This window comes from Quercus suber, unplaced genomic scaffold (assembly GCF_002906115.3).
Source record: "Quercus suber isolate HL8 unplaced genomic scaffold, Cork oak 2.0 scaffold_86, whole genome shotgun sequence".
Lineage (NCBI taxonomy): Eukaryota > Viridiplantae > Streptophyta > Magnoliopsida > Fagales > Fagaceae > Quercus > Quercus suber.
The window spans coordinates 95,944-168,032 of NW_027069551.1; the positions used below are offsets into that span (position 1 = coordinate 95,944).

Consider the following 72,089-nt stretch of genomic DNA (forward strand, 5'->3'; position numbering starts at 1 on the left):
ATCATTTTTAAAAAATTTCCCATGATCATTCAGATGAGCAATTAATTTGACAATAGATAACAAGAAAATCTAGAAGATGACAGAGGACCATGAGGGGAAGGAAACAAACCTGCATATGCTTAATGAAGCCTCCCCCAAGAAAGCGCTTCAAAAAGTTCAACTGTAAAAATTTGGACTGATATGAACATTTGAAGTTGGGGACAATCACAATAATATATATAAAGGAGGAGGTGGTGGTGGTAAAACTAGAACCTGTATCATTTGATACCATGATGATGTTTTTAATGATTCTCCACCAATCTTCACTGTGTTCTCAGGACTATAGCCATCCTAATATAATAAGTACAATCAGTATTGAACCCCACATGGAAAATATGACATCTAGGTTTGTAGAGAACAAAATAAGTACCTCAAAAAATTCCAAAATATCCCGAAACAAGTTCCGTTGGCTGTTAAGATCTTTCTTGGCAGAACCTTTACCACCTGCCTCAGAGGAAAGATCTCTGACTTTATTTATGATTTTCCCCTTCAATCCTTGTACATGTGAAAATCCTTCCCGGTGTTTACTTCCTTCTGGAGTTGAGACATCAATTGACCCTTTAACTTCCCCGGAAAACTTCTCCACGCTTCCTATCTCAAAAATTAGAGCAAGCGCTTCACCGGCAGCAATGCGTACAGACCGGTCATCCTTGTCTAGGAGACTAGATAAATATGATATAGACCTGCAACATTACCCAAAGATATAAATTGTTTTTCTTTATTAAGTTGGCAAGCAGCCCAGCACCACTTTTGGGCTTTTCTGTTCAATGGCATCTACATTGTGCAGATGTCATCTCTGACGAGGCTCTAGCACCAGTTGGGTAGCAAACATAACCTTCTAAGGTGCCAATAATCAGATGGTGTAGGTTTGTACTGTGGGTGTGAATTGTGGATAATCAACTTCCACAATAGGATTGCAATGTAAAATAGAGTTCTAGACAAAAATTGACGACTTACTCCTGCCAATGTTTGGGGTTTAGTTTCAATCCATTCATAGTAGTCAGCAGAAAGGACCAAGCAGACACCACTGCAGTTATAACTGCTGCTGAAGGTTTGGTTGCAACAACCTGAAATGTGAAATAAAATTAATTTAGATAACAAGGCCAACAACCAGAACAAGTAATATCCTAGATTGATGTTATAAGATTGTATGTCACATCATATTCATCATATAAATCCTCAAAATGAAGCTGCAAACCAAATAAACTAACTTCAAAGTAGGAATGAAATTGAAAAATATAAACTAAGCCACAGTCACAAGTAAAATAGGAATGAAACTTTGAATTATAAAGTATTGAGCACAATATTTACATTGGAACTCAGTTTTGGATGAACCACTTGCCACATTATTTGCATTGATGTTTCCGTTTCCTCTGTGTCACCACCCACAAAAGTGATGACAGCCAAACACTCCAGCAACTACAATCACAAACCACAAAATGCAGAAAACAAAATGTTGAGCATTCACACAGCTCCCGATAATCAGGGACTGAATGAGCATAAAAACTCATAGAATTTCAATCATGCTACATACTGATATCTTTGTTGGTTCAGAGCCAGATTTGAGAGCCTGTGAAATAGGAGTGACTGACTCTGTGAATATTTCATGTGCTTTATCTCCATTGCCAGCAGTCAGGGCCAACAATCCTACAAAAATATATTACAAAATTGTAACTGTTTCAAAGTTGGGAGAAAATTCAAATGAGTCAACAAGAAGAATTAAGAGACTAACCAATGGCATGAGACGCTAAAGCTATCTCTTTAGAAGTCCCTCGTTTAACAATGTTCACACACTGGTGAAGTAAAGTAGTACATCTGAAGAACAAGGGTTTTCTCATGAATTTCTTGTGTCCACATAAATACATATTTTTAACAATAAATAAGGACAAAAAAATATGTATATCATCAGTTAGATCTCACAAACAACACAGATTGTTACACTAGAGTTTCTTCAATACCTATTTGATAACGTAGGGAACCTTCCTAAAAGAACCCTTTGGATTCACCTCTAACCAGTAAAACCTACGAGCAATTAACCCCACCCACCAAAACCAGTTGCCAGGTAATCCAAAGGGCATTCACCTGACATGCTAAGCAGTTTATGCTCATTCTTCAAGTTGCTATTCGATTGCATTTTGTTATAAATCAACTAAATGAATCCCATTCCTAAGTGGGTATTTGTATTTATTACTTATGTAAAACATAATACATCAAAAAATGTTTTTATCTTCAGTTCATCTTGCCCTGCAGCACCTAAATCACCGGTAAAGACCGAAAAGGAAGCAAAATTATAAAAGAAAAAAGAAAAATCAAACAAACAAAGCTGCTTACTTCTTTTCCACAAACTCATGCTGCAAGCTGCTATTAAAAGTATCAATAATTGATGCCAAAGCCTTCTCTCTTATGGCAGGCCTGTATCCAAAAAAAAAAAAAAGGAAACAACATTCATAGTCACAAATTTAAACTATAGAAGCAACAAACTAACAACAAAATAATTTCAAAGCACCTCAGATACAACTTCCTCCTACTTAAAATTCAAAGCAAGTTTTAAGCGTTTGTTTTAAAGAGCAAAAGAATGCAAACACAAAACAACAATAATATAGTACCCATACAAGATTAGCTAGAACCAAATTTGTACCTCTTCTCATACAGAGCATCTAGAGCTAGGTCAAGTAAATTATCTTTAGTTATTTGGACTTCTTCAGTCCCCAACACCGACATTTTATCCGACCGCATAGTCGAAGTCGAACTCACACTACTATTATCGTCTTCGTCGCTATCCAAAACTGCTGTCTTTTTTTTATGAGATTTGCCTGTAATAATAATAAAGTTTCAATAACATCAAACACCAATCAATAATTACCTCAATCTACCCAAAATAAATAAATAAATAAATAAATTCAAGGTAAAATATAAACAATAAGAGGAAAACGCAAATGGGTTTTTTGAATTTGAGCTGAAATTCATGGATAAGTCAAACGGAAACCCTAAAAAGATCAAAGGAATTTCATAGAGGCTTACTCTTTCCCATTGATGAGGAGGGCTTGATATAATAATTATTATTATTATTAATAAATGTTGTGTGTCAAAAAGAGCTACAAGGTTGATCGAGAATCAGAGGGTTTTTTGGGGATTCGGAAAATATGAGATCGAAGGAATTGAGCTGAATTGAAACGGGAAAAGAAAACTTGAAAAACAACAAGGAGTTTGGGAATTGAATTTCGCAGGACAAATACTCCATTAAAATTAGAAAATCTCTTCGGTAGAGAAATTTGGGGGTTTTATACTAAATCAGAGAGAGACAAGAAATTAGAGACTCTGATGAGACGCAGATAGAGAGGTGAGGCAAGAAAAAGAGAATTTTTCAAATTGGGTGGTATGGAATTGGAATATTCGGCGAAGTTCAATAATATAGTACCCATACAAGATTAGCTAGAACCAAATTTGTACCTCTTCTCATACAGAGCATCTAGAGCTAGGTCAAGTAAATTATCTTTAGTTATTTGGACTTCTTCAGTCCCCAACACCGACATTTTATCCGACCGCATAGTCGAAGTCGAACTCACACTACTATTATCGTCTTCGTCGCTATCCAAAACTGCTGTCTTTTTTTTATGAGATTTGCCTGTAATAATAATAAAGTTTCAATAACATCAAACACCAATCAATAATTACCTCAATCTACCCAAAATAAATAAATAAATAAATTCAAGGTAAAATATAAACAATAAGAGGAAAACGCAAATGGGTTTTTTGAATTTGAGCTGAAATTCATGGATAAGTCAAACGGAAACCCTAAAAAGATCAAAGGAATTTCATAGAGGCTTACTCTTTCCCATTGATGAGGAGGGCTTGATATAATAATTATTATTATTATTAATAAATGTTGTGTGTCAAAAAGAGCTACAAGGTTGATCGAGAATCAGAGGGTTTTTTGGGGATTCGGAAAATATGAGATCGAAGGAATTGAGCTGAATTGAAACGGGAAAAGAAAACTTGAAAAACAACAAGGAGTTTGGGAATTGAATTTCGCAGGACAAATACTCCATTAAAATTAGAAAATCTCTTCGGTAGAGAAATTTGGGGGTTTTATACTAAATCAGAGAGAGACAAGAAATTAGAGACTCTGATGAGACGCAGATAGAGAGGTGAGGCAAGAAAAAGAGAATTTTTCAAATTGGGTGGTATGGAATTGGAATATTCGGCGAAGTATGTAGAGAAAAAGGGTAGAGGAGGTAATTGACTTTATCATGACGTGGTAGGTTTACGACCGTTGGATTTGGCTCGGCTAGATTGTCGACGAGAAGTGTGTTCGCCTCATGGGCAAACGCGAGGCGTATAGGAGAACACGTGTAAAGTGAAATGTGGCGCGGTTCCAGTAGGTTCGCATTCACCTTCACCGCTGGGCCTGGATTAATTAGATTCTTTCTATCGATTCGTACAAAAAATGGTGATTATACTCAATCTCATTTAAAAAAAAAAATTGTGTTTATACTTTGTAGGGGATAAAAACCCAAATTTATATATTGGGTCTTGAATCTTATTTGAAGATATAGATACGTTTGAGGATGAGCAAATGATTGGGAAAGGCTTCGGACTGGAGAACCATGCAAGGAAGCGATAGATGAATATAGTCCGAGGAATATATCCTTTTCGGATACGAATAATACTAATCAAGCAAATATCTGGGTGGTTTGGACAATCTTTCGGGAAGTTATATCAATAAGGATGAGCTTCGTACTCGTATAAAGATGATAAGAACAGAGAAATATCTAAGAAAAATGCTGCTATCACCGCATTAAATGTATTGCAACAATTTTTTTGACTGCATTTATGTGGAGAAAACCTCTGAACAGTGTAGCCTCAGCTACCACTACTCACGGAGAACTAAAGAAGATACTTGATGGGATATATACTCAAGTGAATGCTTAAATGAAGAACAAGTATACGATCAAGATAGACGAAAAGAAAACTATATAAATGTAAAGGACCTCTCATGAGATGGGGGGTCGAAAAAGAGAGAAAGGAAGAGAGAAGAAAGGTTTACTGTAGTTCTAATTAAAGAAGATATCTGATGGGATATATACTCAAGTGAATGCTTAAATGAAAAACAAGTATACGATAAAGATAGACAAAAAGAAAACTATATAAATGTAAAGGACTTCTCATGAGAGGGAGGTCGAAAAAGAGAGAAAGGAAGAGAGAATGAAGGTTTACTGTAACTCTAAGAATTATATAAACAAAAGTTTGTCTTCTCGGACAACAATTTATTCAAGTTTCAAGTTTGTTCTTGCATTTATTTATCTGTTGAACCTTTATTATACGTTGTTGAGCTCACTATCAGTCTAGCTCTTTCACCCACTCTCTACAAATTCATTGTATTAGGCTTGTTGGACTCATATTCCATATCTCTTGGGTTTGAGCTATCAATCTTGACCCTACATACTTAATTTCTTTAAAATATCAAAAAAGAAAATTTATTTTTTAGTTGTTTTTTTCTTTTTCACATGGAACAATTACAATTTTTTATCATTGAAATACATTAAAAAAATAATAAACTAAATACGAAATAAATAATGACAATTTAAATTTATAAGTAATAAATTTGTAAATTTACTTAATTATATACGTCATTTTTTAGCAAAAATATATAAATTTGACACATTTTCCAAGAGTGATTTAAACTAATGAGAAATTATGTGTCCATTTAGGGATAATTTATTTAACTAAAATTGAAATTTTTTTTATTGAAAGTACGGTAGATAAAATTAAAAGGGAGTTAAATAGTACAGTGAGACTTATAAATAATATCAAAAAGTACAATGAGACTCATGAATAGTAGTAAAAAGAAGCTAAATAGTAAAAAAAAAACTAATATTTTAAGTCAATACCAAACACGTCTTATATATCCACAATATTTTTACAATAAATTATAAGTGGTTAGTTATTATTGGCTTTAATTTGAACCTACTACTGAAATTATTTTTTTATTCTACCAGTAATAACCTATAATAACCTAACACTTAAAATTTGTTGTAAAAATATTGTGGATATAGAAAGAAAGTGGTGTTGCCGTATGGAGTTGAAGACGTGAAAAAGTGATTTGTCATTTGCTGTTACTTCATATCAGAATTTACTGACGCAATCAATTTGACATCCTAGTAATTTTTCTCAAATGAAACAGCAATTACTTATTAATAGGTGGTCTAGATTTGTTATTAGACTTCTTTTTTTGGTAATAAAAGTTATTAGGCTTCGATCCAATGCATCTTTCTTCCGTTTGAAGTCAAATATAGAAAGCTTGGTCAGACAAGCAAGAGTCAGAATTTGGCCAATATGAATGTTTACGTAACCCCCTTTTTTATTTTATTAGAAAGTATTAATTAACGACAACTGGTGAACTTGAGTTTGAGTAGTCACGACGTTAACGTGTTATCTTTCTTTTTCGTTTCTTATTCCTTCCTTTTTTTTAGCAAAATCCTTTTTTTTAATACCCAATTTGTTCTGTGCTTCGACTGTGCGTGCGTGAGGTTTTTACTTTTTATTGGTACAAGGCAGTACATTGGTAGGACCGCAATAGCATCCAACCAAACCAACCAACCTACATGTGTGATTGAAGCGCAGTCAAACGATCTATATGGTTGTCGAGAGATTGACTGTTTGACTTTGAGATTGCGCGGGGGTAAAGTTGCTCCATCCACTGTTTTTGAAAAATGACGGCAAAAGAAAAAATCACAATTTTTGTTATAACTAACAAAGTGACAAATTATAAGTGATAAAGATAAAATAGTGAGTTTATATTTTTACCACTTAAGTTATAGTAAATGTCGGAATGTTACAACTTTCATTTTGTTGTTCCTAACATTGCTCCTGTTATTTCTACTACAATTCTTTTGACTTTCCTCAAGCCCTTGACTACAACGCAGTGTGATTGTGTGATCGCATGATTGTCAAAATCTCAATTTAGATCCTATAATTTTACAATACTACCTGCCTAAAATGATCCGGATCTTTCAAGGATCTTTAGTAGGATCGATATGATTGTTCAAAATCAATATGATCGTACAATTTTAACAATCCTGAATGATCGTGATTTCTTATAATTTTATTTAACTTGACAGAAGGTTCAGTTGGATCCAAATGAAAAATAACATCCCAATAGACTCAATTTTGTTATTCTAAGGTAGAGAGATAGAGTGTCAGTTGGACCTAAATAAAAAATAATATTCCAATAGTGTGTCACGTTTTGAGAGTTTTGGCCTCTTTAAATGACACTTATAAATGAATGTTATAATGAATGGTAATTACATCAAATGAATGTAAATTTTTGATTTTTTATAAATGAATATATAATTTATGTGATTATTTAACATACCAATATATTTTTTTCAAAAATAATGTGGAATTTTATGATCTACGATCTGATCCAGAATCCTATTTACCTTCTACGATCAGATCCTATCTACCTTCTACGATTCTACGTAAAATTCCGATTTTGATAATCTTGTGTAAACGCATAATTCAAGCCTTTGGATTCCATCATTTATGACCTTTGATTCTTCTCAAACACAACTTTTAAATTACGAGTATGTTAATAGCCTTTTCTTTTAGTTTTATTTTTAGCTTATTTATTTATGTATAAATTTTAAATTTTCATTTTAAACTTCATTTTTCTTTAATAGAATTAGACTTTTAGGCCGGCTTTCAACACACAAAAAAGAAAAAAAAACTGCATCCAAGATTCCGAATAGACATAATATCATTAGGTCTCTAGTGTTTCCAACGCAAACATTTAAGGTTCAAATTTTCTGCTGTAACTATTGAATTATCAAAAAAGAAAAAGCTAACTAGAAAATATAAGTCTTACCTATCAAAAATAAGAAAGAAATCACAAATTTGCAACTATATTAAAAAGTAACCTCAGCCAGTGTAACTGGTAACTTGGAAGGAACCGAACCACTATACAGTTGCACCTCTCAAACAAACAAAGCCCTTCAATGACCCCCTTTTTTATCCCCTACTTTCTTTTCCTGCGTCAAAATCCTCAAAAAAAGTATATAAAGTAGCCTATATATAAATAAATATATATTTAAAATCCAGTCAATCCGGAAAAGTGTTTATTCATGGCGCGGTCCTTTCTGTAATTGTTGCTTCTTCCCCCTCCTCCCCTCCTTCCCCTGCCTCTGAAATTCCCCAAATTTCCCCTCACTTCCGTCTCAGAAGCATCAGGCTGCTGCTTATCTTGCTCCTCGTGAGACTCCCTTGGTCTTCCCCCGCCACCCCTTCTTCCCCTGCCCCTCATGTTCCCTACATTTCCTCTCCCTTCTGCCTGAGGAACATCCAATTGGTTATCTTGTTCCTCATATGACTCAGTCAGCTTCTTCATTGCACCAAGAGGAAAGTTGCCACCTCGTCCAAGGCCATAAATGGATTCTTGTTGAGCCTGTGAAATTAATGATGCTTCCATGCTATTCGCAACTGCAACTGAACCTGCAACCTTGTAACTGTAGTTCTTACCATCCTTGACATAGTATTGGGGCTTCCTCTTGGAACCCCACTTTGAACTAGGTGCATTTTGAGCAGAGCTTTCAGTCTCCTGTCCCCAAGATTTCCCTGAATTCGACCTCATTTTGTCACCCAGTATCTCATTCTCCTCTCCTCCTGTCTCTCCTATGCTCAGACCCAAATCATCAAAAGAGTCGTCGTACTCGTCTTCATACTCATACTGCGAAACTATAGCAGCAGCCCTTGTTGAATCTGTTTCAGTTTTGCTATCAAGGATATTGTAATCAGGCAAGTCCATTTGGGACTTCCTGACATATCTCCCAAGATTAGATGAGGATGAAAATGAGGGACCCTCAACCGGTGGCTCCCTAGTTACAGACACTGAACTAGTAGATGATGGTGTAGTAGATTCAATTTTCCTTTTTGGTGATGCAGGTTCCTCGAGTTTACCTTTCCCTTTATCTTTCAAGTTTGCAGTCGAAGCAGATTTAGGCATTGGAATTGTCTCTAGTGAAGAATCCAAGGACTGCAGATCTTCATGGAGTGTTCCCTCTAGAATCCTCTGAATCACATCTTCTGGATTCTGGTTATAGACTTCAAGACAGGCAGCAAGAAAACCTTTACCATAATCAGGGAAGAGGTCCTTTATCTGACTGATTTTGGACTCCATTACTGCAGCATCTTCACCCACCTGTGCTTTGTTACTTGTGATGGGGGTTCTTGTAGAGGATGGCTCCTTAGTAGTTGCCTTTGGAGAATGCATTATCCCAGATAGATACTGAAACTGTTCATCCTCCATGAATATCCATCCTGCACCATGTTTAAACAAACATGAATTGCTACAAGGTCTGAAATCACACTTGAATGGTCCAAGAAAGATATGCTTACAGAAATAAGAAGAATGAAACACATAAGGAGAGAATAGTTATACAACAACCACCACATCCATATTTAGGAACATATGAAAATATGGTATCTGTCAATTCTTCAAATTTTACAAGGGGATAAAAAAACATTGGGTAATAATGTTAGAGCAAACGTATGGGGGATGCCCGTAAATGGCAGGTTCTATACACATTACAAAGAAAGTTTCCAAAATAGGTAAAAATTTCCCGAACATAATATACGTTTTTTCAACTCAACCCATGTGTATAGTATACTGCAACTAAATCTATAATTTTCTGTCTAGCAAGTCCAAAGGATGTCCATCTTACAACTTCCATCCACAAGTCAGTCTCCATAAAAGGCTATATCCCTCAATAAGGTGCTGTCCTAGAGTCATCATGCTGTCCACCTGTTGGAAACCCACACTTTCTGTTATGGTTTCCAGCAAAATTATCAGAAAATCAAATTTTAGGCAAAACTAACCCTTTACTTGAAACAAATGAATAGCAACCAATTGGCCCTTTTTTGTGCCAGTAAGTTGGTGACCTTTGGTTAACATTTTTCATGCAGAGAGATGCCGCACATTTTCATACAAATGTAGACCCAATCAAAACAGAATCAGAGTAACTCTTCCCCATCTTATAAAACAGAAAGAAGTGGAGAGGAAAAAATACACAATTTATGAAGACAGAAAAACACCAAGACACTTACAGATCTAGTTATTTTTCTAACTTAAAAACTTTTTATCCATCATTGTAGCATGTGTAACACAATAAAATCATCTGAATAGCTATACACACAGTACACACCCTGCAGTCTATGATCAGCAACTAAGCATGTCTGTGACTATATTATCTAAACCAAGTAATTATAAATTGATACTTAAGAAGCATTACTGCTAGTAAAAACCTTGTAAGTATGAAAAGCACTAACCAGTATTTTGTAAACTCTCAAGTTTGCTCATTACATTGTGAACCTTTTCAACATTCTGAAGAAAAGTTTCTCTGTTCTGGTTCTCCTGAAATTGTAGGGAAATTCCATTGATCTCCCTAAAAGTTTGAACTAAAATATCTGCCCTTATGAAAGAATCCTCTACATTGGCTGGAAACATCTTTGTGGCAGGTGGAAAAGGAAAGCTATCTCCGAACACTTCAGAGCTTAGATAGCAAATGTCCAATAAATTCCAACCAAACTTGACTATTCTCATTGATAACATCTTCAAGCTTATTGCAACTTTAGATATCATTTCAATTTCATCAGCTTTAAAGATGATCCTGAACCCCCGCTGTAGAGATGGAAGCAATGAATCATGCAACCTTGCAAGTGTGTTCAGCAATTCCTCATTCCCTAAACTGCATGAACAGAGAATCTTCATATCAGAAGGTAACAGAGCTTTGTCTCCCCCCCCCCCCCCCCCCCCCAAAAGGAAAAAAGTAAATAAAAAGAGGGTGGGGGTGAATAGAAAAAGAAAGTAAGTGTAACTGTTATCCTTGATAACAGTTAACCAACCCCAGACAAACTATAGGTTTTATTGTAGAAACACCTTTTACACACCTAGGGGAAAAAATTCCTAGAGGTAAAAAGGTACCTTAACTCAACAGGGCAAGCAAAGTACACAGCTGCAGGTTTGTATGCGGTCACAAAAGCATCCATGGATACAATTGCATCATTAATGAAGTCCATCACCTATCAAGCAAACAACATGATTGAGTAGCATATAATCATGCACCTGCCAATATGTCACAAAAAGTAGAAATAAAATAAGATGAATTTAAGGCTCCACTTGCTGTCTTGGAAATCAATCTGTGACAAGAAATCTTTCATCTAGTTTACCAAATTAACAGCTACAACTTGTTTAATATCATACCATGTTATCAATCTGGACAACAGTGTTAATTGAAAATTTTGAGTGGCAGTTGATTTGACCACATTTATGCAGCATAAAGCAAACTACACGCTAGATACATATGGTTCACAGATATTATAGCATTTTTTTATCTATTGAGGGAAATGATTTAATGCATAACAAGAAGCTACCAAATAGAATCACCTCTAAATAATCAGCATGAAGTCGACTGGTTCCATGGTCTTCACTGCTTCCAGAGGAAAATAGGACCTATACATAATATGAAGTAGAAATTTTCCATTATTATGTAATCAAATTATCTTAAATATACCCTCATTCAAATTCCCACAAGAGAAAGAGACCCACAACCAAATAAAAATGTCCATCTACATTAGCAAACCAGTTCAGTTTAACCTTAACTTTGTGTGCAAAAGTATGAAACCAGTTCATGGAACACTAAAACTCTCACTATATGATTTAAAATACATATCGCAATAATTAACAACAGCCAAGAAAGGGGGAGGGAATTATGGACTCTGTAAAATAATAATCTAAATCCCAAAAGATATAGTTCGAGATAAAGTAAACACTCACTCTTTTATCCCTTATCAGCCTAGAGGCAAGAAGCTTTTAGAGAGAGAGAGAGAGAGAGAGAAAGGGGGGGGGGGGGGGGGTGAGACTGAGACATGGTTTTAAATGAAAACTACAAAAAGTAGTATGCATGAGATTAAAAACATCATCATCATTTTTCTTTCCACAAAGGATACTAGGTAGATTCAAAATAAAGATTGTCGTGCAGCAGAACTCATCCACACAGATGCTAAACCACCTCAATAGTGTTATTGTTTGGCTCAAATATTTGCATAAAAATTCCATAAGAAAGTACAGGTGCAAGTAAAGGGAAAATGTGCATCTTAAAAAGCAGCTTCTAGTTCATTGAAAAAGAATTTTTGAGTTTTCACAATCTTACCCCAAAAGATGTAAGAACACAGAAAACCTTAGGTCTTTGAAAAAAAGCATGTCAAATGAACTTTACATGAAAAAATAATATAGTTCATCTTTACATAGGCATGCAAGCTTAAAAATTGCTTGAACACCAAATCTGCCACAAATTATAAAATTAACAAGTAATTCATGACTGATGGGACATAAGTACATGCAATATAAGAGTTGAACATGACTGCAAGTGGAACCCACATCAATACACAACATTCAGCAACTAATTTCCAATACAGGTTTGCTAAATTAGAACTTTGCAGATTTGGAAAGAATACCTCCAAAGATGAGCTGCAACGTTGATTCATTGTGTGAACAATGCTCAGGAAATGTGACATTACTGCAGTCAAATTATCATGGATCCTAGGCTGTGCTTTTAAAGCATTCCCAACCTGGAGGACATAATGTACCAGAGTGAGAGAGAGCATGTACTTCAATTTAAGGCATGAATCCTTCCATTAATGAATTAGAGAAACAAGTCAAACAACAGATCACAAAAACAGACACCATTTGGCATATCCCACGTCCCTCTCTTGTATGATATACCGCTCCCATTATGTTAATCCCCTACCTCTCTACATTAACATTCAATTTAAAGATCAGAATAGAACTGGCAGCTTCTCAAGTCCGCAGTGTTGGAGTGACTGCCATATTAACCATCTACTCAAGCCCTATAGCCTTGCCAATTCAATGAAAATTATCATGCTTTTTTTTTTCTGAACAAATATTATCTTGAAACATCTCCATCTAGGACTTTTTTTGGGGGGAAGTGAAACATCTCCATCAAGGATACCAGAGGCTTCCAAGCACAAAATCAAGCCCCATTGACAGGTTTAAGGAAAGCAAGATTTTATAGTTTAATTGACTTTGTTGAGGCAATCAAACCAATGAAAATTACATCCATTCAAATTGGACACCGGAGACTTTTCACATATAAATCCCAGTCCAATTAAGGCTTTTCTTTTCGCCACACCAGTTGATAGGTTTAAGGCAGCAAAAGTTCATAATCAACTCACCCAAAAACCTTGCTGATATCAACAAATTGAGAAAGATCCTTCATTAACTCGTCCCCTTGGAGAGTAATTGTGACACTTTAGTTTTATCAATCAACCAATAAACAAGCCTCTATTTTCCCAAAGAAATGGACATTTATGTCTATTTTCTTTTGTTGGTAAGTTACTCACACACCCAGTGAGTTTTGAACCCAAGACCTAAACCTCTAACCATTCTTATGAAAGAAGGCAGTGTCATTTAAGCTAGAGCTCATGGGCAGAATTTTATGTATATATAACCCTCATTAGCAACCAGATGTTATTCATGTCTTCAAGGCTTTCTTGTGTAACTTTTACTAATTTAAGGATCTAGTTCATCCCTCAGAATTTACCTCTTCTCTAACATAATTATGTCACTTTTCTATAGAGAAAGGAAAGCTGGAAACTAAAAAAGGAAAAAAAAAGTCATAAGTAAAACCAAGGGAGAAAGATTTCTGATACAATAGAACATTTTTCCACGGAAATAGCTTACCAATATTCTGGTCAAGTCTTCGTTTTCATGACCATAGATGGCACATATATCTAACAATTTAGGCAAGTCCAGCAACTTCTTTTCCTGCAAAATAACTACAAGCAGAGTTAGTGAACAACAGTGTATCAGAAAACAATATTTTAAAGAGAAAATATATATAAAAACTCCACCCAAAATATGTTACTTATCAGCAAAAGAATTTAACCACTGGTATGATTGGTTAAATAAAACAATGATTGTGGGCAGTTAATTTGGAGTGATATGCTAATATTGGATGCAAATACAATGCTTTATACACATCAACATACTCAAAAACTCTTCACAAATCAGCAGAAGTATTTATAAAATATATGCACATAAACTGATATTAACAAAGATATTTTAAAGATATTTCAGGATTGTGAGTAACCTAAAAAAAAAGGTGCCATTTATCGTAATTGGGTGCAACTTGTCACCAAAAGAGAAAGGGTGCAGAATGTCAATAAGTATGCAACTAGCCATGTGTGTCAGTTGGATTCTTTAAAGATAGATATTTTATATCGCTAAATCACACGTTCAGTGGATCTAGGATCCACAACCTCATCCTCCACATTGCTCTTTTATGGGGAGGAGGTACCATTTAAACAAAAGTTCATTGGCACGTCACGTGTTCGTTATACTCTCAGCCACTACAGTGCTCAACATCATAAATCACATAATTCAAAAAAAAAAAAAAAAAAAAAAAACTATAAAGAATTGCTATAAGGCCAATCCAATCCATCACAAAGGCAATAGATTGGTTTTTCACAGGTTGGTGGGTTGATTTTTTAAAAGACATGGGGTTGGTTTGTTTTAGATTTGGCCTTTTTTCCAAATTAATGAACCCAAACCAACCCCTTATTTTACATATACATATTATATAATATTTTTAATTACTTTGAATTGTTTTTATTGGTGCTCTCATTACACTCTATACACCACAAACACCCAAAATTCTCACACCCTCGCCCGCAATCTAACCCTATTGGGTTTGAATTGCCGTCCATCATCACCCGCACCACACCACCATCAATCCTTCTTTTACATAAATATTATAAAACATTTTTAGTCTTGTAATATATATATATATATATTGTTCACTTTATATATTAGATGTTTAAATGGAAACCTTTTACTAGCTAGTTTAGTTTGATGCATTTGAGTTTTGTTTTTGAAATATTGATTGACCCAAAAAAAAAAAAAAAAAAAAAATCAATTTTAATATTGGAGATAAATGGCCTAATGGGCCTGACAAAAAAATCCAACCCTACAAACTCAATCCAATCACTAGTGGGTTGGTTTGCTTCAGTTATTTTTATAATAATGGCTTGATTTGGGTTGGGTAAGTTCCCAACAAAGAGAGGATGGTTTAGATTAAAAAAGCCCCCAAACCAAAACAAACTAACCCATTCACGCCTCTAAATACCTTTATCAACTAGAAAAAACTGTGCACGTAAATTACAGAGTATAAGAGAGATGACCCACCTCCATGATCTTTTGGACTAAGACTATCAGCAGCCCGAGCACCAGGATCTCTATTAGAAGATCTGCAACAAAAAGAAATTCCAATCTAGTTGGTGATGCGAAGAGATACCATGAAAATAGAGATTATAATTCAACATAGAAACTACTTAAAAATTGAAACTTACATGCGATACAATACCATAAAGACACGGCGGCTTAACTCAAGCTCTCCAACAATGACCCCTGCAACTATTCCCTTTGCTCCACGATGAGGGAAGTCATACCATCTGCTCCTAAACTGCAGGAAGCTATCCAAAAATTCATGCAATGAAGAGTCCCTAGCCACTGAGAAAAATGGGAAGTGTAAGAGACAGAAAGAATATTCAGATTTACCCGACCACAATGACAAATTTTGAGGCAAATGCATATTTGTAGGTAAACCAACATAACCTCTTTGAGAGCATGAAGCCAATATTATGTAACATACTTACAAACACCAAAATCACTCTCATTAGAGAGGCGAACATGGTAGCTGGTACCATATACACAATGCCCTGTTTATCCTAATCCACAATTCTTAAAGTCAATCACCTCCCACACAAGACAACCAATTATGAAAGACCTGCATTTTTTTTTTTATATAACATAGGGAACCTTTCTAAAGAAGAGCCCTTTAAACTCGCCTTTAGCCCGTAAAACCTATGAGCAACAAACCCCACCAGCCAAAACTAGTTGTCATTACCAATAAGATTTTGAATACAACCAAGACATGCCAACTAAGATCAATTCCCCCAGTTTGTGTAGTGGTACTTGCATCAATGTCCATAATAGGCTAATAGAATCAAATGTTAACTCAAATACCCACACTATATTATCCACTCTACAACAAAAAGTACAGATATCATTTTACAAGAGAAAAACAAAGGCAATAAATTACCTTCTCTCCAAAAGTCTCTAGGATTGAGCTTGAGCAAACGAGACAACTCCCTATTCAAAAGATCCACAACACTCTGAGACAACAGTGCATCCGATCCAGCTTCGTTTGGGCCGAGCCCAGCCGCCACCGCCTCGTCTTGGGGCAAGTAATTTACGAAATTGCCACTCGCAGCTCTTCTCGACACCAACTCTCCGCTCTCCCTACTCGTTGTCGTCGACGCTGCCGCCGCATCCGATTGCTTTGAAAGCGATTGCCTGAGAGAAGATGAGAGCGTGGAATTGGGATTGGGGTTTGGTTCTTTTGGAGCTGAGTTGTGATTTTTGGGGACGAATTTCTTCTGGGTGGTTTTAGTGAAACCCTTGTTTCCGTCTTGCCTATTGTTAGCATATCGATTCGACATTTTTTGGGACCAAGAGAGAGTTTTTTTTTTTTCCCCCGATTCTGAATTTGTATTGAGAGTGATTATTAAGCCACACAAAGTTGAGGCTTCTGAATATCTTTGGTCCCTCGATTCTCTTCCATTACATTGTTTTGAAGAATAATATGGGAAGTGGGAACCGGCGTCGACTCCTCGAGTTTTGCACTTTTGCTTTTGATAAGGCGACATTTTGCCTTAATAGACTTGTGGTAACAACCAACTTACAAAATTTGGCTAAATTGCATTATTTAGTATTTACCTCCCATAATTTTTGAGATGGTTCAAATTAAATCCTAAATTTAAAAAAATTTAATTAAAAAAAAATTTATTCAAGATAAAAATTATACTTGTAAGGACGTGTTTTACTCCACAGCCCAAATGGTTTAGATAATGGCCTAATAAGCTCAAAACAATGAATTGATTAGAGAGTGGGTCTGATATTGAACGTTCAATGAGTTAAGATGATGCTAATCACAATGGGCTAGTTGGTATTGGAATGAACAAGACAAATAGTTTGACCAATAAAAGTTCTTCACAGTCAAGTCAGAGGAAGATATGTTCTTATATATTTCTCTTTGACTTATACAAAAATTACAGTTCTTGGTTACATAGTGATTTTTCTCTTTTTCTGATGATCCCTACTGTAATGGAGTTCTTCCCTTTTATATTCACTTCCCCTCTTTCATCTCAGCCCTCCACGTGTAGGTTAGATTGTTAATTTTCTTGATATTTGTCCCATCAGTACATTCCTGAAATCTTTGTGTGTAGCTATAAGACTAAAAATTACTGTTCAGGTATCACTTTCATATTAATGTGACCAGGGAGTTAAATGCAGAGTATTCAATGCGGTGGTAGCAACGTTCTTCCCATATATTTCTCAATTTTCTGTTGTCTCATCTCTTTCTAATGCTTATCCTTCTAAGCACGATTGCCTGTTGCCCAGTACTCGATGGGTGGTCAGACTTTAGGCCTCTGCACTGTTGGGCGAGGTGGTATCGCTCCTCGAACAACGTCACCTGCTCATCATAACCTGGCCTCTTCCTCAGCCCAATATCTATTTGCTTTCATTTGTACTTGTCTGTTCTCGGGCTATTTGATGTTCTCGGGCACGGCCTATGGTCAAATATCCTTATTTGGATCCTTCATTTCTACAATACTCTAACCTAATCTAAGTGTATATGTGCATGAATTTCTCTCTTGAAAACTTGAATCCCAGCTCTTACCTCTCACACTCCACAAAACACTTATATTTGTAGAGTGATCATCGCACTAAAGGTGCATAAAATTACCAAGTTTTTAAATTGCTCCGATTTGTCCTTCTTTATAAGTCACTATTAATAAAAACTAAAAAGTAATTAAAATTTACATAAGGTATCATTAAACCCTATCTAGATAACAAAGATATTGGTGATTTGGCTCCTAGGGAGATTTAAAAAAAAAAATTATTGATGTAAATCAACTTGGGGTTCATACTTCATGGGCTATATTAGTTGGAACAAAATTGAACCAAACGTGTGCTTCTTTCTTACATTTGGCCATTCTTGCTAATGCATGGGCTATCAAGTTGTCCTTGTGCTGTGTACGTGCAAATCCAACCCATTCGTACCCCATGTAACATCATTTATAATATGTCCAAAGAATGTCATGCAGCTCTCTTCCTCATTAAACAATATCGTCATTATCTCTGAATCATCTTTGAAAATTGCCATTTTATGCTAATGTCCTTGGCAAAACTCATTGCTCTTCAGGCGGCCACTTGACGTAGAGAGAAGTAGTCACTTGCTCTGTAAAAAAGACAACCATTTGACACTACCATAGTTTTCAAGACTCTTTAACTTTTATTATATGGTATATAATTAACTCAATCTTTTAATGAGTTTATATTTTAGTTAATTAGTAAAGACACAAATATAAAAAATAAGTATCGCAATAAAATTAAAATAAAATTGTGGGGATGAGGAACCGAAGAGGGAGAACCATAAAATAGAACCAGCCCAAGGGGCAATATGTCCCAACTATATGTCAGGACAGGTCCAGATCAATTTGGATATAAGATTGTTTGAGAAACTGAGAAGAGCAGTACGCCCAAGGAGCCCAAGGGACAAGTACTCCTCGGGGGACCAGAGATTGACCATCAAGTCCACAATGCTAAGAGCCGAGGAGGGAAGGAGAAACGTGCAAGTAAAAAAATGGGGAAGTTTCTAAGTACCCATCACCTCTACATTCAATACACTGCACCAACTCAACTGACCACATTAATGGCAAAATGACCCCTAAACAATATCCCCACAACTTGTAGCACATTCTACCACTTTCCAGCAAAGCCTTAATGGGACAAGCATCCAAGTGAAGATTAGTAACTATCTAAGTGGAGGGTTGAAATGTAATCCAGGTAGCTATATAAGGAAAATGGACTCCTCTAAAATGGAGAATAGAAAAAAAATAAAAATAAAGAAGAGAAGTATAAAGTCTAATCAAAAACTTTGTAATCAAGAAGAAAATATTATATGTACTAGTGATCCTTGGATGGAGAATTGATATAGAAATCTTTGCTTTTTGTACTATTATTCTCTCTTAAATTGAATAACTTTAGCATTTGACCTCTTTTTAAATCGTTTAGCAAAACCAACAAGGGTTAAAAGGTCGGCCTTGATAACCTACCTATACAAATCAATTGTATTGGGCCACCATATAATCCCTACCCATATAACTTGGGCCGGGCCTTTGAATTAGCCCCCTACAAAAATAATGCAAGTCTTTTATCAAAACATTCAATGTAATTTGTCAATTTGGAATATATTTTTTTCTTCATGCATTTAGATATACCATTTTGCTTAAAGTTTATTTGTTAATTTACTGAAAATTGATTGAATATACTGTTTTGCTTAAACCTTATATGTAAAGAAAAAATATCATGCAAGCAAACAAATTAAAAAGCTAAAAGAATAAGATGTTACCAAATAGACACCAAGTTTTCACTTTTTAATGCAAGTAGTCTTTGCATTTAGTTGACTGTTTGAGACTTTCTTTCCCCCTTTTTTATGCAAGTTTTTTTACACGACGAGATAATTAACTTCATATTTTAGATATCAGATCATTTTTACAAAGTTGTTATATGGAATTAGTTGAAAAATAAAAACAAAATTTATATTATACATTTATAAAGCTGATATAAAAAAGTCAAAGAAGTGACAACTCTGTTTTAAAGATTCATATTAGCAATAATTAAATAATTAATTAAAAAGATAAAGAGATAATAAATGATAGACTTAAACAAGAGGTTTCTTTGTTGGAATTTTTTTTTTTTTTTTTTTTGGGTGGGGGGAGGGGGGATGGGATCATTTTCAGAATCCAATCTTACTACCTTTTAAAATATCGGAATAAGAATATTTAAACATATTAAAACAAAAATTGAACATTCTTATAAGTTCAAAATGGGTCACTGCTGGAGATTGCTGCGACCAGCTGAATTTCTTATGCTTCAACTTTAAATTCCTGAAAAGTCCCAAAAATACTTTGAACATTATCATTTGCAGGTGCTGAAATCTTTGAAAACTTTCTATCCAAAAAAAAAAAAAAAAACCTTTGAAAACTGTACAATACAAGAACATATTTTGTACCGTATAGGACATACATAATTGTCTCCTCGAAAAAATATGGATTGTTGACCCATTAGTTTCCGTCTTGACAAAAAAGTGAGTCCCAGCTTGTGGTAACAACAAAATTGATAGGCAGAATGAAGCATCAACTTCTTCTTTTTTGTTTCTTAAGTTCCTAATTAGTATCTAATTCTACATGCATGTATGACTTGCTTTCCAACATAAGTCAAACACCATTCTGAAGTTGTAAAAAATACCATTCTTTGGAGATGAACGGCTCTATTCTAAGCTTCCAACCATTCAAACTTACGCCCATTCCAAGTTTGTTTCCTTAGGCAAAACCAACGCAATCAGGCAATCGGATGAATTAGGTGCAATGGAGAGCATGGAACATGCATCATGCGAGTAGGGAAGTATGAAGAGAAGCCTTGCCCAAATGGATTTTGCAGCTGGGATCTTGATTACTCCTGCACATTCTCTCTGCTTCAAGTACGATATGAAATCCTGAAACTGCAGAACACATTTTTAAGATTAACAAGGTTTTGCAACAGCATCTCACTGATTATAGAACCAGGTTTTGTTACACTTCAGAAGGAACTAGATACGCATTAGATTAGGATACTGAGCAAAGCTAAGGAGTTCACGACTTCATGAATGCAATATAACTGATATCTCCTAGCTAAATGAAAAGTTTAGGAAGGCAAACTATGAAATTAGTAGTTGCATGAGCACATTAGGGCTCTTATTAGAGTTTATTTATAGGAGATATCATAAATTCTATGCATTGCCCAGTACCTTATGTCAGTCCTACCAAAGCAGGGTCTTGTGAGGGGAGATCTTGATATGGTCCTATCCTTCAGCATTCCTGCATGAAGTGGCTCCTCTCAAGAATCGAATCCCCAACCAAAAACTTTTACCATCACACCAACCAATGGCCCCTATCCTAATCCAAAACATCATATTTGGAAGGAGCTTTTATGGTAACAATTAATTGCTCTTTGGGTGATTCACAAAATCTAAAGTAGCTTTGATTAGAATTGAGTCTCCCTAGACATGATATAACTAACCACTACACCAGAGAGTGGCATTGGCTTTGAGGTATGATTTACTTTCATAAAATAAATACAGAGCCAAGATAAATAAAACTTACGCCTTTATGGTCGCCTGCAGAAGATGGAAGCAGCTGACAGACCTCCCTCTGCATCATGTGTCAAAGCAAAAAAGAATCACAAGTGAAATTAGAATATTAACTTTTTTTTGGGGGGTTGGCGGAGGGGTATACACATGCACTTCAATTTATTCTCAACAAAAATCCAAAGGTTGAAAATTATTTAAGGACTCACTTTATGTGGTGGGGTACTAGTGAATGTTGATTTCACATGACGGAAATCTGTGCGTTTGGACATGTCTAATTTAGCAGGCCATCTGCACCAAGCATTATCAAGAAAACTTATCATTAGAAATTTGTCCCAATTCAAATAAAATTTCATCAGATTAGCAATTTAAAAAGGGAATTGAAGTCCTTACTCAGCAGGCTCAGAAGTGGGGTTTGAATATTTGCAAATATCGGAGTCCAATTTATGTGCATAAACTGTGCAGTAATGAACCCCACTTTTACATAATGTGCCCTGCCACTGATATTCCGGACATTGCCCAGAACTTTCCATATTGGATGTTTCTGAAACAGGTGGAGGTGGAGGGGGAGGGGGAGAACTAGGTGGAGGTGGCGGTGGAGGTGGGGGTGGCTGTGACTGAGGCAAAGGAGGTGGAGATGGAGGCAATGGAGGTGGCATTTCAGGCTGAGGAGGTGGTAGGGACATTAAAGGCGGTGGAACTACAGGCAAGGAAAACATTTGGTCAAAATGCTGCAATGGAGTTCCTTGTATCTGTGCGAGTGGAGTTACAGAGGCAGGTATAAAAGGTGCATTACCATGAAAATTATTAGGCATTACACCTGGAGAGACTGGGTTCAAAGGCATATGATGATTTAAACCCCGTGCATCCCAGGGACTATTTGGTGGAAGGTAAGCAGGTCGCATAAATGGAGATGAATGAATTTGCTGTGGTGGTGGAATTGGAGGTCCCCGTGTTGCCAAGGGCATGCATGGAATGTTCCCAGGAGCAGAATGTAGCTCGACTTCAGGTTTCTTATATGTCCACATTTGTTCAGCAGTGCCAGAAACAACATGACTACCTAAAATAAAATCATTTCATATAGAATCCTTCAGTGATATGGAGGGGAAAAAAATTTAATTAAAAAAAAAAAAAAACTTTTTTTTGTATTTCTATATATAATTTATCACCTCCTTGTGAAGGATCGACCACTACTTTATTGTCATAACCATCAACTTTTCTCACTCCAATTTCAGGCATTTCTGTACTACCAGAAACTGCCCAGTTTGACTGAAATGAATATCCACCTTGCGCAGTGTTTATATGATTATCAGGTTTCATTCTGGGGGATACAAGCTCCCTAGAGCTGCTCTCGTGTTTCACTGGGAAAGGTGCAGGATGGTGCTTTCCTGGTTGACTGTTCATAGGAGGAAAGTTCACCAAATCATCTAGGGGTTAGCATGGGCAAATCATCTCATTAAAGAACTCAAAAGGATGTGACAAGAAATATAAGCATAATTCTAGAAGTTCAAACAATTTAATCCTGGCAGATTACATACTGCTACAAAAGCAAAGAGTTTTTAAGCAAGATAGAAATAACCAACAGAAATACAAGAACAATGCTTCATTCTCAACTCCAAATTCAATAAAAATATGTAGTTTTGGGCATACTTCAATATTTCATCTTAAAAATAAGGCATGGAACACATTAAATTTTAAGGATAAAATAGCAAAGAATAACAGTATCAAAACAAACAAACCAAAATGAAAGGTCAGGTGCAAAACATACTAGAATGAATGAGTCACATTTCCATGAAGCAACAAAATTTTAAATATACTTGAACAAAGTAAGTTACACAGGCAACCAATGAGTGTTGTACCCATTACCATACCCTCCATACCATTCTCATTGGGGAGGAGATACGTTGTCAGCAAGAGCTAATTGGCTGAACAGAATCAGGATTTTTCTTTTTTAAAATTAAAACCCATTCTGGGTTGAGAGGCCAGTAGTGTTGTTAAAAGCATGCTTAGCCGTGCTTAAAGCTCAAAGCCCTAAGGTCTTAAACACTTTGCTTGGCCAAAGCGAAGCTCATTTAATAAAGTGCACCTTAGGCATGCTTTTTTGGCACTTTTTGAAGAAGCACAAAGCATGCCAAGACACACTTTTTTATTTTATTTATTTTTTGATAACATAGGGAGCCTTTCTAAAGAAGAGCCCTTTGGACTCACCTCTAGCTAGAAAAACCTACGGCCAACTGATCCCATCCACTAGAACCAAGGCATGCTTGTTTATTTTATTTCTAAAAAAGATATAAATCATTAAAATTAGTTGCTCAATCCTTGGGTTATGACATGGACCATAGATTTATTATAGAAATACTATTCTTAAGGTATTGTATTACACAAGCGATATTTTTATTTTCAAGGCTAATTACCATTCTTGTACTTTTTTGGTCTTTGCCTTTAAATAGGTGTCAATAGAACCATATACCTCATTGGATCATAACTTTTTTTTTTTTTTTTTGATAAGTAACGAAAAAAAATTTATTAAGAAAAAACTAGCCAACCTAGGTACATTGGGATGTATTGTGGGGGCAAAAATCAAGAACCAAAATTACAATAATCAAATAAAGTGGGAAGGGAAAACAAGAAAAATGTGAGCCACAACCTCATCATGGTTATGTATTTTTATAAAGTATATTTGGATTCAGCTGATTGCGTCTGCACGTTTCACGTTTGGCGTTTCCTCTTTTTTTTTTTTTTTTATGCACGCGTTTCAGGAGACAAAAAGCACTGTTCAGTGGGTCCTATGCACTGTTCAAGGGACCCACAAGTACTTTATTCATAAATAAATAAAAATGGGTCCCACGGCACTATTCACACAATTAAAAATTATTTTGCTACAGTGTTTTTAGTTTTCAGCAAAATAAGCTGTATCTAAACAGACCCAAAGTACGAGAGAATTATATAAAATGTTTGAAAAATGTGCACTTTACTTTAATCAAGCGTGCGCTTTGCGTCTAAGATCCAAGAGGCCTATGTGCTTTAGTGCATTTGGCGCTTTTTACCAACGCTAGAGTTTAGAGTTGTTGGAGCTCATTAGTGCTTGCTTCTTGCCTAATAATTAGTTTACATATTATAACGTTGTCACCTCTTAGCCATGAGCATCTATTATAGCATGAGCACCTGGATATATAATCCATAGAATAGGCCACGGCTATAAGTGGGAAAATTTTATAAGATTGCTATAAGACTAGCTGCTCTATGGTATGCTATCCTCTATGGTACTGAATGTTAGGCTGTTAAAAAGCAACATATACATAAAATAAGTGAAGCTAAAATGAGAATGTTAAGATAGGTAAGATAAGATTCGAATTAAGGAAATTTGCTCAAAGGTAGGGGTGGCTTTATTGATGAAAAAACAGGAGAGTCACTTAAGATAATTTGGTCATGTTTAGAGAAGAGTGATTAATGTACCAATAAGAACTAGTGAGTTGAGTCTAGTTGAGAACCAAAAAAAGGTAGAGGAAGACCAAAACTAACGGTAATCTCAAGTGTAAAAAAGGACATGTTAATTAAAGAAGTAATAGAGAAAATTTCCGAATATAATAACATGGTGGAAAAATACACATGGCCACCCTAAGTAGTCAGTTGAGAATCCATAGCCAACCACAAAAATTTTGGGACTAAGACTTGACTGTTGTTGTTTTTGTTGTTTTGTAGGCCATGGCTTGGTCAAAATGAAAAAAAATTAACTATTTAGAGGACACAGAACATGACTTTCTACTTTCACACAAAGGATTTAATAAAAGTTATTCCTTAGATTCATATTGTTTTCTGATTGGTAAATTACACACACCAAGTGATCTATAACCCACAACCTCATCTTCCAACAAGTGGAGGAAGTATCGTTTGAGCTAGAGTTCGCTGGCCATATGTTAGTGATTTATATTGTTCCTTTTACTTTTTACTACGAAGTGGAGAGACCCATCTTTTAAGTATGGAATATATTAGGAATTTATGCAATCCAAATACTTTGTCAATGGAAGAAACTATGGACAAGAATCACTAACTTCTATAACACAAAGGGTGCAAATAACACATGAACAAATCAAATTGAATATGCCATAATGATTCAGTATCAAAAGATAAGAATTTGAATTAAAAAACAATTGAAGAAATTCAAACCTGAATTCTATCTGAAAGAACACTCCAGGACAACCACGGAGATTCTTCAAAACTGTAATTGCAGCATCTACACTGCTACATTCAACAAACCAACCACATCCCATCTGCATATTTGCTCGTGTCAACCTGACTACAGACCCAACATTGCCCACAGCAAGACTACAAATGGCCATTAGCTCATCATCTGTAAGGAATGGGGAGTTAATATTAGGAAAATTAATCCTAAGAGTACTTGATGACACTTTATCTTCTTCCCTCATCATAGCAGTATGGCTGTTTCCTGATATATAACTGTCAAAGTAGCTTGAGCTTTGATTGATATTATATTTAGCACGTAATGATGAGAGTAAGGAAGATAAGTGAGACATCCTCTTCCTACAGCTGTCAGCAGGGCTCCCTGGTATAGTTCGAGTGTGAGGTGATCCAATACTACTACTAGACATGTTTCCAAGGTTATTGATAGGCCCTGCAACATTAGCAGGAGGTGCCCGATAATTACTTCTTTCCATACGATGCTGTCTGAGATGGGCCATTACAGATGCAGCTTCTTCAGGAGTTTCAAATTCCATCAGTACAGCACCTTCATTGCTAAGCTCAGTAACCATGTAAGGACCCTTATAATGCACTTTCCTTGATTCATGCAGGATCTCATCCTTGGCCCATTGGCTTGAAACGTTTCCAACATAAACATGAGAACTAGAACCAACTGCAACTCCCTTCATCGAACCCCTAGTACCCAGTCCTACATCCATGAACTTTACGCGCCATGGAAAATGCCGTCGCATATAGTCCCGAGCCTTTATGGCATCCATGATGCTTCTGTACTCAATCAAGGAAAATCCTTTCATTGGAAAGAAAAAAAATTGTTCTATTGGACCAAACCTCTCAAACTGAAACCTTAATTGAGCTTCAGATGCATCAGATCCTGAAAAACCTACCCAGAGCTGTTTGGAAGCAGAGACAATATCCATGGCTGCCGGTTCCCCATCAGAGTACCAAACAATTTGAGTTGTTGTGGTAGTACATGGTATTGTCAAGTTATGTTTAGGAGATGCCAAAGAATTATGTAGGCCTCCACTGGAGGATCTCATGGTAGATAAACTGAAATCCATATTTGAAACCTGATTCTTCTCAACATGAAAAAAATTATTTCTACCTTCAAATGAATTACTCCTGAAGTCTGATGGCGTTCTTCTGGGTGAAAGCCTCTGGTGGTTCAATAGGTCCCTGGAAGACCTGCCATGTGACAAATCTCCATGCTCACCAGACTCAAAATCCATGGACCTCAAGCCCCCAATGTCATGAGCAGAACCTGTATTTAAGCAGCAATCAGATTCAAGATGAATTACAGACTCACAAAGTTTCAAATATGTTTGCAAACTTTAACAGAAAATGTATAATATATGGTCAATCATGGATTCTTAAATAACCTTTCTTACCAGATAGATCACTGGAGTGCTCACGTTGATTAGAGATCCTAGGCACCAGATATTGTTGATTGATGTACTTAGTTGGATCAGATTCATCCGCATCACTGTCTACCAGACTGTTTTCTACAGACATTAGTTCTTCATATGATTGAATGATCCTTTTCATATCTGACATAATTTCTGAAATAGTATTAGAAAACGATACATTAGTTAATTTCTTGTACTTTGAGAAAATCCATCTCTGCAATGATCGGTCTTTTTCAAGAACCTGCACAAAAGAAGTCCCAGTGGAAGACATTATTAGTCCAGAGCATAAATTACTGAACATGCATACTAGAAATTCAACAGAAAATTGAAAAGTTCTTTAAACTTGTCTAATCTTTAACCACAATTTGAGATATCTGTGCTTTTGGAAATCTGCCATTCATAAGGCAAGGATTATGTGCTTATTTTTAAATAAAAAAAAATTATTTACAAAATAATAAATAAAAAATTTTATAAAAAAATGTGAAGAAGAAAAGGGAAAAAAAATTACTTTTATGATTAAATACTAGCGCATATAGGAGCACCATCATCTTGTCAATTGCAACAACAAAAAGCCAACCAATGCCAACCAATTTTCAGAACCAATTAGATTTATTAAAAGCATTTATTTTTATTTTTAAAATTAATATTTTTTTAATATAAGAATATAATTAGAAGTAAAAATTATCTATGCACATCAGAATCATGTAAAAAAATGGGACGCATCTTTCAAAAAAAAAAAGATTAAAGGAGTCAATTAGTCGTGAGTAATTCCACATTAATACATTTGTTAAAGCAAACTTACTTGCTCTTCCAGTTACAGGTGAATATGGGATTCAAGTTCAATTAAGCCTAGTTTATGGTTCTGCAGAACCTTTTTTTTTTTTTTTTTTTCCATAAGATTTATGTTTACCTTCTATAATAGTCAAATACACATTTTCTTGAGGTCATACAAATTCATATATGAATAGCATCTCTCATGAAATATGCGTCATGCCATGTTTTCCACAAAAGTCACTACATGAAATGCTAAAAATAAGGGGAAAATACATTAAATAAATATCTAACAAAGCCACAAACCTGACATTTAAGAGAGTGAGAGAGAGAGAGATCACAATTGACACTATATTATATATATATATATAGTATGTATGTATGTATGTATGTCTAAGTACACGTATTTGATATGCAATAACCCTTAGAGAGATTGTGCATCTAATGAAAATAAAATCCTAATCTAGTAGTCAAAAATATTTTTTCACATAAAACAAAAATTACTAATTACCATAGCCAACAAGCAGCTCTTTGGAACAGGTGATGATGCATCTACCGAAACACAGTTGCCATCTGATACTAGCTCCTCATTGCTTCCGGTGCTTTTGTCAACAGAACCAGTACATTGTTTAGATCCATCACTAGTTTTACCCAACACAGGAGCCACATCTTCAACAAGCTTGCTTGTCACCAGACTTAGAAAATATTGACCCTCTTTATTAACTCCCTCTGCTACACTGATGTTAAAGAATTCAAAAGATGCTGCAAGCAAGTTTTTAGGGCAACGAAAGAAAATACGGAGCAAACTTAACACACGGAATTTGGATAGCTTAGTCAATGAAGATACATCTTCATCTGAAAACTTTTGCTTAAGCTCAGCAAAGATGTCCGCAGAATCTTGCATCTTCAAAATTTCTTTGTCAACAATCTGAATGATATCCTTTCCCTCAAACGATGATACAAAGAAAGAAAGCACATTTTGAAAAACCGCAAAGCAAATGCCTCGAATGACAGACGACGTTGGTGCCTCTGAAGAAGCGGTGCAACAGATATCAACTAGACCAAAGATACAGGCTTTAGCAGTCAAAAATGCAACCCCATCAGCATCCTCTCCTCTATTTATCACTGCCAAAGCCCAGTTATGCATGTTGATAACAACTTTTGCCGCTGCTTCAAGAGCAGTTGGACAATGTGATGCATATCGAGGGATGAGTTCCGCCACTATACGTTGTACACTAGAACAACCTGCAAAGCTAGCAGTCAATATAAAAGTAGTCAGTTCAAAAGAAGCAACATATTCATAAATTGTGTGCAGCGCCACGGCAGTATAAGACTCGAAATGAGGCTTAAGGCTTATTGTAAGTAGTGAAAAAGGACATGTCAATTAAGGAAGTAATTCCAATGGCAAAAAGAGAATATTTATGTGTGTGTGTGTGCACACGCGCGTGTGTGTGGCCGACTCTGACTAATCTATTGAGGATCCATAGCTGGCCCCAAATAATTTGGCATTAAGGCTTGGTTGTTGTTGTTGTAATGATTTTTTTGTAGGCCTATTGGTTGGTAGTACTCCCTTAACATCTAACAAATGGCAGCACTGAATTGAATTCATCCTATATCTAGCTTTTCTTTTCTTTTCTTTAGGATTCTCATCAACCAAACAGAGAGTTAATTGATAAATTCACTTAAAAACTCTTCCACCAAAACAAGTTCACAATGCTGAAATTGAAACTAGTATGCTACGAATTGAAGCCAAAATAGCAATAGAAGAAATTGTAAAACCCTAACCTCTGGAAGCGGTGATGAGGGAAAGATAGGCCTGTTCGAGGTCGGGCATGGAAGCAGCAGAGTCCTTGTGTGAAAGGCAAAACCTAATACGCTTATAGCATTCGTGAACGCTTCGAATTTCGTCTCTGTTTCTCCTTCTGATGAGAATTTCCTCCTGAGAGAGCGGTGGTGGTGTTGACGGTGGAGCTATGGGGCTCTCCTCGTGCTGGGGTAGGGATTGTGGTGGTGGAGGTGGTTGTGAAGGTGGCTCCGACGGTGGTGGTGGTGGAGGAGAAGAAGGAAGAGGCGGTTCTGATAAGGGCTCGTATAGCTTTCGCTTCTTCAGAGGCTGCTCCGCCGAGGCCATGGCCAGAGAGACAGAAAGAGAGTTTAGGGGCACACAGTCCCGTGCTCTCTTTTTTATGTAACTGTGAATAATGTAGTCCGAACTTTCAAGATGGGAAAAAGTAAAATCTAAATTGCAATTTTAACCCTTAAAATTTAGGATTATTTTCATTTTGGTCCCTTATGTTTAGGATTTTTTTAAAAAAAAATTTATTCTATAAAGTTTGATTTTACTTTCAAAATGGTCATTCTATCCTTGGTAGCTAGACTTGCTTCAAGTGTCTAATAAGCTTGTAGGCATATATTTTTACCTAATTGTGTAACCCAAAATAATTAAGAGAGAATAAAAATCAGACTATAAGAAATAGGGTTCGATTAATGTATGCCTTTACAAATCCGTTTTTGAAAATTTTTTATCAAGAATTGAAATTTTTTTCAAAAATGATATACTATTGTGTGCCATTAGGGCACACATTAGTAAAATCTTAAGAAATAAAAGAAAACATTGAAACCCATTTCCCCCATCTCCTCTAATGGCTAAAAGACCTTTCTCCTCTTTGTTTTCTAATAGCCCAAATAAAACTCTCTCTCTCTCTTTCTCTCGCAAAGTGATAGGCGTGAAACTTAAAACGTAACTTGTTCAGATATATCTCGAGTTGACTTAATTGCAGCAAGTGCAACTCATTATCATAATCAACCCTTGGCAACGGCATGGGTGTGTTCTAAACAATTGGTCTTTATTGTTAGCCCCATATTTGTTACGAGTGTTCTCATTCTTGTATTTATAAGCTATTGTAGATATCTTTTAATATCATAATAGATGAGCCTATTGTAGACATGAGTCTTATCTATGTCACATGCACGCCTCACCCCCACCAAATCTCATCAAAAGCTTGTGGACATGGATAAGTTTTACATTTGACCTTTTTACTTTTCTATCTTTTTGGGTTTTTATAGCCAGTTATAACTATTTGGTTGAATCCATTGTAGCTTAGCTTTCATCATAAGCTAATATATTATTTTATTGTTTTTTTGACCAAACTAGTGGCTTATTTAATGTCCAATCACAACACTTGAACTCGTTATGGATGTCTCAATCATAACATTAAAGTGTTGTTCCTTGGGGTATTTTAATATTAAATAATTAAAATGAATAAATGTTATAACATATATGTAAAGATGTGGGAGATGAGGAGTTAGTGAAAAATATTTAATCACACATTGAAAAGGAGATAGACTATTTTATTCTTTTTAATTGTGGTGATTAATAGGCTAAAATGTATTGACTCAAATATTGGGCTAGATACATGCGTAAGGGGGAGGTGAAGAGTGGAGGTATCAAAATTAGAAATGAATCAGCCTCTTGGATCCTCCTACTTGACAGCCCATTTGGAGTAATTACCATATCCGTTAATGAGTAAATGACCCGAATTAATACTCCAATTTTACTATGGAAAATAAAGAGTCATTAACCCACTTAATGGACTATCCGTTTAGGCCTTTCATTCTTTAGAAACTCCTTATCAAACCATTAATTGTGTAACTCCAGCCCATCAGATTAATATCCAACAATTAATCTTGTAACACCCACTACATCAAAATAATGGACATAATTAATCAGAATAAATTGGGTAGTAATTTCGTGATGCCCATTGAGTCTATAAATAGACTCATTCAGACTCAATCCAAGTTATTGCAAATACAATATACACACAAAAAATAGAGAGATTCTTGTCAAAGAAGAGTGTTCTTTGGGCTTGAACACTTTGTGCAAAGGTTGTTTTAGCCATACGACACTTGTTGGGCTGTTGTATCCTGGGGGAGACAAGTCAGAGAAGGTCTGTACCGACTACAAAGTTTAGCCAACTAAGGGCTTGAATCTCCTTAAAGAGTGCGAATGTCGCGTCTCAGTCTAAATAGTGTTGTGTAATTTCTCTCTTTAAAGTAATAAAATTCAGAAGTAGTATTCAGTTTCTCTTTGTGTTATTTCTATTATCATTGTATTTGCACCAACACTTTATTATCTTGAAAGTGTTATTACGCTTCCATATATTGTCATCTGGATTTATTGGTATTCTTGCTTGATTGATTAGAGGAAATACAACTTTTTTTTTTGGGTTAGGAATAGAGGGAAGACACTATTACAAGGTTATTCCTAAACTTGTGTGTGAAAGTGCATATAACATAAAGGTTGATGTTATAGTTTGATCATAAGGGGTTTTTTTGACCTAATAATCAATTTTCATCAAGTTTTACATTAGGTGGCACAAATCAACTTTGAAGGACAACCCATTCACATGATTTTATAGCATAGTGAGATCATTATGAAACTCATTTTAGCTTCTTTGTTATTTTTGTTGATTATTTGGATTACAATTGGTTTATTCTTGATTTTTTCTATTCACTAAAATATTTCTAATAACCCTAACTCGAGTCCCTTCAACTTTCAAACCAAGATCTTGCATCTTCTATCCTTCAATGAACACCATTCCCAAGTTGAATTGCTCTGAAATCTCTACAAGAGAATGATCAAGGTTCACTGATCTAAAACTCACTCACATCCTCTAGTTATTGTCACACCTTAAGACTGGTGCAATACTTAATTTCGTCGGTTGAGCTCCAACAAGGAGATTGTCGCTTCGAAAAACATTAATGGAATCATGGTTGAGATATAGGGATTGGTAGCGTGTAGGTGATTCAAGTTCAATGATGGCTTGAGCATTGTGTGTGGTGGCTGAGAATCCTGAGATATGTACCTCATTTAAGTTAGATGATGGCTCGACCATCACACATACACACACATGCACACAAACTTGACCATCATATATAAAATGCGTGTGTGATGGGTTTTTTTTTTTTTTTTTGGTTTTTGTTTGGCAATGTGCTATTGGGTTTTGTGGAAGAGGAGAGATTATGTTTGGTTAAGTTTTGAGGCTTCCCCCCCCAACCTCCCCTCCCCCCCTTTTCTTATCTAGGTGACATGGCAAGACAATTAGACAAGAACAGGTGACATTGTCACATGAATTAGGACTTAACTACCAAGTAAGTAACATAGATGTATGAAATGACCATTTAAAAAAATAAAATAATATTTGATGAGAACTAAAATGAAAACTTTAAAACCGAAGGGATCAAAATAATAACAACAACAAACTTGAAGTTTCAAAAGTCTAAATTACTTAAAAATAAAAAAATAAAAAATAAATAAAAGAAGAAGAAGAAGAAAGGGAAAACAATTTTTTATCACATAAGTTTAGGGGGATTTTGCCAACAGTTTATAGTTTATCTGACACCTTTTAGTACTTTCAATAGAGATGTCAATGATTTAAATTTCTCTCCTCTAAATGTCAAACTAAAATAATAAATAATAAAACACAAAAAACTTTAGGAAATTTTTGGGAAATAATGTTTTTTACCATCTGTTTATCAAATGAGCAACATGTTTTGGAAATACAATTTTAGGAAAATATCTAAAATAAATTTTAAAAAGTTAGGGCTTGTTTAGTACATGTATTTAAACACATATTTTCAGTTTTCACGCGTTCCCCCCCTTTTCTTATCTAGGTGACATGGCAAGACAATTAGACAAGAACAGGTGACATTGTCACGTGAATTAGGACTTAACTACCAAGTAAGTAACATAGATGTATGAAATGACCATTTAAAAAATAAAATAATATTTGATGAGAACTAAAATGAAAACTTTAAAACCGAAGGGATCAAAATAATAACAACAACAAACTTGAAGTTTCAAAAGTCTAAATTACTTAAAAATAAAAAAATAAAAAATAAATAAAAGAAGAAGAAGAAGAAGGGGAAAACAATTTTTTATCACATAAGGTTAGGGGGATTTTGCCAACAGTTTATAGTTTATCTGACACCTTTTAGTACTTTCAATAGAGATGTCAATGATTTAAATTTCTCTCCTCTAAATGTCAAACTAAAATAATAAATAATAAAACACAAAAAACTTTAGGAAATTTTTGGGAAATAATGTTTTTTACCATCTGTTTATCAAATGAGCAACATGTTTTGGAAATACAATTTTAGGAAAATATCTAAAATAAATTTTAAAAAGTTAGGGCTTGTTTAGTACATGTATTTAAACACATATTTTCAGTTTTCACGCGCATTTTCAAAAAATACAAACAACGTTACTAGAACAACATTACCAAACGAACTTGTAAAGGGAATGACCCCAGGCCCATTGAATCTTGGGCCCAGGCCTTATAGTACAACGCATTATCCCATTCTTGTCAGACCTTCGATCTTAGTCTGAATGCATTTCAAGGCCCAAATTGAGCCCAAGAATCATGTTGAGCCCATCTTGTCTTAAGCATACCAGTGGCAAGCACCAGCTGATCAACTTTAACTTGATTGAGAGTGTGCTTGCTCGGGACAGCCTATATTCTCGGCAGTTTGATATTGCCTTAGGGAATGTCACTGCCAAGCAGTCTTTTGGAGGCTAGAACCAGTTCCAACGCCATTACCACCGTTCTCAACAAAGCATATTCATGTCAAGAATAATTAATTTAGATCCCACCCGCACCAGTGAGACCAGAAGGTAATCATAACGTATCCACCCACCTCAGACTATAAACTAGAAGGTAATCATAACTTATCCACCCACCTCAGGCTATAAATAAGAGGATGGAATAGGAAGAAGGGGCTAGCGATTTTGGCCAAAAAGAGAGAGAGAAAGAGAAAGAAAGAGTATTGGAAAAACCAAGGGAGGGAGTAGCATAAAGAGGAAAGCAGGGGTGTTTATTGGGATTAAAGGAAGTTGTAGTGACATTTAGGGTGGAATTGTCCTTAGTAGGAAATACTAGACCTGCTCTATAAGTAAATTGTGAGCCCAATCTTGGGCCCGGTCTATTATGCCGAGGTGGGGTACGCACAATTGGCGCCGTCTGTGGGGATCTCTTACGTAGCTGTGGTTCTGTCGAGACTTGCACGAGGAAAATGTCTGGAGATCAATTAGGGAGTTATGCTGAAAGTGGTTATGAGAGATTTTCCCAGGGATCCACTTGGCAGGAGAGAAGGCAAAAGAGGTGCAAAGATAGGGAGTATGAGCAGAAGGAAGAGCAATTTGGTCTTGGAGAAGGGTCATTTTAAACACACCGGGCATTGTCAGGCACTTTGGGGCGGGAGCGTTTTGACAAGAAGGACAAGGAACTTGAACGCTTGCATAGGTTAGTAAGGGATTTAGAGTTGGAAGCAAGAGGTAGGCGCCAAAGAAGGGATCACGAGGAACGTTAAGAAGGGTCAGCTAGTGTAGGAGGCTACTACGGAGAGGGATCCCATCAGTTTGGTTCCCATCGACATTGAGATCGGTCATGAGATTAGACGAACCGGGATTCGATTTCTCCAAAGGGACGACAACCCCGGAATGCCACTATGGATGCTATGAGCCAAGCATTACGCAAAGCTGCTCGGTTGCCATTCTCGAGAGACATCGAAAGGGCTCCTATGCTGAGCAGATTTACTCGGCCCCCATTCAACTTTTATGACGAGAAAACGGATCCGGTAGAACATGTAAGCCATTATATACAAATAATGTCTTTGCACACTCATAATGATGCGCTGATGTGCAAGGTATTCCCTTCGGGTCTCAGTCCCACCGCTTTGAGGTGGTTCAATGGATTAAGGAAAGGCTCGATTCATAATTTTCTAGAGCTGATTCAAGAGTTCGGTGTCTGGTTTATGACCTATAGCCACGTGCCGCAACCAGTGGATGCGCTGTTATCTATGAAAATGGGAGGCGGAGAAACCCTTTGTAGCTACACTAGCCGGTATTGGGAGTTGTACAACGAGATCGGAGGGGGCAATGAAAAAATCGCAGTAAGCACTTTTCGATTAGGGTTGCCCAAGTATTTTGAACTGTAAGATTCATTGACAATGAGGCCACCTGAGGATATAAGACAGTTGATGAGGCGTATCGAAGAGTATAAAATGTTGGAGGATGATCGGTAGCAGAACAAAGGTAAGGCTTTGATCATGAGTCAGCCTCGACAAGGAGGTTTTTAATCAAGGCCCCAGAAGGATTTGAGGATTTAGGAGCCAGCCGCATAGATGAGGGAAGTGAACGTGAAGTTCAAGGAGCCGGTGCACAGAATCGTCGATTGAATCAAGAATGAGCTATACTTTTGGTGGCCAAATAAGATGGGGGGTGACTTGTCGAGGAGAAATTAGAACCTATACTATACTTACCATTTAGAGCAGCTGATAAAGGCGAGGTATTTGAACAAGTTTGTGGTGGAGCCAAGAAATCAGAAGGCCAGGTAGGGTACCCAACCTCAGGGGAATCCTCTTCCACCCCCATTAGGAGTGATAGAGGTCATTCATGCAGCTTCAAAGGGTACCCTAGTGACCAAGACGAGAAGGGTATTGGTCGTAGTTCCGGTAGAGTGTTGCTCAGACGAGCCACCCTCCTAGAAGAAGTTGAAGTTTACTCGGGAGCCCATTGCCTTCAATGACGACGATCTAGAGGTAACAATCAAGCCGCATGATGATGCTTTGGTGGTCATAACCTGAATTAATGGTTTCATAGTGAATAGGGTATTGATAGATCAAGGGAGTGGTGCTGAAGTGATGTATCCCGACCTGTTCAAGGGGCTTGGCTTGAGGAATGAGGATCTCTTTAAGTACAACACACCCCTAGTGGGGTTTGATGGCCGAATGGTGATCCCAGAAGAGCAGATTTCACTTCCCGTAAACATGGAAGGCAAGGAAGTAATGGTGACATTTATAGTAGTCGCTTCGTTTTCGCCATATACGGCGATTTTTGGAAGGCCATGGATTCATGCAATGGGGGCAGTCCTGTCCACCCTGCATGTTAAGGTCAAATTTCGCATCGAGTAGAATATCGCTATAGTAAGGGAAAACTAACAACTGGCTAAGTAGTGCTTAGTGGCTGTTATTAACTGGGAGATCAAACAAAAGGAACGAGCTAAGGAGGTTCCTTTATAGTAATTATAAGGACCCCAGGATAGAATGATAGCTAGCTGTGCCAAGGATCTAATAAGAGTAAGGATGCTGTCGGACGACGATAGAAGTTTCCATATAGGAGCTAATATGAAAGACGAAGATAGGGTAGAAATGCTACTATTTCTCGTATAGAACGTGGACGTATTCGCTTGGAGCTCGTACGAGGTGCCCGGGGTTGACCTCGAGTTCATAGTCCACAAGTTTAATGTAGACCCATTGTTCCCTCCCAAGAAGTAGAAGCATAAGAAATCAGCTAAAGAGCACATCGAAGTCGTCCAGCAAGAGGTCAAGAAGTTGAAAGAGGCAGGAGCAATAAAAGAGGTTTTCTTTCCAGAGTGGCTTACGAATACCGTGGTGGTAAAAAAAAAAGAAGAAAGACAAATGGAGGGTTTGCCTTGATTTTACTAATTTAAAATGAGCATGCCTAAAAGACCCATTCCCTATGCCAAAGATCAATCAACTGGTAGATGCCACGTACTGGTAGATGCCACGTACGGGCACCCAAGGATAAGCTTTCTGGACGCTTTCCAGGGTTATCATCAAATTGCCTTAGCTACCGAGGACGTTTATCTCCCCTAATGCCAATTACCATTACATTGTATTGTCGTTTAGATTAAAGAATGCTGGAGCTACTTATCAGCGGATAATGATGAGGATGTTCAGAGATAAGATTGGGCGTACGATGGAGGTGTACATTGACGATATGGTGGTTAAGAGCAAACATGAGGCGTAACATATTGATGATCTTAAAGAGATGTTCGAAGTGCTCTGGCGACACAAGCTACGCCTCAATGCTGACAAGTGTGCTTTCGGAGTGGGGCCGGTAAGTTGCTAGGATATATGATCACTAACTGAGGAATAGAAGTTAACCTCGATCAGATTAAAGCTGTAGAGTGCTTTAAGCCGCCAAGTAATTCAAACTAAGTCCAGGTATTGACCGGCATGAGAGTTGTCCTCAACCGATTCATCTGCAAGTTTACCGACCGGTGCCATCCATAATACTAGCTTTTAAAGAAGTGGAAGGGGTTCCACTAGAGCGAGGAGTGCGAAAAGGCTTTTCAGGATTTGAAGCAATACTTGGTCCAGACACCTATGTTGCTAGCCCTAGAACCCGGGGAGGATCTATTCATGTACCTCTCGGTGTCTGAGCACGCCGTGAGCGCCGTGTTGTTGAGGGATCAAGGTGTGCAACAACCAATATATTATATCAGCAAAATTTTGGTTATGCTGAGACGAGATATTTGCCTTTGGAGAAGCTGATATTAGCACTAGTACATGTTACAAGGAAGTTGCCCCATTACTTTCAAGCTCATATCGTCTATGTATTAACCGAATATCCCTTGCAGTCATTGTTGAAGAGATCTAATTTCACGGGCAGGATAGCTAAGTGGGGAACTTGGCTGGGCTCTGTTGACATTAGGTATAGACTTAGAAGTTCGGTGAAAGGTCAGGTTCTTACTGATTTTGTTGCAGAGTTTTCCCCAAGAAAGGAGACGGTGATAGTTTGTTGTGTAGAAGTCCGCCCGTGAAAGGTATTCATGGACAGTGCATCCAGCGCATTGGGAGATAGGGCTGGAATTGTCATCATCAACCCGGAAGGGATAGAACTAGAGCATTCTTTTAGATTGAGCTTTAAGGCTTCTAACAACGAAGCCGAGTATAAAGTCCTACTTACTAGATTAAGAGTCGTCTTGGACCTAGGTGCCCGGGAGGTAGAAGTCTACTCAGATTCTCAGTTGGTGGTCAATCAGGTGCAAGGAAGTTTTGAGGCCAAGGATCCCCAGATGACGAAGTACTTACGGTTAGTGAAGCATATTATGAAACAGTTCTTGAAAGTAAGAGTGGTTCAAGTGGCCAGGGAACAAAACTAGCATGCTGACTCACTGGCCACATTGGCGTCATCATTGACCGAAGAAGTACCTCGGCTGATCAAAGTGGAGCTGGTGGCGGAACCAAGTATTAACGTAAGAGTAGGTATTTTAGTGGTAGAAGTGGCCGAGCCGTGTTGGATGAATCCGATCATTAACTTTTTGGCTGAGGATTGGTTACCAGCTAATGAAAAAGAGGTGGACAGAGCACGCCGGGTAGCTGCTCGATATTGGTTATCAATAGACTGAAAGCTGTACTAGAGGTTTTTTGGGGGGTCGTACTTACAGTGCCTGCCCCCTAGTAAGATTGAAGAGCCTTGACCGAACTTCATAAGGGTGTATGTGGCACTCACGTTAGAAGACATTCGTTGGCCCACCGAGCGATGACACAGGGATTTTGGTGGCCACGAATGCATAAAGATGCTGCTGAGTATGTACAGAAGTGTGAGCAGTGTAAAAAGCATGCCCCGTTGGTTCACTAACCAGCTGGGAGTTTGAATCCTATTAGTAGCCCATGGCCTTTTGTGCAGTGGGGACTAGACATTGTTGATCCATTCCCCTGGGCTACAGGGAATAGAAGGTTTGTTCTAACTGTGACTACTTCACCAAGTGGGCAGAGGCAGAGGCATTGGCTAATATCCGGGATGTGAACGTTAAGAAGTTTGTGTGGAGAAATATCGTAACAAGGTTTGGGGTACCAGAGTCCCTAGTGTCGGATAATGGGTTGCAATTTGATAGTAAGGCTTTTCACAAGTTTTGTAGCGATCTCGGCGTCAAGAACAGGTATTTTACCCCAGCATATTTGCAGTGCAACGGTCAAGCTAAGGCTACTAACAAAGCAATCGTGAGTGGGTTAAAGAGAAGATTAGAGGGTACTAAGGGTAGATGGACTGAGGAATTTCCCAACGTCTTGTAGGCATACCAGACGACTCCCAGAAGGTCCACGGGAGAGGCTTCGTTCTCTCTAACGTATGGAACAGAAGCAATTATACTGGTTGAAGTAAATTTGTGCAGCGCCTGAGTTTCAAAATTTGACCTTGCCAAAAACAATAAGTTAATGATAAAGCAACCGGACTTGTTAGAAGAATACCGAGAATCAGAACAATACAGCTAGCAGAATATCAACATAAACTTGCTCGGAGATACAATAAGGAGGTGAAGAAGAAAGAATTTAGTGCCAGAGATTTGGTGCTGCGGAGGTCACTAGGAAGTGCACGAGGTGTTAATGCGGGGAAGTTAGCGCCAACCTAGGAAAGGCCGTATAGAATTACCACTATTGCTGGGGCAGAAGCATACTATTTGGAAGACTTGGACGAAAGACCACTCCCCCGGCCATGGAATGTTAACAATTTGAAAAAGTTTTACCGTTAATTGTAGGTATGTCGAGACCTGGGGCGAGTATAATGTAATTTGTAGATTATATTAAGTAATATGTGAACAATGCCTAGCCATGTAGGTGTACTCATGTTCTTAACTCCATCATTCTTAACTTATTGACTTCAATCAACGAACAGAAGGAATACTAAACATGTTATTCTCTAAGGACAGAAGCCTGTTCCTGATTCGATCTTAATCACCGAATAAGTGGAAACTTTATATTAGATTTTCTAAGGACAGAAGTCTGTCCCTAGTTCGATCTTAATCACCGAACATGTGAAAACCTTATATTAGATTTTTCTAAGGACAGATGCCTGTTCCCAGTTCAATCCTGATCGCTGAATAGGGGGAAACCTTATATTAGATTTCTTTAAGGGCAGAAGCCTGTTCCCTGTTCAACCCTAATCACTGAACATGGGGAAACCTTATATTAGATTTCTCTAAGGGTAGAAGCCTGTTCCTGGTTCAACCTTAATCACCGAACAGGCAGCAACCTTATATTAGATCTCTCTAAGGGCAGAAGCCTATTCCCGATTCGATCCCAATCACCGAACATGAGGAAACCTTATATTAAATTTCTCTAAGGGTAGAAGCCTATTCCTAGTTCGATCCCAATCATCGAATAGGTGGAAACCTTATATTAAATTTCTCTAAAGGCAGAAGCCTGTTCCTGGTTCGATCCTGATCACCGAACAGGTGGAAACCTTATGTTAAAATTCTCTAAGGATGGAAACACGAACAAGGGAAATCTAACACTCATCTTCTCTAAGGACGGGAGCGTAACATTCATTTTCGTTAAGTGCACAAGCATGTGCTCAGTTCAATTAGAATTGCTAAGAAGGTGCAAGCCTAACGTTTATTTCTTCTAAGTACGAACCATTTTCAGTCCGGACCCAATCACCGAATAGGTAAAAATATAGTCTATCTTTTCTAAGGACATAAATGAAAGAGTAGCCTTTATCACCAAGTAGAATTAAACCTTGATTTACGAGTGAGAAGGTAAGGTATGACAAAAAATAACTTAACAACAATGCAATAATTTTTTTTTTAAATAGGGCTAAAATAGATGTCATTTCATCATCTCAAGATGACTAACCAAACAAAGTAAAGTAAGCGCAAATTAAAAATTAATTAGTGTTTTGTCACCACATCTTGGTGACTGTAGGCAAAACCAGATGAAGGGCAAAAAAGAGAAAAGGAAGTAAATAATAATAACAGCAAGAGAGTACGACATTGAAAATAGTTTCTTTAGACTTGATCAATTGAGTTGGCAGAATGAGACAGAGGGGCATCCTCGGTAGGTTGTGCAGGTGCATCCCCAGTAGGCTGATCGATGGGAAGTTGCTGAGATGGGATGTCCTCGGCGGGTTGGGGATCGGAAAGCACAACATTGAGGTTACTAGTAACCTCGAGATCGACTAACTCTACATGGGTGTTAGTCTCACGCACCAATTCCCTCACTCTGGGGGTGTCCTCCTCGTCGGCGGCGCCAGGCTAACTCTGGGCAGGGGGAAGATGAGTCGGGAAGGGGATCTGCTCGGGATTCCTTAGTAAGGAGTCATCTGGTAAGGGCAAAAAAGAGAAAAGGAAGTAAATATTAATAACAGCAAGAAAGTATGGCACTGAAAATAGTTTATTTAGACTTGAGCGGTTGAGTTGGCAGAATGAGATAGAGGGGTGTCCTTGGCAGGCTATGCAGGTGCATCCCTAATAGGCTGATCGGTAGGAAGTTGCTGAGATGGGATGTCCTCAGCGGGTTGGGGATCGGAAAGCATAGCATTGAGGTTACTGGTAACCTCGAGATCGACTAACTCTACATGGGTGTCAGTCTCACACACCAATTCCCTCACTCTAGGGGTGTCCTCCTCGTCAGCAGCGCCAGGCTAACTCTGGGCAGGGAGAGGATAAGTCGGGAAGGGGATCTGCTTGGGATTCCTTAGTAGGGAGTAATCTAGTACTCCCATGGCTTGCAGGGCGGCCATCCACCTTTCCCTGAACCCATGTCGCTAAGCCTGATGGATAATGGGCTCCATAGAATTTTCAGCATCCGCGAAGCTATCATTGTACCACCTCTCCTCGCAAGCTTCAAGGGCCACTTTGAGGTTAGCGATCTCATCAGCCTGTGCTAAGTTTAAGCTCTTTTCCTTGGCTAATTTGAGCTCGTCCCCCCGAGCTTCACGTCTATTTTCGTCAGTTTTTTCTCTGCCAACACCCGGGCCTTCTTGGACGCCTGACCCTGCTTCTTAGCAGCTTCAGTAGCTCTGCTCTTGTCCTTCACTGTAGCAATCGCAACGTCTTTCAGTGCCTTCTCCCTTTCAGCATCCTCGACAGTCTCCTTTAACCTTTCGTCAATGACTTAGCCAACAATTTTCAATTTCGCTTGAGAATAAGTGAACATCCTCGGGTAGTGGGAGACCTTGTACCAAGCTCTGGTCAACTTGCCCCCCTTCGCCCTGTGCCCATGTCCTTACACTGGCTATCACCGACAATGGCTCATTACTAAGTTTGAAGGTGGTTTGCCACCCCACCTTTGGCCAAGAGGAGGATGCCACGTGAGAACCAACTTGGGCAACTGGCCGAGCATCACTGACAGGCTCTCGGATCACAACCCCGCTAGACACCTGAAGAGGTGGGGTTCTCGTGGAGCATCATTTGTGACCCGAGGTTTTTGTTCGGAAGTACGTTACCTTTTTCGGGAATAGCTAGAAGGAGGGGGGGAGTTGGGATTTTGCCTTGGGCTCGTTATTATTGTGTTGTGGGCTGGGCGCTAGGCAAAAAGCGCTCAAGGGTCAACGTATGCTTCGACACCATTTCTTCTTTGCTTTGATCGGTTTCCGCTTCAGATGAATTGATAGACTCAGCTGCTCCTTGCTTGGTTGGTTAAACTTGAGTTTGAGGCCCACCAATAGGTTTATGTACAATACGGTTTTGAGAGACAAGATCTTCTGTGTCATCCCTCACGGGCATAAGAGACTCTACTTTTACTATATAGGGACTAAGGTCCCGAGCTTCACCTACGGTAAGACTAGGGGGGAGGAAATTAGGATGTCGTATGTCGATGTACGACAATAAGGGGCTACCCACTAATAGAGCTTGTCCAAAAAGCTGCCACATGGAGTAAACTGGATTGCAGCCGAGTATGAGGTGGGATGCACGGAGTTACCTATCAAAATTTACAAATATTTTTGATCGGAGCACAAAATTCAGGTCTCTCATGTGCACAACTCTGATGTCCGATTTGAACTTCTTACCTTTTGCGTTAAAACAAGAAATAGATTAGTGTTTGTTTCAACAAAAAGGACAAACAAGATACTGAAAGCAGCACAGTTAAATATATAGGGTATTGACCAACATCATGTGGCAACGTCGGGCAAGTGAGCTCGTCGATGAGCCAGTTACCGCTTACCTGGACGTACTCTCTCTGTCGAGTTCCTATTAGAGTTGGAAAGGCACAATATGAGCCGTACCCGTACATCTCTAACCTTAAGGTAGTAGTCGGATTTAATGTCACTGCACAAACTGTACATAAAGTTTATGTTGTGGTGGTCTAAGTGTAACCCATATATTTGGTTTAAGCGGCTGATGCAACTCATTACTCAGTAAAAGTTAGGGGGGAGTTGGTCGGGACATAAGCCATAGAACCTAAAGGTACTGAGTATGAGGGGATTTACAGGGAACCTAACCCCTCCTTCCAAAATGGCCATTAGATGGGAAAATACCACATGAGGGTGTCGCTAAAGAGCGGTGTCGCCCTTGTGGCAGTAAGCTATCTCTACATCTCCGGGAATATTGTAAGCCACCCTAAAACTAGGCAAGGTTGCTTCGGTATTAAGAAGGTGCGAATAGCCCATTCCCAATACTAGTGAGAGGAAAAGAAATTGAAGAAATGAAGGAGGAAAAGAAGAGAACTTACTAGGGCTCTAGAAGGTGGCACTCTCGGTTAGAGGATCTACACATAGGTGAAGAATGCTTAGCAGAGAGAAATTTGAAGGATTGGGGAAGTAAAAAGTAATCTAAAGAAGTGGAATGAACTATTTATAGGCTAGGAGCATTTAATGGAATGAGGAGGCGGGAAAACCCTTCTGAACTCTTTTATAACCCCCACACGCATAGCCTCGGTTCATGAACCATCAGGTTATAATTGCAGTTAGACATGACGGCCTGGCATAACGCTCTTTTTGAGAGGGCATTAATGGCCATCTTGTCTGTCTGATAGACTGATGAATGGGCTCCCCGAGGAATCTCTTGCACCCATTAGGTTGTCCTTGACACGTTCTCAGAAACTAGGCACGAATGAAGGGGGGCTATTGTATGGGGAATGGCCCTAGGCCCATTGAACCTTCGGCCCAAGCCTTATAGTACAGTGCATTATCCCATTCTTGTTGGACCTTCGATCTTGGTCTGAATGCACTTCAAGACCCAAACTGAGCCCAAGAATCGTGTTGAGCCCATCTTGTCTTGAGCATACTAGAGGCAAGCACCAATTGATCAACTTTAACTTGATCGGGAGTGTGCTTGCTCGGGACAGCCTATATTCTCGGCAGTCTGATATTACTTTGGGGAATGTCGCTGCCGAGTAGTCTTTTGGGGGTTGGAACCAGTTCCAACACCATTACCATCGTTCTCAACAAAGCATATTCACGTCAGGAATAATTAATTTGGACCCTACCCGCACGAGTGAGACTAGAAGGTAATCATAACGTATCCACCCACCTCAAGCTATAAATAAAAGGATGTAATCGGAAGAGGGGGCTGGCGATTCTGGGCAAAAAGAGAAAGAGAGAAAGAGAGAGAAAATTGGAAAAACCAAGGGAGGGAGTAGCACAAAGGGGAAAGCAGGGGTGTTTATTGGGATTAAAGGAAGTTGTAGTAACATTTATGGTGGAACTGCCAGGAAAAACTAGACCCACCGTATAAGTAAATTGAGAGTCCAATCTTGGGCCGATCCATTAGGTCAAGGTTGGGTAAGCACAGGGCCCTTACTGTTCCATCGATAATATTAGAAAAAACATTATATTGCAAAAAAGTCCCCGAAAACTAGCACAATTGCCCCAAACAAAAACAAAAACAAACCACTCCACTCCCCTCCTCCTTCTGACCAATTGTTTTTTTTTCATTTTTTTGTCTGCACATTTTGTTCAGCTCACCCATGAGCTATTCATGAATGGATTCCTCACCGCCGTCCGATGCTCCAAGATGAGATTTCCGACGGCCATTCTCAACCACCCAGTTGAGTCTCTCCACTTCCATTTCCACCTCCTCCTCATCAAACCTTTCTCCTCCATCGCTTCTCTCCCCGTCGACCACCACCACCACCACGACCCAAACCCAAACCCAAACCCAGACCCACTACAACCGGATCTCCCCACCCAACTCTTCTCTATCCTCTCTCGACCCAATTGGCGAAAACACCCATCTCTCAAAAAACTAGTCCCTTCCATATCCCCATCCCATGTCTCCTCCGTCTTCTCTCTCAATCTCCACCAGCTCGATCCCCAAACCGCTCTCTCTTTCTTCTATTGGATTTCGCAGAACAAACCCGGGTTCCAACACAGCGTTCAGTCCCACTCTTCGCTGCTTCACATTCTCATACATTACCATTTCATTGGCGCCGCCGAGAAGATTCGAATCTCAATGATCAAATCTTGTCAGTCCCAGGACGACGCCGCCTTCGTCCTGGACTCCTTGCGAAGAATGAGTCGCGAAAACAACGGTGAATTTCAGTTTAAGTTTACTCTTAAGAGCTATAACATGCTGTTAATGTCATTGTCTAAGTTCCTTATGATTGAAGAAATGAAATGCGTGTATCTAGAAATGTTGGGGGATATGATTTCGCCTAATATTTACACTTTGAATACTATGGTTAATGGGTATTGTAAATTGGGGAATGTGGTTGAGGCTGAGTTGTATGTAAGTAAGATATTGCAGGCCGGGTTGAATCCTGATACGTTTACATACACTTCTTTGATATTGGGGCATTGTAGGAATAAGGATGTAGATAGAGCTTATAGGGTTTTTAACCTTATGCTGCAAAAGGGTTGTCGGAGAAATGAGGTTTCGTATACTAATTTGATTCATGGGCTGTGTGAAGCCACACGGGTTGACGATGCTCTTGAGTTGTTCTCTCAAATGAGGGAGGATTATTGTCATCCAACAGTTCGGACGTATACGGTTATTATATGTGCATTGTGTGGATTGGGTAGGAAGGAAGAAGCTTTGAAGTTTTTTAAGGTGATGACGGAGAAAGGTTGTGAGCCGAACGTTCATACTTACACTGTTCTAATTGATAGCATGTGTAAGGAACATAGGCTTGATGAGGCGAGAAAATTGTTGGATATGATGTTGGAGAAACGGATGGTTCCTAGTGTGGTCACATACAATGCTTTGATTGATGGGTTTTGCAAGGAGGGACAGACTGAGGCTGCATTAGAAATTTTGGGTTTGATGGAGTTGAATAAGTGCAGTCCAAATGCTCGCACATACAATGAGTTGATATATGGGTTTTGTAAATATAAAAACGTGCATAAGGCAATGGCGTTGCTTCATAAGATGCTAGAGAGTAAGCTGTCACCAAGCCTGGTCACATATAATTCTTTAATCCATGGGCAGTGTAGAGCAGGTCATTTAGATAGTGCCTATAGGTTGCTTAATATGATGAATAAAGATGGTTTAGTTCCTGACAAGTGGACTTACAGTGTTTTCATAGACACTCTTTGCAAAAGAGGGAGGGTAGAAGAAGCTCGTGCCCTCTTTGACTCTTTGAAGGAGAAAAATTTAAAAGCAAATGAAGTGATATATACTGCTTTGATTGATGGGTACTGCAAGGCTGGTAGAATAGATGGCGCTCAATCTTTGCTCAATAAAATGCTTAGTGAGGATTGTTTGCCAAACTCAGTCACTTATAATGTCTTGATAGATGGGTTGTGCAAAGAGAAAAAGGTGAGGGAAGCATTGTTGCTGGTGGACGAGATGGTAAAAATGGGTGTGAAGCCCACAGCTGTTACTCATACAATTCTTATTGAAGAAATGTTGAAAGAAGGTGACTTTGACCATGCTCATAGGGTTTTCAATCAAATGGTTTCATCGGGATATCAACCTGATGTGTTTACTTATACTACATTTATTCATGCATATTGTAGTCAAGGGAGATTGAAAGAAGCAGAGGATGTGATGACTAAGATGAACAGAGAAGGAGTATTACCAGATTCATTGACTTATACACTAATAATAGATGCATATGGATGCTTGGGATTAATACATAGTGCATTTGATGTGCTAAAGCGTATGTTTGATGCTGGTTGTGAGCCTTCACATTATACCTATATCTGTCTGATCAAGCATCTCTCAAATGAAAAGCCGGTGACAGAAAATAGCAATGCTGTAGGACTAGAATTTGTTTCAATCACTGCATCAATTGATTTTGCGGGTGTTTGGAAGATGATGGAATTTGAAAACGCTTTGGAGCTTTTTGAGAAAATGGTTGAATGGGGTTGTGTACCCAATGTTAACACTTATGGCAAGCTCATTATAGGACTTTGCAAAATCAGGCGCTTTGAAGTGGCACAAAGGTTATTTAATCATATGCAAGAAAAAGGAATGTCTCCTACTGAAGATATTTATAACTCGCTTCTTAATTGTTGCTGTGTGTTGGGAATGTATGATGAAGCTGTAAGATTGGTGGATACAATGGTTGAGCTTGGTCATTTACCGCATCTAGAATCCTACAGGCTGCTTATTTGTGGGCTATACGATCACGGAAACAAAGAGAAGGCTGAAGCAGTTTTTTGTAAATTGCTTCATTGTGGGTATAATCATGATGAAGTAGCTTGGAAACTTCTTATTGATGGGTTACTTAAGAGGGGGCTAGTTGATAGATGCTCACAACTGTATGATATCATGGAAAAAAAGGGTTGCCAGGTTCATCCTCAAACATTTTCGATGTTGATTGAGGGACTTGATGGGACATGATACATTGATTGTTATTTCCGTTACTCTTTTTCTTTAATGATACCTATCCAAAAAATATACTCATTTGGTTTGAAAATGGGGGCTTAGAGTATATAAATGGAACATCAGATTCTTTAGACACAATTTCAAAAAAAATAGGAAGTCTATTGCTCTTGCTGAAAACTTCATGCCAACTTGCCAGTAACAGAGATCTGTTTTCTAAGAGACACAAATTTGGATGTTCTCTCAACTTTCTGTAGCAGTAGCACCACACAGCAAACAAATTTTAGTGAAGATCGGGAGGCAAGTGATTCTTTACCTTCCTCAAATTCTGATTTGTAAATCCTTTAGTTCTTTTCCTGGTACATTTTCTTTTACTTTTATAAAAAAATTCTGATCACAGCTTCTTTAAGTGGAATCTCAAAAAGAAGAATAAGTTCTCAGATTCTACTGGCTTGAAGGATTATTTTCTTGAATTTCAATTCACAATCTTTTTCTGGCTTATACATTTGTTTGTTTTTAATCTTGGATCCTTATTGATTGAGTAGTTATTTACTACTTTTTTTTTTCTCTCTCTTGTTAGTGATGAAAATGTTTAATTGATGCCAGTCTATTCTGATATTCACGATGTTGTTGACATGATCTGGAAAGAAAACTCAATGAGCTAGGTTTTCACATTGTTTACCTTTGAAAACCATTAATTACATTTGATGGAATAATGTTTACATGTGTTGTGAAGGCTTGTTGCTTACACCTTTAAACTTAAGCATTTTGAATGCTAAATTTTATGACTGGTTACGTTATATAATGAAATGAACACAGTTATAATAAGCATTCCATATCCTGGGATATGTTGATTATTATGCTATATATGTCAGGCAAGCACATTATAAATTATGATTGTGTTCCTCAAGTTATATGATAGCATAGGTTCTCTGTTATCTTATCTGGGCTGTTTGTGGCATGGCATAGGATTGCTGCACTGCATGTTCCTGAAAATAACAGTGATGCTTATAGAATATGTGCGTGTGCGCGCACATAAGTTTAAAGTGATGATGTACTTGCTGTGAAAGATTTGAAGCACCGATAGATCAGCATCATTTGTGACGCTTTCCCTGTTACTCTTCTCTCCTTAAATCATCTATAAAATGTTATTGCAAGTAGTGTTTTCATAATGTCTATAAAATCCACTCTCTATACCAACATTGGTGTAAGCAACATCACCCTTATAACATGTACATCACCCCAAACTCCAAGAAACACATAAAATACATCAGTAAAAGGAAGTATCAGAAAGAGAGGACTCAGAGAATTGGTGTGAGTCAGAGTTGCCACAGCCAAGTTTACTCATCTCAAGTCTAAATAATCCTGCCAAAAAGGAAGAAAGAAAGAATAAATAAATAAATAAATCAAATATTAAATAAGCTTATAAGTTTTTAGCTCAGATGCCACCTCCTGCTATCATAAGAATGGGAGTGGAGAGTGAGTCGTGGTTCAAGACTCACTATGAATAAATTATTTTTATATAAAAAAAATTACGAATACATTTTAAATTATATATTGTATGAAGACTCACTAAGTTGTAAAGAAAGACTGAATAAATTATAAATAATATACTGTATGGAGAATGTTGGGAAAGAAAGATTGGGCAACTAGAGCAGCAAAGTAGCCATGAATTTTCAATTGATAATGTGCTTTAATTGCACTGTGTTATCTTTGATCGTTTTTTTTTTTTTTGTTTTTTGTTTTTTTTTTTTTGTTATTCTGCTGTATACTTCCCATGTACGAGAATAGTGTTTTAATGAATTATACATTACTTATCATTTTTTTTTAATAATAAAGTGAGAGAATACTTTTCCTGGAATATCTATGGAGACTGATGTTTGTCTTCATGATTAGTTTCTGTTTTAGTATTTAACCTTTCTGATTACTTTTATTTATGACTTTACAGGCTGTAGGGTTTTTTCTAACACTTGAGGAAGGGTGCTCTGGTCTATCCTTAGTACTGAATGAAAAAATTTGTTTTGTTAACTGGCTGAACTGAATATTGTTGGATCTGCTGAGCTATCATTGTGACAGATGATTAAGGTAAAGGAATGTATGCCTCCATGAATTTTTCTTCTCTATGAACATGCATAAACTAACCTTTTACACATGTTGATGCACAAACTTGCCCATTTTGATCTGATATTTTCTGTTATATCTTAACTCTTAAGTAGTCTCTAACTGGCTGAACTGAATACTGGTTTCTCTTTTTTTTTTTTTGGCTGAACTGAACTCCATTAATAACTGGCCGTTTTGATAATTTGGAACAACTAGATGAATTTATCAGATTTTTTAAGGAAGCCCCATGACCATAGAATTATTTTTTTTGACAGGTAACAAAACTAAATGCAAGTACACTGGGAATATACTATTAGAACATCACAATAAAACTCTAAAATTACAGAAATCAATAAGCTCAACTAAATTAGAAAAAGAAAACATGCCAATGACCATAGATAGAACCTATCCAATTATTACACTGCAATGGTTGCTGTTTATGGACTAACTGTATGTACTCTGTACTTTTTTTGGGTTCAATATTAGCAGTGCAGTTCATATAACAATAAATCTTTCTCAAATTATAGATCTATGACACAATCAAACCTGAGCAAAAAAAAGTTGAACTAAATTGAACTGCTCTACTGAGGGTTATCACTCATTTTTGTACTTGCTGCTTTATTTTCCAATTATTTATTCAATTAAGAGAAGAAAAGAGTGTAGTAAACAGAAGAATATTAGGAATCCTCTTATCCCATTCAAAAGGATATCATCTCATAGTCATCTATGACTGTTTATGTGTATAGCATAACCGCTTGATGGAATTTGGAGGGATGTGGGACACATGGCTGATGCTAATTGGTATTCTTGTGATTGGTTGTATTGATAATTTCTTTTATGGTTCATATTCTGGATTGGGTTCATTGCAACTGCTTCCACCCGTCACTATCATTAGTCATCAACAGTTAAGATTCCCCTGATCTTCTCAAATAACTGCTCCTACTCTGGCTATGTTCCTATTTATGAGGAGAACCTCTTCAAAGTTTACTTTATACTAGCTACTTGGTGGTGGTTCTTTCCACTTGATGATCCTTCTAGTACCTGCTGCTTCCTTGTTTTCTAAGTTTTGCAGGTAATCATTTGTGTACTCTGCTGTAATGAACACTGATACGCTGGCCTCCTTTACTTCATCAATTCATCGCTCCCTTAATTTTGTATATTCATTCCACAAGCAAATAGGACTGTAGTCTGTAATTTTTTTAGGGTTTTTATTTTTTATTTTTGGTATCAAAGCAATTTGGGTGTAATTAATTTCTTTGAGACCCTCCCTGATTTTAAACATTTTCTTTTTGATAACCTCCCTGAATTTAAACAAGATAATATTGCTTCTAGTGCACTGTCTCCTACTACATGTTATTATTTCTAAAAAAATTGAGCGGGCATACCAATTTGTCCAAGGGTTTTTGTTGGGTGCATCTAAGCAAGAGCTTGAATTACTTCCTCTACCTAAATTCCTGTAAGAGCATATCGTTCATCTCAGTTGTGACTGTCCTGGCTACCTTGCCTAACTAATATTCAACATTTTGTGGGTTTGAGGATGAAATATTTTTGTAAAATAACTCACTGCAACTTCTATAACCTTACCATTCTGCTTGTGCCACTTTCCTTGGCTACCTCTGATTCCTTTTATCTCATCTATTCATCTCTGTGTAGCTTTGAGTGGAAGAATTTTGTTTTTTTTGTTTTGTTTTTTTGTTTTTTGTTTTTGTTTTATTTATTTTTATTTTTATTTTTATCGCCTTCCTAGAGCCATGCGCTTCTTGATCTTTGTTCCTACATAAGTTCCTGCCATTCCATTAGTTCATTTATCCTTTTTCTGAGTTCTTTAATAATCTCCATAACTTCTGGTTGAGTTCCTTTACAATTAGCCTGCAGCAGCATATATTTCTTGTGTTTGATTGGCCTTTGCACGTTACCAAAGCTGTGTTTGTTCCACTAGTCTTGAACATGTGTTTCTTTCATCTTCTAATATCACAACAGAAAAATGGCCTTCTCTAAGGCCTTCAAAGTGTTGGCCATGGCTATAGTTTAGCAGTCATGCTGCTCATGTCCTCTGAGATGGCTGGTGCAGTAAGTCACAATGCGACACCAAATTTCAAACTTGGTTTTTAGAAAGACTACTGGAATTGTTTCAGTTTTTTGTTGTGCTGAAAATGTTGTTCTTCTAGCATCTAAGATTATTCTCTTTAATTCCTTTTTTCCTACTTTCAGCTAGTGAATCTTATCTGTAGTCTTTTTATCTTGTACTTCATTAATTTTGTGCCTTGTTTAATTTAGTTCATAGAAATGGTGACTAAAAAGTGTTCGATCAAAGCATAATTCTTCTTTTAAAGTTGATCCTGTATGGTTTCAATGTTGAAGGGCAAAAAACTCTAAGCTCTTGGTGTATCAATTCCAGATGATTATGAGGCTGGTATGGTTGCTGCAGATGGAGCCACCAATTGTGGAGCACTTGCTATTACTTTACATTGCTTGCTTGCCTAACATGGTGGTCATGGCTCCATTTAATGAAGCTGAACTGATGCACATGGTTGCCACAGTGGCAGTCATAGATGACAGACAGACCCAGCTGCTTCAGGTATCCAAGTGCAATGGTATTGGAGCAGCTCTTCCTTTTAATAACAAGGGAACACCTCCTGAGGTTAGCATAACTTACTATTAAACATACAAAGAGAAGGATACATAACAAACAAATAAATTAAACGTTTTTCCTTCTTCAAAAATTGAATTGATTGGAAAGTGCAGAATAATGTTAGAAGGATGCAGAGTTGCTGTTTTGGGATACAATTCTATAGTTCAACAATGTCTAAAAGCAGCAAGTATGCTGAAAAGCAGAGACATCTCTGTGACGGTAGCTGATGCAAAATTTTGTAAACCTTTGGATGCAGATCTCAACAAGCAATTAGCCAATGAGCATGAAATCCTAATTACAATGGAAGAGGGTTCAATTGGAAGTTACGGATCTCATTTATTGCACTACCTAAGCTTAACTGGTATTTTGGATGGACCCCTCTTGGTAATTTCCTTCAATGTTAGATTCTTCATACTCCCTTTTAAGATTTTGGGATCAAGGCTTTATTGTTGATTTTTAATATATTATTTTTTCCTGATCCTAATTGTTTTAGAGCCTTCTTTGCAGATGAGAGCAATGGTGCTTACAAGATCATATTTGAGGAAGCTCGGCTCTCCGCAAGACATATTTCAGCAACAATCTTATCTCTCTTAGGAAGGCCAAAAAAAGCTCTTCAGTTCAAGTGAGCACACGCATGGAATGAAGATCCTGTCAAGGAATTGTTTTAGGTTTCTAGGAGCTTGTGAAATTCCAACTCAGAATGCTCGTTAAGGGGTACTTATATTTAGTGGTTAATAATCTTCAAATGCCCACAATCCTGAATCATATGTTCACAAGTTTCAAGTTCAAAGTGAAACGATTAGGGCATAATGCATATTAACTAAAATTGTTGTAATGAAGATCGCATTAAACATGAAATTATACAGCGGACCAAGCAAAGAAATATTAGTCTTTTACATGACAATTCACGTGTGCTATTTTTTTTTTTTGTTGAAAAATGACATGTTTACAATAAATCTTAAGTGGTAGGTTGTTATTGTAGAGGTAAAAAGTAATATTAGTGTTAAGTTCAAATTTGAATCAATAACAACTAATCACCTATGATTTATTGTGAAAATGTTGTGGACGTAGCATTTTTTTTTTCCTGTTATTTCCAATTAAAAAAAGAATCATTTAAAAGATGGAATATATGGAGTTACATAAAGATAATCTAAAGCCATTTTCGCAATTAACTCGTCCATCTTCTCAAAAAACAAAAAACAAAAAAGGTTTTAATTAAACATTAGTTTGGGTCCTAACCTGTTTCCAGTCATTGGTCAGTAGTTCACATTAATGTACTTAAGTTTCAAACTTTCAATTAATAAGTTGGTGGATCGATCAACCATCTCTGATAATAGGGAAAATATTCTTACACGCTAGATAATGTGCACTTCATAATGCTCAAAATATAAAATGTGTGGTGTGTGTGGATGATATATATATGAGTGGGCGGTAATCTGTCCAAGGTAGAATGACTACATGCTTACAGTGGGGCTATAATTGAGAAAGGAATGTGAACATCATAATTGGTATACATAAAAAAATACCATTTCTAGAATGAGGAGTCTCTTCCCATCACCAAGAACCACCTCACAAATTATTTGAGGATGACTTATGTGCGAGTTTGATAAACCCCACAAGTTTTGAAGTTCTTGAAAATGTATTAATTCTAAAATTCATGAATCTTTTTGGACTATGGGGAATGGTTTCTACTTTCTAGTCATCTAGGTTTGAATACACATTTCACACAATACATTAAAATCATGCTTATAAAAAAATCAAACCTCATTGCTTGCATTATCATCATATATAAAACAAATTAACTATGCTTAAGACATATTTCAACTACTGAAATTTAAATATGCTAAACAACAACGCCACAATGATGATACCATGCCACAAGGAAAATTAGTTAAAAATACTAAAAGATTTTGCAATCTTATTAAAATATTAAATTACACAAACCATTATTAGAAATTTTTTTTGAGGGGGAACCATTATTAGAATTATCCTTTGAAAATGGTCTCATTCATTATTATGCTTAATTCTTTTTTTTTTTTAGAGTAATAATTTAATGTCTTGGTGCATGAAGAACGTTAGCTAAACCCCTTGTTCATTGGTTGAATTCTTCATAATCCTTGAATACCAATTTCATATTGTCATTGCACATATGCAAATATTGCAATAGAATCGAATCGTTCATTAAATATCCATATGTACTGTGATGATATGCTAAACATCATATTATTGAACATGGCTGAACTCCTGAATAGCATTTGCTACTATCCCTCCTCTTTTGATTCTTTAAGAATCCACAAACATGAACTAACACTCATTCCTTCAATAAATTAACCATTGACCTTCGGGATTATTGAAATTATTCTTTTAAGAGCATTTTTAACCAATTCAGATTGCTTCTATTTCATATTTTCTCAATTTTGAATATAAGTTTTGCAATTCATGCAATAATTCTATCATAAAGACATCATCTTTCAATTTGAAATCAAATTAATCTTGAATCATAAAATTCACATCTTCTATGTTCAATCTTTTTTTTTTTTTTTTTGAAGAGTTCTATGTTCAATCTTGCATCTTACTTTCAATGAACCTATAATGAAAAAGAAGCATCACATTTTTCTTGCCAACGAACGACTTTTGTCCCTTCAAATTATGTTCCATTGAATCTTTAGAATGCTATATATATATATATATATATTCATCACTTCAAATCTTTTCTCCAACTCTTCCAATATCTTAATAAGCTTGTTGGGAATTTTAGGAGAAATCAATGGGAAAAAAATTGAAATAGGCTTAGAGGCATAGATTAATTGTTCCTCTTAAGATGATATTTTCCCCACTCAATTGAGTTTGCTAATGGTTTCCTTAAGATGATACTTAAAACGTTTCAAACTTGTAAATAAGTTATGTTTTCCAGGTGGGAGAATGAAGGATGTTTAACTTCATGTGGGCAACGTAGACATTAATATTTTTTATTTGTAAAATGCCATATTTATTGGAATAGAATAAAGGTTAAGAGAGTAGGCCAAATGGCCTGGCTATTGGCGTCATGAATCAGATAATGAATTATTTGTTATTTGGCTTGACATATCTCTTATTTCCTGTGTATGAGGTTTATTATTTTTGTGTGGCTCCTGTATGGTGTTTTTTTCTATATGGGTTTAGGACCAAGTTTTAATCTATTATAGGTTACATTTATGCTACATGCACATTTCTTTTCACAACATTTTCCACAAATGTTGAAGTAGTCAATTGTATGTGGTGGAAAAAAATTGATAGGTCCATATAAAAAAAATTGTATCATTCACTCATACTTAACCATTTCAACAAGTATAAAAAAGGAAAAAAAAAAAAAAAAAAGAAAAGAAGAGGAAAGAGAAGGACTCAAAGGAAGAGTTAAAAAGGGAGAACAAAGAGTTGTTTCACTAGAGCAAAAAATTTTCACATAAAGTTTCACTTACTCTCTCTCACAGACTCTCACTTTGGATCCACCACAAAACAAAAGGAAAAAAATCTATGTGAAAAAAGTGGTAAAAATTTTGTGGTCATAGATATATTGGAGAACAAAATATCATCACAACCCATGTTGCAAGGCTTTCCTTGCAGCAATAAACTCAAGTAATAGGTTTGTTATGAATTTCATGCATACTTATAAATAATCATGAACAAGTATTAGGGGTATCAGAGTGCAAGTGAAAGTGTTGATCACAATGAGGTAGCAAGAGTAGAGTGTAAGAACAGTGGAGCTTGATCAAAATAATGAGCACTGCATAAATGACACTGGTAACTTCTGTATTGTAGTATTATGAACAACGACCTTTAGTTTAGCATTTGATTTATGTGTAAGTGATTGCACGTGGGAGTGTTTAGTTATTTCTGTATACTCACGTGTAAGAGTTAGATTCAAGTCTGTTAGTAGCAGTTAGTTAGTTAGGCTAGTTTTTGATCTGTGTTGTATATATGGCATTGTTCTCTTGCTTTGTTAATTAATGAAATACAGAATTTCTTCATTTTTCTGATATGGTTTTAGAGCAAATTCTCAAATCTTTCTAGGGTTTTGCATTTCCTTCAATTTCTTCTTCAATTTTCTTGAGAAAATACTATGTTTTTGAGAAAATTCTTCTTTCTTTGTCATTAATGGCTTCTGCTGCCACAGCCACAACTACAACTAGTTCTGCTAATGGTTCTGTACCTAAAAATCCATCTCCTTCTTCGCAAGATTCACCAATAGATGATCCCCTGTTCTTGCATCATGCTGAGAACCCAAGCTTAGTGCTCGTTACACAACCTTTAATTGGTGCAGAAAACTACTCAGCTTGGGCTTGAGCTATGAGGAAGGCTTTGCTCACCAAGAACAAATTAGGATTCATTGATGGGACTCTGACTCTCTCATCACCATTGATTTCTACTCCCTTATCTATGCAAGCGTGGATTAGACGTGACAACATGGTTGGAACCTGGTTGACTAATTCAGTTTCTCTAAAGTTTCAAGCAAGCATCATCTATGAAGATACTGCTCTAGAAATCTGGAATGACTTGAAGAATCGTTTTGCCCAAACCAATGGACGAAGGGTATTCAATCTTCAAAAGGAAATTGCAGAATTACATCAAGGTGAGATGAGCATTACTGATTTCTTTACTCAGTTGAAAGTCTTTTGGGATCAATTGCAAAACCTTAGTCCATTTCCTTCTTGCACTTGTGGAAAATGTGTGTGTAATATCAACAAAAGGCTTAATGATTTGCAAGGTTGAGAATCTGTGATGAAGTTCTTAATGGGAGTGAATGAATCTTTTTCCCAAGTTAGGTCTCAGGTGTTGCTCATGGATCCTATTCTATCTCTTAGCAAGGTTTATTCTTTATTGATTAAAGAAGAGACCCAAAGATCAATCCCAAAATGCATCTGTTGTTAAGGTAGACTCTACTGTTTTGGCTACTAAAGTGTCCACTGATCATGTTAATCATGTTACCAATCTTGTTAATTCTAGTGGGAAGGTTAAGGATAGACCCATTTGTACTCATTGTGGTAAGATTGGTCATACTGTGGACAAATGCTACAAGTTACATGGGTTCCTCCAGGGTTAAGTTCAAGAATAAGCCTTCTATGGCACAAAAAGTCTCCTCAGGTTTAGGTTCAGAATTTGCTTCTCCAATGCATCAATCTTCTGCCTTCACCCCTGAGTAGTGTCAGTAGCTTTTAGCTTTGTTTGGTGCATCCAATCATTCCCTTGCAACACCATCTCATGTATCAGATAATCCAATGGCCAATGCAGCCTTTTCTTCCACCTTTGTCAATGTGGCAATGGCAAGTATGGACTTTTCCCATAGTGTTTTTGCTGCACAAGTGGTCAATAGGAGGGCTTATAGTGGTAATACTTGGGCGTTGGACATTGGTGCCACTAATCACTTTGTATGTTCAGTGGATCTGTTAACCTCAATCACAGCTATTAAACAGTCCTTGGCTTAATTGCTTAATGGGGAATCAGTTCAAGTAACTCACATTGGGACTGTTGTTCTTTCTTCTTCCCTTATTCTTAAGAATGTCCTTTGTCTTCCATCTTTTTCTTTTAATTTTTTTTCTATTAGTTCTTTGACTCACTCTTAGCCATATTGTTGTGTTTTTCTATTTGCTTATTGCTTTGTTCAAGACCTTACTTCCTAGAAAAAGATTGGAGTAGGCAAGGCACTTGATGGATTGTATCTGTTGCAATCAGACAGCCTTCAACAATCCTTCAGTTCTTCCCTTGCTGCCTTCTTAATTGTTCACAATCTCACTGATGCTTTTGGTCATTTCACTGTAGTAACTTCCACTCCTGTACCTTCTCAATCTTCTTCTATTTGGCATGCCAGATTAGGCCACTCATTTGATATCAAACTCAATAGTTTGTGTCATGTAATTCCTTCATTGAAACCTTCATGTAATAAAGATGGTCAAATTTGTCCTATGGCAAAACTTTAGAGATTGCCTTTTCCCTTTCATAATAATATCAGTTCTTGTGCTTTTAATTTGGTTCATATGGATGTATGGGACCCTATTCAACTCCTACTTTGGATGGCTTCAAGTATTTTTTAACTGTTGTGGATGATGCTACAAGAGCAACATGGTTATTTTTAATGAAGTCTAAATTTGAAGTTAGGCAATTATTCTCTTCTTTCTATACTATGGTTCATACACAATTTGGCCTTAAAATCAAAGCTGTTAGAACTAATAATGCTAAAGAGTCTGACATGTTTGATTTTTAAATTCTCATGGAATCATTCATCAACATAGCTGTGTTTATACTCCACAACAAAATTCTGTTGTGGAGAGGAAATATCAGCACCTTCTTTGCATAGCTAGAGCCTTGCAAATTCAATCACAATTTCCTATTAAGTTTTGGGGTGATTGTGTGTTACATGCTGCCTATCTCATTAACAGGCTTCCATCTCCTTCATTACATGATAAAACACATTTTGAACTTCTTTTCCACAAGATTCTAGATTATCCTCATCTCAAAGTTTTTGGTTGCCTATGTTTTGCCTCTACTATTTCTCAAACCAGAACAAAATTTTCTCCAAGGGCAAGGAAGTGTGTTTTTCTTGGCTTTCCCTTCAATGTTAAAGGATATAAGGTCTTTGATATTGAATCTCACGCTGTCTTTGTTTCTAGGAATGTCATATTTCATGAAAATGTCTTCCCATTTGTTTTGAATTCTTGTGGTTTTGTTCAGCAGCCTCCTTCCTTACCTTTGTCTTATGTTCCTACTGTTAATCCTCTTTTTGATCCTATAATTCAGTCTAAACCCACTTCTGCTATACCTCATGATTCCATCATTCATATTCATCATTCTCTTGATGATGATTTACTTGATGAGGTTCCAACTGAGCCCCTTGATCCTATTGTTGACCTTATCCCTCTTAGAAGGCTGTCAAACAACCTTCCTACTTACAGGCTTATCACTGCAATCAGGTATCTTCTGTTCTTACTACCTCTCCTTCTCAATTAGGTACTTCTCATCCTCTTTCTTCCCATGTTTCTTATCATCACCTCTCTCCTTCTTACAAGTCTTTCTGTTGTTCCATTTCTTCTCTTGTTGAGCCTACTTATTATTACCAAGCTGCTTCTGATCTCAAATGGCAAAAGGCCATGGTTGCTGAGATAGCTGCCCTTGAGGCCAATCATACATGGATCTTGACCCCCCTGCCTGCTGGTAAGAAGCCTATAGGGTGTAAGTGGGTGTATAAAATTAAGTATAAGGCTAATGGTTCAATTGAGAGGTACAAGGCAATGTTGGTTGTTAAAGGCTTTACACAGAAAATTGGTGTGGACTATTTTGAAACTTTTTCCCCTGTGGCCAAAATGGTTTTTGCCAAAGTACTCCTTACTGTGGTTGCAATTTAGGGCTGGTTTCTTAGTCAATTGGATGTGAATAATGCATTTCTTCATGGTGATTTGGATTAGGAGGTTTATATGGCTCTTCCACAAGGGTTTCATTGCTAGGGGGAGGTAGTTTGTAAGCTGAATAAGTCCTTTTATGGACTTAAACAAGCTTCTAGGCAATGGTTTGCCAAGTTTTCTGGAACTTTGCTTTAACTTGGCTTCATTCAATCCAAAGCTGATTATTCTTTGTTTACTAGAAGACAAGATGATGTTTTCATGGTTCTTTTGGTGTATGTGGATGATGTCTTAATAGCTTGTAATGATAAGACTGAGATAGACATATTCAAGGTTTTGCTAGATGATAAGTTCAAGCTCAAGAACGTAGGTGACTTGAAGTACTTTCTTGGGCTGGAGGTTGCCAGATCAGACAAAGGAATTGCTCTTTGTCAGAGAAAGTATACTCTTTAGGTACTTAATGATGCTAGTATGCTAGGATGTAAGCCAGCTAAGACACCTATGGAACAAAGTCTCAAATTAAGTCAACTGGAGGGAGAAGACCTTAAAGATCCCAGCAGCTACAGAAGATTAATAGGCAGATTATTGTATTTGACAATTACAAGGCCAGATATCACCTTTGTTGCTCAGAAGCTTAGCCAATACATGTCTAGACCAAGAAAGCCACATCTAGATGCAGCTTATAGAATCTTACAATACTTGAAAAATGAACTAGGAAAGGGTCTCATGGTCTCTTCTAAGATAGATTTACACTTGAAAGGGTTTGCAGATGCTGATTGGGCTTCATGTTGTGACACAAGGAAGTCTGTAACAGGTTATAGTATCTTCATTGGAGATTCCTTGGTGTCTTGAAAGTCAAAGAAGCAGTCCACGGTTTCAAGGTCTTTAGCAGAAGCTGAGTGTAGGGCTATGGTAGTTGTAACATGTGAAATTGTATGGATTTTATACTTTCTCAAAGACATTGGAGTTAAACATGATAAAGAGGCATTGTTGTTTTGTGATAGTCAGGCAGCATTGCACATTGGTTCCAATCCTATTTTCCACGAGAGGAAAAAGTATATTGAAATAGATTGTCATGTGGTCAGGGACAAGGTTTTGGAACAGGTTATCAAGCTTAATCATGTGAGGACTCATTGTCAATTAGCAGACATGCTTACAAAAGCATTGGGTTACAATCAATTTTCTAATCTTGTTGGCAAGATGGGAATGATAAATATACACACACCAGCTGCTCTTGAGGGGGAGTATTAAAGTGTAAGTGAAAGTGTTGATCACAAGGAAGTAGCAAGAGCAAAGTGTAAGAACAGTGGAACTTGATCAGAATAATGAGCACTGCATAAACGACATTGGTAACTTCTGTATTGTAGTAATATGAGCAACGACTTGTAGTTTAGCATTTGATTTAATTGTTTAAGTGATTGCACATGGGAGTGTTAGTTATTTCTGTATACTCACGTGTAAGAGTTAGTTTCAGGTCTATTAGTAGCAGTTAGTTAGTTAGGCTAGTTTTTGATCTGTGTTGTATATAAGGCATTGTACTCTTGCTTTGTTAATTAATGAAATACAAAATTTCTTCATTTTTCTGATAGTTGTGTAGTTATTTTGGTTTTTTTAAGTTTTACACGTCATTGCAATGCTGTAGATAATTAAGTAATTAACTGTTTATTTGATCATAATATAGCCGGGGCCGGCCTATAGATATTTTCTCAAGCTGATTCTATGTGGGATACTGGGATCCAACAAACTTAGCTACTCAGCTTTCATTTTCTTCTCATGAACCACTTTGGGAAAAGAAAAAATATTACAAAATGTACTCGCCTTGTTAAAATTCTTGCAAGTGTCTCACTCATTGCTCTCGGGTATTAATTAAAACCCTAGGTATAACTATTAGCCTATTAGGTGTTTTGCCCCTCTCTTTCTCTTTTTATTTTTTTTTATAATAAGTGAATAATATCCCTGGGTCATAAGGTTCTTGAATACTTCATGAATTGATTTTTGTTCGTTCTGTTTTGTTTTCCGTTCTTTCATAAATAAAACTATTTCATGGATTGATTAAATCAACCAACAAAATTTCGGATTCATTTAACTTAAAAAGTCAAGCATATAATTTTAGGCTTATTAATATTTATTGTAGCGACCCATTTTTGTTATTGTTAAAGGTGTTGTATGATTGTGTGTGAGGAGCGGAAGCATAAAAGGAGCAAACATAAAGGTTTACATGGTTTGATCTGACGGTCTATATCCATTGTGTGAAAGCTTTTGACGGCTACTTATATCTATCAAGCCTTTTGTATTACATTTAATCCAATGTAGAATTTATATACTAGAAAATACTTGACTAATTCTACACTAACTTAAAGTTAATTTTGATAGCTTTACACATACATAAGCCTACAATTGGTTTGAAAGACTTGTTCCATAATATATTTAATGTAAGGACTAGATTTAGGCTCCTAACCCACTATGTGGATGGACTCAAGCCCAAAAAGCCCAAAACAATAAATTTTTAGAAAATAGGTTGGAAAACTGGGTTTTAATTGATTAAACGAACACAAGAATGAGTTCAGATGATAAGAGAATGAAAAAAAAAAAAAAAAAAAGGTTGTATTGAAGAAAAATCATCCTCGGCAAGATCCAAGAAGGTTTGTTCTTATGTATTATTCTTAAGTTTGGTTACAAATTTGGTTCATGAATGCTACAGTGTTTTCTTTTCTTTGTTTCCGATCCCCCTTTTCTTGTTGCCACCTTCTTCTTTTATACTATCTTTCCTTCTCATTCCCACCTTACACGTGCATGCTAGAGGGTTGGTGTTGATACTTGTCCCATCAGCCCCTCTCCCAAGTCACCATATAGTAGCTGTAAGGCTGAAACAACACTGTTCAGGTATCACATCCACATTAATGTGGCTAGAGAGTTAGTTACAATACATTTAATGAGAAGGTAGCAGCTTTCTCCTTAGATATTTTAGGGCACCTTTCTGTTCGATATCTCCATGATACTTATCAGCTTCAATGAGAATTCTTGGAATATCACCCTGAGTGATAGACAACTCTTTCGGATCTCGGCATCTATCAGCCGAGGATATATTTATCCTCGGCCCATCCTCTTGGGCCATTATGGTCAAAGCCAACTTCTATTTACTAACAGTCTTTTCTAATAAAGATTTCTTCTCCTTGGATAGCCTCTTGTCCTCAGATTAGGCTACAGACCCGTAACACAAACAAACAATGGACTCTTGGGCCCAATAACCCAACATCTAATATTACTACTCAACATAGAATTTAATCACCCTATCATTTAGCCACTTATAAGTGAAATTTTACAATGCTCAATCGTTTTTTTAGAGACTCTCTAATTCGTGTGCCATATATTTTTCAACTAAGATCCATCTAGCAATCATTCACACTAAGCTGACATGAAACAATAAATTGATGACGACTTAATGTATTTGGATATTTATCTGATGATTGATTCCCTATATACTAAACAATCAACGTATTTATAAATATCTATTGAATTGATTTCTTTGTTTATTATATCTTGCATGTGAGATAAAATTTCTGAATCTTAATTAAAGAAAACCATTTATGAGGAACCTACTTTCGATTTAGTGTTTACAAACATAAGAAACAGGATAACCGTGATCATAAATGAGGATTCTCCTTATTATGAGCGAAAATATTGGAACTCCTTGGGATAATAAATCTTCCGAGTAATTATATTATACATTCTCTCTTTCTTTTGTTATAATAATTTGACATTAAATAAATGAACATAATAGCTCTCTTTTCAAAGTCATAGAGGTGGAGAAATCTTGTTGAGGAGGCCAACATCCATTCCATTGTAAGCAATGGGAGCATACATCCACAGATCGTCGGAGCTTAAAAGCTACAAAGACAATGACAAAATGGACTAATTAGCCTATATGTTTTGCTACTTTTAAGTAAGAAACTTAACTTCTTTGGTGAAAAGTTTGTATAATCCACATTTGCTATTTACCTTGATTTGGAGCTGCAAAAACTTCACATATTGGACTGCCTCTTCAAGCATTGTGCTAATGTCAACCTGTTAAGTTAAACCATCAATGAAGATATGAGCTTAGGGTTTCACTTTCATCTACCTTTAACAAATACAAATAATAATAACTAGAAATCATATGTACTAATTGAAAGAATATCACTCACTTTTGTTCCATTAGGGACTAGATTCTGCAGGATTCTGAGTCTTTCATTTATCCTTTCCCTTCTTTTCTGCAAGATTAAATAGAAGGTAAATCAATAAAACCTTAATTAGCTTTGAACTAAAGCCTATGGATTAATACATTCAACAAGGCTTTTTTGTGCGGAAGTTTTTGTTACCCTTGCATAGAGGCTTTGTGGATCAGTAGCTGACCCTCTACTGGCTCTTGTTTTCCCACTCAGATTGAGAGCTGCAGGAGTTTGGGACTCTGAAGTTGCTCCTTCATTAGTCTCCTGAGAAGCATTATCATCCTCCGAGCTATAACTAGCGGAGCTCTGTCCATCAGGTCCAGCATTACTCTCTTCTTCATGGTTGCCATTTGGACGAGCCTTCTGGTTCTTTTTTGACTGTACATTCTTCTTACTCTTTTGTACCTGAATTTAGAAATGAAAAATTAGAAGCTACTTAAGAAAAATAATTTCTGCTACATTGAATAGAATCACATTTTGAAGTACTTACATCTCTTGAAACCCGGGGCTTTTTCTTCGATTTCTCAGACGGGTGCGCGATCATTTTGTCTTCTGCTTTTGTGTATGATTCTGGCATATCGAGCTTCCTTTTGAGAATCAAATCTTTGTTGCCAGGAACATCATCTAACTTCTCCAATCCTTCAGGGTTCATATCTTCTTGGATACAAACAGTACTCTCACCCATTACAATGTCAGGAAAGGTTGGTAAAAACGAGCCAACATGTTTCTCATCCATTATGCCATTGTTCATGGACAAAGGGATACCATTTGTTACAGGAACATGGTTAGTAGCGTCACTAAAATAATTATAGTTTTCATGGCTAGGAGTGGCAATGAAGACGCTGCTACTACAATGACTACTATTACTACTTTCTTGAGAAACATATTGCAAATTAGAGTTGAGATAATCTAAAGAAAAAAGTAAACTATCATTAACCCCAGACATGCCCTTCTCAGCCTCAGAAGTGGGGCAAAAATAATTTGATGGGGTTCGAGAATTCAAACCCTCATCATTCTCTAGCAGAAATGAACATTGACCAAGGAATTGAGATGTGAAATCAAGCTCTTCAGAAATGAACATCTTGCTCAAAGAGTCCCATTCTCCATCAGGAAAAGCTCCAATATGCTCCATTTTATTTATTTATTTAACTGATAGGAACCAGTGGAGAAAGAATGAATATCTTGAATTTGTTTAGTGCTGCTGCTATGGGAAGCTCAACTCTGCTTAGGACAAGCGAAGACTAGAAGCAAATTTATACTCGAACCCTGCACAGAATGTTACTAACAATTTGACTTCATTTGTAAACTGAATATTTAATTCGTAATCATTGCTCATTGTTAGGTCCTTATTCCATGTAACTAATCTCAGGAGTCTACGGGAGTACGGGTGGGGCCAAAAACCAGGCAAACGACAACTCAGAGGGGGCCAAGTACATGCAATGATAAATTAAAATATTGGAATGCTTTAAAATTTCTTAAATATCAATTTTAGACTTGCTAAATATGCATTAGAATGACAAAAAGAGTCAAAGCAATGATTGATAGGTGACTTACTACAATTGATTGGTACCTAAATGGTCATTTAGTGAGGGTGATATAATCATATGAGAGTAAAAGCAAAGGTTAGAGAAAAAGGCTCGTGTACTTGACGTTGTGAGAACGTGGAATTCTTCTTGAATATAATAAACAGATGGAATTTTGTTGGCATATTAAACAAAATGCAACAAAAGGTCGGCCAGATCGTGGGGATGAGTTTGAAGTTCTTATGAAGTACTTTAAACCCGACAAAGTAAGCGCATGGCTCGTTCCTTGTCTCTGCTCTAAGGATTGGACCTAACAAGTTTAATTTCTTGGTTGAACTCAAAGTATACTGTTCCTTGGCTACAGTTGTTTGTGAACTAGTATAATGGACAACTCCTTAGCATTTGCAAGGTTTGATCTTATTTTTATCTTAAAACAAAATGTGCAATGTGAGTAGTAAACTTTGGGATACACAATGGAACCACTGGCAAAGACTTTGATTTCTACTAAACTGTGATGGACTTTTCCAACCGAACATGGTAGACCTCCTTACCAAATTGGTCACCAACTAAAGGTGAAGATCTCAATTCAACCAAGACCACCCAGTGGGGAAATTAAGCCAAAAAAATCAATGGAAAAGATGAAAAGTGAAAATTGAAGAGTTACAATGCATATATCTTCCACAACATATACATTGTTCTGTTGAGTGAGGGGGTAAAAATTTTTTTTTGGGGGGGGGGGGGGGGGGGGGGGGAATTTTTCGATTGGAATCACTCTAAAACCTAGACCTGTTGCCGGTTTTAGGTAAGGGGATGTGTGTATGGGCAATAACCCAATTACAATAAAACTAGGTAATAGATTTGTAGCTGGTTGTCTCTTAGTTTAGTTGAAAATTTGTGTATTAGGGTATAATGAGTTGTAGACCCAACCATAAGTACTTATCAAAATATTAAATTTAATATAACTTTTTCATAATGTAGATTTTTATAAAATAAATAGATAAAAATAAGCTCATCCCAATGCTAATTACCACACTTAACCTTTCTAACTTTTGTCTTTTTCTAAAAAATAAAAAACTTTCTAACTATTCAACTCTATCTACCGATAATCTCATAATTCATATTAATTATTTAGGTTGAAGACACTTGCCTTTCGATCATACTAGCCTATGACTTTAATTTTTTTTTTTAATAGTAAAATCTTCTGGCAAAACGGAGTTAACTTTTATAATTTAAATGTCTACATCATCATAGTTGAAAGTAACACGCGTTTTCAACTAATTAATTCCCACAAAGTAAGCAATAAATAGTTAAATACACAGACATGGAATAGGTTCTACCTTAATTTTCTCTATCAAAATTATTTTACCCAATGACATTGTTGTGGTCCTTGTGGATGTCTCATATGCACAGATAGTAAACTATTTTTGTGGCACAAGTGAAATCTACATATCACGTGTTCTAAGATTTTTCCAGTACAAAAGTAAACCTAAAGCATATCTGGCATGGCATGAGGCATCCACGTCTACTTGCCCTAACTCTTTGCAAAATAAAAAATAAATAAAATTTATTTATTTATTTATAAAATTTTTATGAAAGCTGATTGGAATTACAATAAACTTAGAAGATACAGGCCATTTTTGCAAGACAATGATCAGCTTTCATTAGCATCTCAATGGATCCACCTGATAAGAACATACCTCAAAATCCTTAATAAGGTGCAAGTGCAAACTTGATTTCTTTCAAGATATGACCCAACTTGATAGATTCTCTTCTTCCTACAGTAGGCTCATTTTAGCATCATATCTTTAGGTATTGATTTCGTATATGTTCAATAAATTTAATCTCCTAATCGTATATCATTTTGAAAATAGAGCATGAACCTTTTTTTTTTGGAGAAAAAATAGAGCATGAACCTAATTGAGGTAGGACGAGGATTTTAATATAACCCTGAATGAAGCAAAAAATAATGCAATGTCTGATCTCTCCCATAGTTGACCGTGTTAAAACATAACCTACCATATCATCATAATACAACTGCTCTTATTATAGCTAGGTATTTTAGAAATGAATATTGTACGTATAATAAAAGTTATACATGCTTAAAACAAAAAAAACAAAAAAAAAATAAAACAAAAAACAAAAAGTTTAATACACATCAAAGAGAGGATACAGAAGGATGTATTGGCGAGATTGAATCCACGTCATGCAATATAGATTGTATATTTGTACATACAACACAAACCCCGTGCATTATTTGTTTTCTTTCTGATAAATATATATATCGATGAATTCTCTATAATAAGATGTCCCACTCTCATGGGGATGTGACTATTTTTATCCAATTCACAGGTGGGAATTGCATATAATTTGCATTAATGCATAACTTTCAGTCTCAAATCAAACAAAACATCATTCAGCTTATGCTCCAATATATATATATAATTTAAAACTTAAAAGAGCCGCTTTAACTAACTTTTTGTATGAAAGCAGCTTGGAATCTTTGGCTTCTGCTACCTGTGATCAAACAACGTAAAGCAGAACTCTCTTATATGACCTTATTTGCATAACAACAGATGTCTCAATCAACACACCAAAGACATAATAAAATAACGATCATATTGCAACCTATTTATGAGTTCTAACTTCACATATAGCATCACTCTTTACTTTTATTTGAAGAAGACTTTTTGAACTTTGTACTCGGCACCTTTCCCTACGACTTTATTGTTAGTACTATATAGTAATATTATTTTTTTGGTCAACCTTTCTTACCATTTATTTTTTCGGCACCCTTTTTTGCGGCCCTGTAATTATTTTGGATCTTTTTAATAGGTAACTTAAGGTCTCAACTTTCAAGTTAAAATTAAAATTAAATATTATATTATAAGTTACACAATATATTTCTTGAAAGAATGAATACATTTGTTAATAATCTATTAATTTATGTACACAACTTTTTTTTTTTTTGAGAAGGAACACTGTAATTTAATTAATGGAAGCCGAATCGGCTTGAATTACAGCAAAGAGGTGTGGAGGAACATTCTCCATCCACACCGAAAACTCGCTAATATGTCTTGCATGTCTAGCAATGTTATGAGCCGCCTTATTACATTCCCTCTTAACATGCCTATACTGTATTACATTAAACTATCGACCATACTGCTTTGCTTCCTCTATTAGATGCCCGATATCGATAACTTAGGACTATACTGTATGTACACAACTTAGGGCTAATAGTTGAAAATAATTTTGATGACGATTGTTCTAAAGACAAGTGTTAATATGCATTTAATGCTTTATTAACTTCTTATTATATTTTTTTTTTAAAAAAAAGTCAAATTGCACATAAGAAAAAAATACAAACTTAGACAATGACCTTGGATTTGTGTGCATAAATTGGTGAATCAATGAATAAAAATCTCTCTTTTATGCTTTTTGTGTCTTATTTTTTGTTTTCCACTTTATATCCACATTCTCTATTAATTACAACTTGTTATATATATATATATATATTTTTTTTTACCTTCACTATAACATAATCAAAGTTTAAAAGGGAAAAAAAATTAAGGACAAAATGGTATATTACAGTCAGTTGAATAAAAAATAAAAGTGTAAAACACACAAAATGAATCAGAAAATTTATATTCGTTAATCATTAACACATGCATTTATTCTTTTGAAAAGTTTTCATAGCAATTCATAATTAAATACTTAGGGTATAATACATTGATAGCCCGGCTCCAATGTATTGTGATTTTTTTTTTTTTTGAGAATCAATGTATAGTAAAATTAGATTCATTCATTATACCCGATTTTCAGATAATAACACCATCCTCCCTAATTCCTAAACTAATTAACACTTCACCCAATGAACCACCTCCCATTTCTAGTCAAATAGAGTTAACCCAAAATGTCTACCCATACCCGTAGTTTCCTTTCAGGGTTTGCGTCTAATTTCGCTAGGTTTAAATTTACTCTCACAAAGACATATATGTATAATTTCAACAAAATGTATCCCCCACCCTTATCTCTATAACTCTCCAACTTGCTTGGCATGAACGTCATGCTAGTTAACTTCTTGGCTTGGCATAACCGCATAAATGTGTAGAAGTATAAAATTAAGAAAGAAAGAAATGTTACATATATATATATATATATATATATATTTTTTTTTTACCTTCACTATAACATAATCAAAGTTTAAAAGGGAAAAAAAATTAAGGACAAAATGGTATATTACAGTCAGTTGAATAAAAAATAAAAGTGTAAAACACACAAAATGAATCAGAAAATTTATATTCGTTAATCATTAACACATGCATTTATTCTTTTGAAAAGTTTTCATAGCAATTCATAATTAAATACTTAGGGTATAATACATTGATAGCCCGGCTCCAATGTATTGTGATTTTTTTTTTTGAGAATCAATGTATAGTAAAATTAGATTCATTCATTATACCCGATTTTCAGATAATAACACCATCCTCCCTAATTCCTAAACTAATTAACACTTCACCCAATGAACCACCTCCCATTTCTAGTCAAATAGAGTTAACCCAAAATGTCTACCCATACCCGTAGTTTCCTTTCAGGGTTTGCGTCTAATTTCGCTAGGTTCAAATTTACTCTCACAAAGACATATATGTATAATTTCAACAAAATGTATCCCCCACCCTTATCTCTATAACTCTCCAACTTGCTTGGCATGAACGTCATGCTAGTTAACTTCTTGGCTTGGCATAACCGCATAAATGTGTAGAAGTATAAAATTAAGAAAGAAAGAAAAAGGATGGAGTGTTTGGCTACAGAAAAATTCATTTGGGTTGTTTGACATCTGTTTTCTTTTAAGGTTGCAAAACACCCCATGATGTTTTAAATCTTTCTTAAACTTCTTGGGGATTGCATTTTTCTGTTTATAAGAGTTGATGAAGGTTAATCTTTAGGGTTAATTTAACAAATATGAAAACCTCATGAAGTTATACAAAAGAATTAAAACTCTATGGGTGTTTTTGTAACTGATCCAAACCCTATGAGGTGTTTTTGCATTTTGACCTTCCTTGAAAGAAACATTTCCATTTCCAATGTTAACCCCACTAAACTTTAAGAGGGAAACCCCACTAAACTTTAAGGGGGAATAGGGCCATAAAGGAGGTATGGTGTTAATTATTTTTAGAATTAGAGAGAACAATGTTATTTCCTAAAGATTGAGTATTGTAAGGACTCAATTTGGATTGACCCTGAGTACGAATGGGTTTTCAGCCCAACAAGCCCAAACAATAAATTTATAGAGAGTGGGTTAAAGGTTTAGGCGCTGGCTGTCGTTCATCAAGCATAAATAAACTAGTGGTACACTACTCCCTTCGCTTCAAAACTTATAAGGTAGAAAGTGAGGGGGTTTTCCTTCGATGTGGGACTCCTAGGCCACCATCCGAGGTGAATGCCAAGCATGCCGAGGTGAATGCAAGGCCATCCGAGGACGGCCTAGGACGTTGCATGCATGCCTAGAACGTTCCATGCATGCCTAGGTGAGGTATAGGGTGTCAAGCCTCAAAGAGGTGAAAATCCCGACCACCCACAAGTATAATAGCTAGATGTTGTTCTTGTCATTCGGCTTAAATTTTTAATATTATTGAAAATACGTTCCTAAGGTATTCGTTAACAATATTGTATAAAATATATTTATTTTAAATATGGCAGTAAAGTCATTCTTATAGTACATCCTTCCTTTTGGGATTAAAAATGGATGGCTAGAGATTAAAAATAAGGTTAAGTAAAATGTCACAAAATCTTAAGAAACTAGATTCCCAGATGCCCCCCACACCAGGCCACTACTTATGAAAAAACTCATAACCCAGCTGTGAAATCGTACTTAAGATTAGTCCAGTTCAAGAAGACAGAGAACACAACCCAAAATTTGTACTAATCCCACTAGATGACCTGAACAAAGTTACAAAACCATAAAACACAGGCACAAAAACTGTCCCTTATTGCCTCCCTAAGATTCTGCCGATACTTGCGTTTTGATATACCACGCGTCAGACAGTGACCGTTTTTTGTACATTCTTTTATATATCCATTTCGAGGAAAGTTCGATAAGGTCTTTCATATATTGTTCTTTTGATAAAATTGCACCGGCCATTGTTGCACGACCCTTTGAAAAGAAACGTAACCCTGTGTATGCCCAAAAACTTTGAAATTATTAATA

General features: G+C 36.6%; 4 protein-coding genes and 1 long non-coding RNA gene across 12 annotated transcripts in view; 1 reads left to right on the plus strand and 4 right to left on the minus strand.

Annotated features, from left to right (window-relative positions):
* LOC112027160 (uncharacterized) overlaps window positions 1–3,424 on the minus strand; it is a 4,994-nt gene extending 1,570 nt beyond the window's left edge. Inside the window, exons 1-10 of the mRNA XM_024059825.2 lie at window positions 3,061–3,424; window positions 2,678–2,852; window positions 2,371–2,451; window positions 1,772–1,854; window positions 1,574–1,686; window positions 1,351–1,458; window positions 997–1,106; window positions 410–722; window positions 253–330; window positions 110–160 (exon numbers count right to left, since the gene is read on the minus strand). Coding sequence (XP_023915593.1) covers window positions 110–160; window positions 253–330; window positions 410–722; window positions 997–1,106; window positions 1,351–1,458; window positions 1,574–1,686; window positions 1,772–1,854; window positions 2,371–2,451; window positions 2,678–2,852; window positions 3,061–3,070 — 1,122 coding nt within the window. The 5' untranslated portion in view covers window positions 3,071–3,424. The remainder of the gene's footprint in view (window positions 1–109; window positions 161–252; window positions 331–409; window positions 723–996; window positions 1,107–1,350; window positions 1,459–1,573; window positions 1,687–1,771; window positions 1,855–2,370; window positions 2,452–2,677; window positions 2,853–3,060) is intronic.
* A 162-nt stretch (window positions 3,425–3,586) lies between these two features.
* LOC136067801 (uncharacterized) lies at window positions 3,587–4,244 on the minus strand. The gene is made up of 2 exons (XR_010629216.1): window positions 3,869–4,244; window positions 3,587–3,664 (listed from the first exon to the last, which is right to left on the minus strand). It is a non-coding gene; the product is annotated as an uncharacterized LOC136067801 (long non-coding RNA).
* Window positions 4,245–7,780: 3,536 nt separating this feature from the next.
* Window positions 7,781–29,955, minus strand: LOC112027153 (uncharacterized). Its single transcript, XM_024059818.2, is given in 18 exon segments — window positions 7,781–9,354; window positions 10,363–10,781; window positions 11,018–11,115; window positions 11,480–11,545; window positions 12,550–12,663; window positions 13,796–13,890; window positions 15,299–15,360; window positions 15,463–15,622; window positions 16,215–16,634; window positions 20,534–20,741; window positions 21,382–21,429; window positions 21,575–21,656; window positions 21,759–22,425; window positions 22,535–22,761; window positions 25,533–26,844; window positions 26,972–27,230; window positions 28,272–29,005; window positions 29,546–29,955. Coding segments are annotated over 18 exon segments (6,543 nt in total). The 5' UTR covers window positions 29,892–29,955; the 3' UTR covers window positions 7,781–8,128.
* A 15,212-nt stretch (window positions 29,956–45,167) lies between these two features.
* Window positions 45,168–53,687, plus strand: LOC112027156 (pentatricopeptide repeat-containing protein At5g65560). Of its 8 annotated transcripts, none has more exons than XM_065774090.1 (6): window positions 45,168–48,351; window positions 50,000–50,136; window positions 50,898–51,223; window positions 52,513–52,792; window positions 53,040–53,167; window positions 53,291–53,687. In XM_065774090.1, exon 1 carries the CDS (start codon window positions 45,262–45,264, stop codon window positions 48,067–48,069), a length of 2,808 nt encoding a protein of 935 aa, XP_065630162.1. In that variant the 5' UTR covers window positions 45,168–45,261; the 3' UTR covers window positions 48,070–48,351; window positions 50,000–50,136; window positions 50,898–51,223; window positions 52,513–52,792; window positions 53,040–53,167; window positions 53,291–53,687. The 8 variants fall into 8 exon arrangements, with proteins under 8 accessions (XP_065630162.1, XP_065630163.1, XP_065630161.1 ...); XM_065774091.1 differs by having other exon boundaries at window positions 52,550–52,792; XM_065774089.1 differs by lacking the exon at window positions 50,898–51,223.
* A 10,081-nt stretch (window positions 53,688–63,768) lies between these two features.
* On the minus strand, window positions 63,769–65,582 carry LOC112027126 (transcription factor bHLH84). The gene is made up of 5 exons (XM_024059796.2): window positions 64,852–65,582; window positions 64,512–64,766; window positions 64,338–64,403; window positions 64,153–64,218; window positions 63,769–64,041 (listed from the first exon to the last, which is right to left on the minus strand). Exons 1-5 carry the CDS (start codon window positions 65,491–65,493, stop codon window positions 63,949–63,951), a joined length of 1,122 nt encoding a protein of 373 aa, XP_023915564.2. The 5' UTR covers window positions 65,494–65,582; the 3' UTR covers window positions 63,769–63,948.
* Window positions 65,583–72,089: the final 6,507 nt, after the last annotated feature.

Excerpts from the sequence above, each read along its gene's own strand:
- LOC112027156 (XM_065774090.1), top strand. The coding sequence starts at position 45,262 with ATGAATGGATTCCTCACCGCCGTCCGATGCTCCAAGATGAGATTTCCG.
- LOC112027126 (XM_024059796.2), bottom strand. The coding sequence starts at position 65,493 with ATGGAGCATATTGGAGCTTTTCCTGATGGAGAATGGGACTCTTTGAGC. Across the intron at positions 64,404-64,511 it reads CACAAAGCCTCTATGCAAGG|AAAAGAAGGGAAAGGATAAA; the intron begins GTAACAAAAACT and ends TTAATCTTGCAG. Across the intron at positions 64,219-64,337 it reads TAGTCCCTAATGGAACAAAA|GTTGACATTAGCACAATGCT; the intron begins GTGAGTGATATT and ends TTAACTTAACAG.